Source organism: Budorcas taxicolor, chromosome 1, assembly GCF_023091745.1.
Source record: "Budorcas taxicolor isolate Tak-1 chromosome 1, Takin1.1, whole genome shotgun sequence".
Lineage (NCBI taxonomy): Eukaryota > Metazoa > Chordata > Mammalia > Artiodactyla > Bovidae > Budorcas > Budorcas taxicolor.
In genome coordinates this window covers 206042477-206106307 of record NC_068910.1, presented here as the reverse complement: position 1 = coordinate 206106307, position 63831 = coordinate 206042477, and the positions used below count along the sequence as shown (strand labels likewise).

Below are 63831 nucleotides of genomic sequence, written 5' to 3'. Positions count from 1 at the left end.
AAGTGACCGGATGTGATAAAGGTTTTGTGGAGAGCGGGAGGGCTCCCCTCCATGGTGTTAGGTGGTGCCTTAGTCCCCGAGAGAAATGTGGTGTTTCGCAGAGGTTAGCAGGTGGAGAAAAACAGAGGTCATGTGAGACAAGGCTGCCCTGGAGGCATTCACAGTCCTGTGAGGGAGGGAGAGTAGAAGTGGCCACATGAAAACTGGCTTTCTTTAAATGGCAGTATATTAAAAAAAAACTAAGATCATGGCATCTGGTCCCATCACTTCATGGCGAATAGATGGGGAAACAATGGGAACAGTGACAGAGTATTTCCTTAGGCTCCGAAATCACTGTGGAGAGTGACTACAGCCATGAAATTAAAAGACACTTGCTCCTTGGAAGAAAAGCTATGACAAGCTTAATGTATGAAAAAGCGCAAACATCACTTTGCTGACAAAGGTCCATATAGTCAAGGATGTGGTTTTACCAGTAGTCATGTATGGATGTGAGAGTTGGACCATAAAGAAAGCTGTTCAGTTGCTCAGTCATATCCGACTCTTTCCAACCCCATGAATTGCAGCACACCAGGCCTCCCTGTCCACCACCAACTCCCAGAGTCCACCCAAACCCATGTCCCTTGAGTTGGTGATGCCATCCAACTATCTTATCCTCTGTCGTCCTCTTCTCCTCCTGCTGTCAATCTTTCCCAGCATCAGGGTCTTTTCCAATGAGTCAGCTCTTCGCATGAGGTGGCCAAAGTATTGGAGTTTCAGCTTCAGCATCAGTCCTTCCAATGAACACCCAGGACTGATGTTTAGGATGGACTGGTTAGATCTCCTTCTGTCCAAGGGACTCTCAAGAGTCTTCTCCAACACCACAGTTCAAAAGCATTGTTCTTCAGCACTCAGCTTTTTTTATAGTCCAACTCTCGCATCCATACATGACTACTGGAAAAACCATAGCCTTGACTAGACGGACCTTTGCTGACAAAGTAATATCTCTGCTTTTTAATATGCTGTCTAGCTTGGTCATAACTTTCCTTCCAAGGAGTAAGCGTCTTTTAATTTCATGGCTGCAGTCACCATCTGCAGTAATTTTGGAGCCTCTCAAAATAAAGTCAGCCACTGTTTCCCCATCTATTTGCCATGAAGTGATGGGACTGGATGCCGTGATCTTAGTTTTCTGAATGTTGAGCTTTAAGCCAACTTTTTCACTCTCCTCTTTCACTTTCATCTGAGTGCTGAAGAATTGATGCTTTTGAACTGTGGTTTTGGAGAAGACTCTTGGGAGTCCCTTGGACTGCAAGGAGATAAGTCCATCCTAAAGGAAATCAGTCCTGGGTGTTCATTGGAAGAACTGTGCTGAAGCTGAAACTCCAGTACTTTGGCCACCTGATGTGAAGAGTAGACTCATTGGAAAAGACCCTGATGCTGGGAAAGATTGAAAGCAGGAGAAGAAGGGGGCAACAGAGGTTGAGATGGTTGGATGGCATCACTGACTCAGTGGACTTGAATTTGAGCAAGCTCAGAGATGGTGATGCACAGGGAAGGCTGGCGTGCTGCAGTCCATAGAGTCGCAAGAGTCAGATACAACTGAGCGATTGAACAAGAACAACAACATTTATTTTACAAATGGAAGCGGATGGCCGCTAGGGAAAGGTGAAAGTCAGGGTTCACAACAGTGTCCTAAATCCAGAGCCATGCACATGCATGGCTTGCTAAAAGCAACATTGTTCTGAGTGAGGAAACATTTCAAGGCCCAAACCCATCCCACAATAAAGAGGACCGTACTGCATGTTGCCTTTAGAGCACAAAGTCAGGGAATTCCCTGGCTGTGCAGTGGTTAGGGCTCTGTGCTTCTACTGCAAGAGCCCAGGTTCTATCCCTGGTCAGGGAACTAAGATTCTGCAAGCCACATGGTGTGACCGAAAAAACAAAATGGAAAAATAATTTTTCTTCTAATCACAAAGTCAGTTTCTATATAGGATTTAGGGGGCCATTAGCTGCTGCTGCTGCTGCTAAATCGCACCAGTCATGTCCGACTCTGTGCGACCCCATAGACGGCAGCCCACCAGGCTCCCCCATCCCTGGGATTCTCCAGGCAAGAACACTGGGGTGGGTTGCCATTTCCTTCTCCAATACATGAAAGTGAAAAGTCAAAAGTGAAGTCACTCAGTCGTGTCAGACTGTTAGCGACCCCATGGACTTCAGCCTACCAGGCTCCTCTGTCCATGGGAGCAGGAACTGTCTTTAAAAATGCCAACGGAGGGGGACCTCCCTGGCGGTCCAGTGGCTAAGACTCCATGCTCCCAATGCAGGGGGCCTATGTTAGATCCGTGGTCAGGGAACTACCACATGCCTGGTGCAACCAAATAAATAAATACTAAAAAAAAAAAAAAAAAAAAAAATGCCAGTGGAGCACTGAGCTGAGCTTCCTGTCTCTATAGCAGCTTCCCACTAGGTAGCTATTTTACACACAGAAATGTATATATGTCCATCCCAATCTCCCAATACGTCCCACCCTCCCCTTCCCCCACTGTGTTCACATGTGTCTACATCTGTGTCTCTATTCCTCCCTTGGAAATAGGTTCATTTGTATTCTTTTTTCTGGATTTCACATATATGCATTCATATGTGAAATTTTTCTCTTCCTAACTTTACTCTGTATGACAGACTCTAGGTCCAGAAGCACAGGGAGCTCAGCTCGGTGCTCCGTCTCGGTGCTCCGTGGTGATGTTGAGGTGTGAGATGGGGGTGGGAGGGAGGTCCGCAAGGGAGGGGATATATGTATACATTGTAGCTGATTCACTTCATCCTACCGCAGGAACTAACACAATCTCGTAAAGTAATTATCCTCCAGTTAAAAAATATTAATCATCAAAAATGCCAGTGGGAAAGAATGTAAGGAAGAATTGTATATATAACTGATGGAGAAGGGCACGGCAGCCCACTCCAGTGCTCTTGCCTGGAGAATCCCATGGACAGAGGAGCCTGGTGGGTACAGTCCACAGGGTCACAAAGAGCTGGACACGACTGAAGTGACTCGGCACGCATGCATATGTAACGGAATCACTTCGCCATGTAGCAGAAATTAACACCACATTGTAAATCAAGTTTACTCAATAAATTAAAAAAAAAAAATGCCTTGGGCCCAAAGCTGCTCACTAATGCGGCGCTGTGTCCTGACAGGTGGCGGCGATGGCTGAGGACGGGAATGAAGAGATCATGTTCATCTGTGAGTGTTCCGGGGCCTGGGGCCCACCTTCACCAGCAGGCAGAGTCACGTGCACGTCTGGTCTTTGTGTAGAGAAAAGCTGTCTCCTTTTAGATGGGATTTTCCCTGTTACTAAGAACCACGGTGTATGACACGAAATGTGCTACCAGGACTGATTTTAAAAGAATCTTCTTTCCCAGAACTCCCTGCAAAGGGCACTGGGGCAGGGGTGGCAGCAGACTCAGAAAGGTCATCCCGGGTTTTAGAAAGGTTTTTGACATGTTCAGTTTATGAGAAACAGGTTACGTTGGTAAATTTTCAGTTACTCTCATTTACGGAGACCCTGTCCTGCATCCCCATAGAGCTGACTTGGACAGCCTTGCCGTGTGCCGTGGAGCTGGGTTTTTCTCCTAGGGGCACGTGTCCTGTGTTGCTCACTTTTTGAACTTGTGGGGAGTGCTGTGGGTCACCCCCAGGCTGCAGGATGCTCTGTGGGCATCTCCCTCCCCTCTTGATGCCCCTCGCTGATGCCAGGATGTCTGTTTTCAGGGTGTGAGGACTGCAGCCAGTACCACGACTCTGAATGTCCTGAGCTGGGCCCAGTGGTCATGGTCAAAGACTCCTTCGTGTTAAGCAGGGCCAGGTGAGTGACCCCCTCCAGCTATCTTTACCATCCTGCCTGTCAAACAGGGTTGTCTGTTTGTCACCTGTAGCAAGAGCCTGGCCACCTCGGTGTCTACACAAAGGGAGGAGACAGCAAATGAGGAGAGGGACCGTCCTCTCGTTTGAGGCCATCCGAGATCTTCACCCACTGCAAGCTGGTTACCTGCCCCTGGGATGAGCCAGGGCGTGTCAAGGAGGCATCTGGGTTAATGTCTTTTATCTAGTTCCTGGTTCAGCTGGTGCGCTGAGTTGATTTATACACCAAACAACCACAGCCGAGGTTGTAGGTCTGCTCATTCAGTCTCCCCTGTGGTTCAAACCCAGGCTCGCTGTCTGACACATGCCTGGTTGGGGGCTGGAGCCGTGGGCAGTGAGTGCAGGTGGCCAGGCAAAGGGGGAATAGCTGCTGGATGAGCCCCTAGATCTGGAGCCGGGGCTCCGTGGCTCTGCCAGCCCACATTTCCCTGGGGTCGGGGGACCGTGTCCCCTATGGAGCCCCAGGTTGCAGCCCTGTTGCCACGTAGTAGCTGTTTGGACTTGGACGAGACGTGCCTCTCTTGCATCTCGGTTGTCTCATCTGTAAAGAGGAGAGGATGGCCCCTCGGACGTGGCTGTCATCACGACATCTGCTTTAGGAATGGGCTGGCACTCAAGCTGTCCTCTTATCACTGCTGTTCCTAGAAGCCTCCCAACTGGTTTGACTGTGACTTACCTGTGCAGAGCAAAGAGATTCCTATTTTGGCCCAGAGCACGGATCTGACCAGCTCTCTTCCAGACCCTTCAGTGGTTGCCCGTTGCCCACAAAGCTCCACTGGGAGTCATCGGTCCTTCCCGGATGGGTTCCTCGTCTCAACTGGCCTGCCGCTTCTGTGAGGGGTCCATGCACCACGCCAGAAGTGGGTTAGGCGTGCCCTGGTCTTGGCTCGCGTTAGGTCCCCACCTACATGCCTCCCTTCCTCTTCCCCCGGGATACACATGTCCTCTCCTTAACATTGCCTGAGTTGACTTAAAAAGGCCACATTCATGATGAACCCAGCCCAGCGCAGCCTCGCGGGAATCCCTCTTTGTGGACCTCCCTCCCTCTCTATGGGCCCACTTGGGTGGAGGGGGGGGGTGTGTGTGCGTGTGTGTGCGCATGCACACGCACATGCACGTGAGCATTAGCTCTGTCTCCTGGGTAGGGAGTATAAACACATCTTCCAAGTCAGTGCCTCTCCATCAGCTGCTCTGGGGCCAGCGGGAGCGACCTTCTCCATTGTCCTAACCCTCTGTCTCTGGTGGCACCCTGGCCAGTGGGCACTCGGGGCAGAGACTCTCTTGCTTTGTTTTATCTCTAGGTCATCCCTTCCCTCCAACCTGGAGATCAGACGCCTAGAAGACGGAGCTGAGGGGGTGTTTGCCGTGACCCAGCTCGTCAAGCGCACTCAGTTCGGCCCATTTGAGTCACGACGCGTCGCCAAATGGGAGAAGGAGTCTGCGTTTCCACTGAAGGTACACGCTGGGCTGGTGGGGGCTGCAGGATCCTTGTTTGTGACCTTCCTCGCGTGCAGGTGGGCGAGGGCGATGCTCACTGAACAGTTCAGTAATTTATAAACGTCATAGAGACAGCTCTAGGTGTTGCAGTCCTGCTGAATTTCCAAGACAGTGTTTCTTTTTATTTTGTTTTTAGTTTATTTTTATATCACAGGAGCATGAGTTAAGTTAGTATTTTGCAAAACTCAGAAGAGTGTATTTAAAACATAGGCAAGAGTGGACCTCCCCCCACCCCGCTGCCCACCAGTGCAGGCTATAGGAGGGGCTTTCTATGGAATTTGCAGGACCGCGTGGGGATTTCACACCTGCATGGAGTGTAGGGAACTTTGCAAGGCTCTTTCAAAAGGAAGGTGTTTTGTGTTGATAAGAGACCAGTGCAAAATTTGGCAGCTCTGAAAACACATCAGACAGGGAGGTGATGGCTTCTCTGTGATACTGAGAAAAAGGAAATGGAAGAAAATCACAGGGAGGACTTGATCACTTAAAGTGAGACCCCCAGACGTGCCGCGAGGCTGGGATTCTGAGTATGGGTCACAGCTCTGGCCCTAGGCCCAGAGGGCTCAGCCGCAGCCAGCCTTCAGAAACACCCATGAAATAAACTGAGAGGAACAGGCACTGGTCAGACAGCAGTGTGCCCCAGAGGGGAGCTTTCCTGGAGACCCTTAGCAGAGACCCAAGTGTTTTCGGACAGAGATGATCCAGCTGACCATGGGGACTCGACAGTCCTCGGAGAACTGAGTTTACAAGGCAGATTTCAGCATGGTGGAGAGAAAGGAAAGGGACTTGATTTGTTTACAAAGAAAGGAAAGAAAGAAAGGCTGTTTTATGTGCAGGAGTGATGTCAAGAGACCCAGGGCTGATGGGCGTAATCACTGTGGGCCCGTGGTTGGCCAAGGCCTCTTTGAAAAAGCCCTTTGTGCCTGTTTTGGTTTCTTTCGGTGACTAAAGATTCCGAAGGTCTGTGTCTGGTATTGAGTTGTTCCAGCACAGGCTCAGTGTTGGGTATCTGGGTGCTGGGGGCACCTTTATGCCCACAGAAGGAAGCTAAGGCCAACTGGGAGTAGCCCCTGTACCGACTGGGGGGCATTAGGCACCTGGTAACCCCCTCCACCTGCTCCCCTTCTCAGAGGGGGTTCTCTAGCTCTTAGCAGTGGGGAGCCCCTACAGGAAAAGCCAGAAGAAGAAGGAAATTTCTTTCTATAATGAGGAAGCAACAATTGCATCAGAAAATAGGGGTCAGGAGCCCCCTATTCCATGTGGTTACTTTGAACTTCAAAATATTCAAGCTTCTCCCCCTTGTCCCTGCCTGCATTCCATCTGTAAAGTGATAGTGCTGCGTTTTAGATGAGGGCACAGCTTATAAAGATCAAGGAATGGGACTTCATGGTCCAGTGGTTAAGACTCCGCAGTTCCACCGAAGGGTGCACAGGTCCAATCGCTGGTCTGGGAACTAAGATCCCGCATGCCACCTGGAATGGTCAAAAAGTCAATAAATAAACCAATAAATAACTAAAATTTTAAAAAAAGGATTGAGAAACTTTGCCAAAGTCATTGAACATACTTGTAAAAGAACTGGAAAAAGAACTCAGGTGACCTGATACACCTATCCAGGTATAGAGTTCAGGTGTTCCACTGACACCCTGGGCCAGGAGTAGAACTCAGGTGTCTTCATGCCCACTTGAAAACTGACTAGAGCTGTGTGTCCAGGTTCTACACCTGGACCACAGGTAGACCTTAGGTGTCCTCATTCCCAGCAGGACCATGTGTAGCACTCAGGGCTCCTAAGAACTCCTGACCTGGGAGTAGAGCTCAGGCTTCCTTGTGCATCCTGGAACAAGAGCAGAGCACACGTGACCAGGTACCTGCCTGGACCACAGGTGGAGATGAGGCATCCCAGTACCCACCTGAGAACTCAGGCCTCCTGTGACACCTGACCTAATTTAGCTGTGCCTCCTGCTTCCCCTTTGCCTGTGACCAGCCTGACCTGTTTCGGGGGTCTTCCCCTGCCCTCCCATCAGTGTGGTCACCCATCAATGTAGATCAGGCCCGTGGCCACTGACTGATGGGGCAGTGTCTAGACGGGTCACTTAGTAGCCCCATGTGTGCATGGATGCACACACACACACCTGTGTGCACGCTAACACACACTGGTGGATAACCAGCCGCCCCCCGGCCCTGCGGTGGTCTGCGCTCCCCCCACCTCCAGGTGTTCCAGAAGGATGGGCACCCCGTGTGCTTCGACACCTCCAACGAGGACGACTGCAACTGGATGATGCTGGTGCGGCCGGCAGCGGAGCCGGGACACCAGAACCTGACGGCCTTCCAGCATGGCAGCGACGTGTACTTCACCACCTCCCGGGACATCCCTCCGGGCACCGAGCTGCGTGTGTGGTACGCAGCCTTCTACGCCAAGAGGATGGACAAGCCCATGCTGAGGCAGGCCTGCCCCGGGCTCCAGGGTATGTGCTGACCCCTGCCTTACACAGCAGCCTAATGTTAGTGGGAGGCGTCTGGCTGGGCAGGCCTGCGGGGGTGGGGAATGTGGCTGGGTTGGTTGGTCTGCATGTTGATTGCCCAGCCTGAGAGGCTGTTAGAAGAGCTCGCCCCAGGGCAGGCTTGCTGGCGGCAGCTCCATTCCCAGCTCGGTCCTGTGGCTTCCCACATCACTCACCTGCCCGTCCTCTGGGGTCAGGTTATGGTCCCAGGGTTTGGGCAGAGGGCATGGAGCACAGAGAGGTTAAGAAACCTTCCTTGAGTCACAGAGCAGAGAGTGAAGGAATCAGGATTTGAACCGTTGGGGTGTGTGTGTGTGTACACATCCATGAATGTGTACATGCATGTGTATGTGTGTGGGTTGGGTCAGAGAAAGACCTAGTGGACATCTGTGATTCACCTGCATCGTGTGTGTGTGTGTGTGTGTGTGTGTGTGTGTGTGTGTGTGTGTATACACATCCATGGATGTGTACATGCATGTGTATGTGGGTGGGTGGGGTCAGAGAAAGACCTAGTGGACACCTGTGATTCACCTGTATCGTACCGGAGAAGCAAATCGATGCAGGGCTTGCCACCCCGAACTGGGGCATCTGACCTTGTGAGGGGGCCGGTGGACTTAAGTCTTTTGCACCCCCATTGTAGGTCCTTTGGTTGCATGTCCTCCCCACCTGACCTTGTGGATGGCCTGCATGTGGGGCTGTGACCTGGGTGAATGGGATTTCACACACCCCACTTGGGACTGCCTGGGGCAGACACGCTCGTGGCTGCCTCTAAGATGAATTCCTCTTGGGGAGAAGCAGACACTGGCTTTCCTCCTGACCCCAAACCACAGGATTCTGACAAGGAAATGATCTCTTGTTTTGAGCACTGTGGGTTACAGATGGCTCAGTAGGGCAAGAGGAGTTACAGGTTTGGGGTGCTCTGGGCTGTCCCATGACCCCTCCATCGTAGCTGAGGTTTGGGAGCCACTCCAGGTGGGCTTGCCCAGCGGTATCAAGGAGGGATACTGGAGGTCCGTGAGGTGGCCCATATGGTTTGTCAGAGCACCACAGACCAGGGCTTAAATGAGAGAAATACACTATCTCACAGTCTGAAAGCCTGAAGTCCAGGATCTAGCTGTGGGTAGGGCTGGTTCCTCCCGAGGTTGGGAGGGAGGGTCCTTTCCGGGCCCCTGTTCCAGCTCTGGTGTTGCTGATGGCCTTTGGCGATCCTTGGCTGGTCGCTGCATCATCTTGTCCCTTCAAGGATCTCTCCCTGGGTCTCTGGATCCTCTCCCTATGAGGATACCAGTCAGTGGATTTAGGACCACCCGAATCCAGTCTCACCAGCCTTGCCTTGGTTACTTCTTCAAAGCTCCTACCCAGAGTCTCTGGGTAGATGTGAATTTCCAGAGCATTTCTTCAGTGACTATAGGCTGGGTGCGGGTGGCAGTGTGCTGAGCTTCTGGGGGGGTCCCCCAGGAAAGACAGACGGCTGCACATGGGGCCTGATGGCAGCAGAGGGTTTACATCTTCCCAGGGATACTGCAGAGGGACACTGGCCTTGATGGGCCTTTATTTTGATAGGAAAGGGGACAGAAGGAATTTGGAGAGACCCTTGGTTTTTCACCAGACTGCTCCTAGACCCACCCTCTGGATTTGCTAAAACTGGGTACCTGGCCCTGCCCCTCAGAGGCACCCGCAGTGGGTGGGATGAAGCCAGCTCCCCCACTGCTTCCAGGCTCACCAGCATCTTACTGACCTGGTTTCCTCGTGTCCTGGATTCCGTATTCCATGTGACCATCCTAGACTGCACGTCAGGGTTTGGTTGTTAGGGTCTGACCTTATCTGTTGTGTGTGGCACATGCCTCATGACTCTCAAGGTCAAAGCCGGCACAGAGGTTATCTCCCCATATTGGAGTTTCTCCTTCATGGATCACAGACTTGTCAGTGCAAAGGAGCACATGTAATTCATTGGAGCTATGAGCCATGCTGGGCAGGGCCACCCAAGACGGATGGGTTATAGTAAAGAGTTCTGACAGAAACGTGATCCACTGGAGGAGGGAATGGCAAACCACTCCAGTATTCTTGGCGCGAGAACCCTATGAACAGTATGGAAAGGCAAAAGGATATGACACTGGAAGATGAGACCCCAGGTCGGAACGTGTCCAGTATGGTACTGGGAAAGAGTGGAGGGCAATTACTAATAGCTCTAGAAAGAATGAAGTGGCTAGGCCAAGTGGAAATAACACTCAGCTGTGGATATGTCTCATGGTGAAAGTAAAGTCCAGTGCTGTAAAGAACAATATTGCATAGGAACCTGAAATGTTAGAGCCATCAGTTCAGTTCAGTTCAGTCGCTCAGTTGTGTCTGACTCTTTGCGATCCCATGAACCGCAGCACGCCAGGCCTCCCTGTCCATCACCAACTCCCGGAGTTCACTCAGACTCACGTCCATCGAGTTGGTGATGCCATCCAACCATCTCTTCCTCTGTCGTCCCCTTCTCCTCCTGCCCCCAATCCCTCCCAGCATCAGAGTCTTTTCCAATGAGTCAACTCTTTGCATGAGGTGGCCAAAGTACTGGAGCTTCAGCTTTAGCATCATTCCTTCCAAAGAACACCCAGGACTGATCTCCTTCAGAATGGACTGGTTGGATCTCCTTGCAGTCCCAGGGACTCTCAAGAGTCTTCTCCAACACCACAGTTCAAAAGCATCAATTCTTCAGCAGTCAGCTTTCTTTACAGTCCAACTCTCACATCCATACATCACCACTGGAAAAACCATAGCCTTGACTAGATGGACCTTTGTTGGCAAAGTAATGTCTCTGCTTTTGAATATACTGTCTAGGTTGGTCATAACTTTCCTTCCAAGGAGTAAGCATCTTTTCACTTCATGGCTGCAGTCACCATCTGCAGTGATTTTGGAGCCCAAGAAAATAAAGTCTGACACTGTTTCCACTGTTGCCCCATCTATTTCCCATGAAGTGATGGAACCAGATGCCATGATCTTCGTTTTCTGAATGTTGAGCTTTAAGCCAGCTTTTTCACTCTCCTCTTTCACTCTCATCAAGAGGCTCTTTAGTTCCTCTTCACTTTCTGCCATAAGGATGGTGTCTTCTGCATATCTGAGGTTATTGATATTTCTCCCAGCAATCTTGATTCCAGCTTATGCTTCTTCCATCCCAGCATTTCTCATGATGTACTCTGCATATAAGTTAAATAAGCAGGGTGACAATATACAGCCTTGACGTACTCCTTTTCCTATTTGGACCAGTCTGTTGTTCCATGTCCAGTTCTAACTGTTGCTTCCTGACCTGCATATAGGTTTCTCAAGAGGCAGGTCAGGTGGTCTGGTATTCCCATCTCTTGAAGAATTTTCCACAGTTTATTGTGATCCACACAGTCAAAGGCTTTGGCATCATCAATAAAGCAGAAATAGATGTTTTTCTGGAATGCTCTTGCTTTTTCGATGATCCAGTGGATGTTGGCAATTTGATCTCTGGTTCCTCTGCCTTTTCTAAAACCAGCTTGAACATCTGGAAGTTCACGGTTCACGTATTGCTGAAGCCTGGCTTGGAGAATTTTGAGCATTACTTTACTAGTGTGTGAGATGAGTGCAATTGTGCGGTAGTTTGAGCATTCTTTGGTATTGCCTTTTTTGGGATTGGAATGAAAACTGACCTTTTCCAGTCCTGTGGCCACTGCTGAGTTTTCCAAATTTCTGGCATATTGAGTGCAGCACTTTCACAGCATCATCTCTTAGGATTTGAAATAGCTCAACTGGACTTCCATCACCTCCACTAGCTTTGTTCATAGCAATGCTTTCTAAGGCCCGCTTGACTTCACATTCGAGGATGTCTGGCTCTAGGTGAGTGATCCTACCATCATGTCCTGAAGATCTTTTTTGTATAGTTCCTCTGTGTATTCTTGCCACCTCTTCTTAATATCCATGGATAAATGTAAATTAGATGTGGTCAAACAGGAGATGGCAACAGTGATCATTAACATCTTTGGAATCAGTAAAACTGAAATGGATGGGAATTGGTGAATTTAATTCAGATGACCATTATATATATCTACTGCTGTGGGCAACAGTCTCTTAGAAGAAGTGGAGTAGCCTTCATAATCAACAAGAGTCTGAAATGCAGTACTTGGGTGTAGTCGCAAAAACTACAGAATGATCTCTATTCATTTCCATGGCAAACCATTCAGTATCAAAGTAATCCAAGTCTATGCCCCAACCACTAATGCTGAAGAAGCTGAACGGTTCTATGGAGACCTACAATGTCTTCTAGAACTAACACCAAAAAAAAGGGTACCTTTTTCATCATAGAGGATTGGAATGCCGAAGTAGGAAGTCATGAGATACCTGGAGCACAGGGAAATTTGGCCTTGGAAGAATATAAAATGAAGCAGGGCAAAGGCTAACAGAGTTTTGCCAAGAGAACACACTGGTCATAGGAAACACCCTTTTCCAACAACACAAGAGACAGTTCTAAACATAGACAATACCAAATGGTCAATGCCAAAGTCAGATTGATTATGTTCTTTGCCTCCAAAGATGGAGAAGCTTTATACAGTCAGCAAAACAAGACCAGGAGCTGACTGTGGCTCAGATCATGAGCTCCTTACTGCAAAATTCAGGTTTAAAGTGAAGAAAGTAGGGAAAACCACTAGACCTTTCAGATATGACCTAAATTAAATCTCTCATGATTATACAGTAGAAGTGACAAATGGATTCATGGGATTAGATCTGGTAGATGGAGTGCCAGTGCTAGTGAAGAACTGTGGACAGAGGTTCGTAACACTGTACAGGAGGCAGTGACCAAAACCATCCCCAAGAAAAAGAAATGCAAGAAGGCCAGGTGGTTGTCTGAAGAGCCTTTACAAGTAGCTGAGAAAAGAGAAGCAAAAAGCAAGGGAGAAAGGGAAAGATATACCCAACTGAATGCAGAGTTCCAGAGAATAGCAAGGAGAGGTAAGGAGGCCTTCTTAAATGAACAGTGCAGAGAAGTAGTAGTAAATAATAGAATGGGACAGACTAGAGATTTCTTTAAGAAAACTGGAGAGATCAAGGGAATAGTTCATGCAAAGATGGGAAACATAAAGGACAGAAATACTGAGGACCTTACAGAAGCAGAAGAGATTAAGAAGAGGTGGCAAAAATACACTCAAGAACTGTACAAAAAAGGTCTTAATGACCCAGATAACCATGATGGTATGGTCACTTACCTAGAGCCAGACATACTGGAGTGTGAAGTCAAGTGGGCCTTAGGAAGCATGACTACAAACAAAGCTAGTGTGGGTGATGGAATTCCAGCTGAGCTATTTCAAACCCTAAAAGATGACGCTGTGAAAGTGCTGGACTCAATATGCCAGCAAATTTGGAAAACTCAGCAGTGGCCACAGAACTGGAAGAGGTCAGTTTTCATTCCAATCCCAAAGAAGGGTGGTGCCAAAGAATGTTCTAACTACCGCACAATTGCACTAATTTCACATGCTAGCAAATACTGCTCAAATTCCTTCAAGCTAAGCTTCAGCATTACATGAACCAAGAACTTCCAGATGTACAAGCTGGATTTAGAAAAGGCAGAGGAACCAGAGATCAAATTGCCAATATATGCTGGATCATAGGAAAAGGAAGGGAATTCCAGAAAAACATCTGCTTCTGCTTCATTGACTGTGCTCAAGCCTTTGACTGTGTGGATCACAGTAAACTGGAAAATTCCTCAAGAAATGGGAATACCAGACCCCCTTACCTGTCTCCTGAGAAACCTGTATGCAGGTCAAGAAGCAGCAGTTAGAACCAGACATGAAATAACAAATAGGTTCAAAATTGGGAAACAAGTGTGACAAGGCTGTATATTGTCACCCTGCTTATTTAACTTCTGTGCAGAATGCATCATGTGAAATGGCGGGCTGGATGAAGCACAAGCTGGAATCAAGATTGCCGGGAGAAATATCAACAACCATAGATATGCAGATGATACCACTCTAATGGCAGAAAGTGAAGAGGAACTAAAGAGCCTCTTGGTGAAGTTGAACGGGGAGAATGAAAAAGCTGGCTTAAAATTCAACATTCAAAAGACTTAAGATCATGACATTTGGTCCCATCACTTCCTGGCAAATAGAAATGGGAAATGTGGAAGCAGTGACAGATTTTATATTTTGGGGCTCTAAAATCACTGCAGATGGTGATTGCAGCCATGAAATTAAAAGGTGCTTGCTCCTTGGAAGAAAGCTATGACAAACCTAGACAGCGTATTAATAAGCAGAGACATCACTTTACTGACGAAGGTCTGTATGGTCAAAGCTATGGTATTTGCAGCCTGGATGTGAGAGTTGAACCATAAAGAAGACTGAGTGCCGAAGAATTGATGCTTTAAAACTATGCTGCTGGAGAAGACTCTTGAGAGTCCCTTGGACTGCAAGGAGATCAAATCAGTCAATCCTGAAGAAAATCAGCCCTGTATATTCATTGGAAGGAGTGATGCTGAAGCTGAAGCCCCAGTACTTTGACCACCTGATGCAGAGAATCACCTCATTGGGAAAAATGCTGATACTGGAAAAGATTGAGGGCAAAAGGAGAAGAGGGCGGCAGAGGATGAGATGGGTAGGTAGTATCACTGACTCAATGGACATGAATTTGAGCAAATTCCAGGAGACAGTGAAGGACACGGAAGCCTGACGTGCTGCAGTCCATGGGGTTGCAAAGAGTCAGACCCAACTTAGCAACTGAACAACAACAATCCGAGTGACAGTTGTCCTGTTGGCTTTTTTTTTTTAACCTGTAGGAGAGCTCCTTAATCAGGGCTGAGTTTGATAGAACAGATCTTAATGAAATCACCCTCGAACCGTGTCGTCCAGACCATCTGCCTCCCCACCCTGCCCTACTACTCTCGTTCAGGAACAGCAGGGTAGCCATGACTCCACCTCTGGGCTTCTAAGAACATTGGGCGCTGTTAATAATTAACAGATTTTATGCCTGTTTGCAGTTGGCCAGAATAGATATTGAAATACGGAAGGAAGTATTTCTCCTTCCACCTGAAGGAGCGGTGACACACACTTCTTTCAAAACTTAATCTATAAATTTTTTTCTCTGGTATTGGATTTACTTTCCTAATCACATGTTTTCACTGAATGTCCATGAAGGTTAATTTCTCTTCTTTACACACATCTGGGCCCGTTGGCCGAGGAAGGAGGTGGCCCAGGAAGCCTCGCGGTCTCAGCCAGCAGGCGTGTAGGGTTTAGAGTCAGCTGTCAGCGTCAGATTTTCAAAATCACTTTCCTAGTGAAAGAGATGAGCTATAAGTACATTTCCTAACACTTGAGGAACTTCTTGATTACATATTAACATCACCATCTTAACGATTTATGGCATTTTTGCGTGGCATTTTCTATCAGTTTTTAAAAACCAGCACAGTGGGCATATAGTTTTCAAACGATAAAATAGTGATTTTAGTGGGCAGTATCAGCGTTTGAACAAATGTCCACAGTTGCGTGAGCTCCATCGCAATCAAGATAGAGAATGGTCTGGGACTTTCCTGATGGTCCAGCAGTTAAGCTTCCTTGCTTCCAGTGCAGGGGGCCTGGGTTCGATCCCAGGAAACTAGATCCCACATGCTGCAATTAAAAGTTTGCATGCCACAACTGAAGATCCCGCATGCCGCAACTAAGACCTGGCACAGCCAAAGAAATTAAAAGATAAACATTCAAACTTATTTTTTTTTTTGAAGATATAGAATGTTCTCATCACCCCAGAAGGTTCCCTTGTATAACTCTGTACCCCATCCCCTGGTGACCAGCATGCATCCTCTGTCCTTGTACTTACGCCATTTCTCTTCCATTGTTTAAGCAGCCGTGCGTTTCTGCGTGGCTGAGGTCCTGCCCAGCATGCTGACACACTGCGTGCTTGATCTTCATCACTTGTTTTGGTGACTGTCTGCTGGGAGCCTTCCGTGTCATCACTGCCTCTCCCCCACAGCACCGTTTCATTTTGCATAGATGCGTCTCTCTTACTGGATGTGTGTGATTGTGATCAGGAGTTGCCTCTTGACCTTCGGCTAATTTTTTTTTTTTCTTAGAATTTTTACCTTTTAAGATAGTTTTTGTGAAATAGAACACTGCCCTCAGTGAGAGGACAGCAGTCATGACTGGTTCTTCTAGTTGGTCCTGTCAGCCCCACTTCTGGACATCAGGCTAAAGAGAAAGGTTTCCTGCCCCAGGTCAGATCAGCGTGAATTCCACCCCTGGGCGGGGACCTCGTGGTGCAGTGACCGCAACTCATTTGGTTTAGAAGGAGCTGCCCATTCACCCCTTCCCAGCCTCCTCCTCTGAAACTCTCCTGTGCAAGAGTACTCTGCCCTCTTTAGACCATGTGTGTTGGGGAAGGTGAGTGAGATACGGGATTTTGGTTTCAGTTGTCCCCATCTTTTCCTGATGCTCTTCCACGGATTCCCCAGAGAGCAGGTGCGGGCGAGAGCAGAGGCTGAGCCGGAGGGCACGTCCTGAGCCCATACCCTGCTTCCATGCTGCCCGCGGCTCCGCTCTTTCTGTTCCAGTTTTGGTATAACTGAAAATTCCACATCCACTTACATTTCTAATCTCTTGTTATCTGACGAAGACTCAGAAAATGCAGGCAAATATTTGTAGCAGTGGTCTCCATTTTTCCTTCCATCTTTTGCAGCCTTATTGCTGATTTTTGATACAGAAAGAGGTGTGCTTTTTCCTAGTAACAGTCCTGGAGGGTCTTGCTTTGTGGGTGGCCCCAGCGTGTTTTGGTGGGTGTTGTGATGGGTCCTGAGTGTCAACACAAGCTGCACAGAGACAGGAGTGGAGGTGGTGATAGCTGGTGGCCCCTGTCCAGCCCTGACAGGCTGCCACGTGGGGTTTAGAGAAATCAGTCTCCTGCGCCAGGATATCATGAACATACATTCGCTTGGAACATCCCTGTTACAGAATCCAAGCTCATACTGCTCACTGCATGAGCAGCCAGTCAATCGAGAGACAGCTGTTGGAGCAGGAATAGCCACTTTATTTGGAAAGCCAGTGGGTTAAGAAGATAGTGGACCAGTGTCCCAAAGAACCATCTTCTCTGAGTTAGAATTCAGGCTTTTTTTGTACTAAAAGGGAAGGGAATGAAGGCAAGCATTTCCTGGCTCCAGTCAGCCTCCAGAGGGGATGTGTTAATTTCTTCCTTGCTGCAGCCATTCACAGGCGAGCTGGTCAGGATGTTTCCTGTGAGCTAGACAAAGGTATTTCAGCTTAATGTTCATTACCTGAGAGGCAGGGTTCCCGGGGATGGGCCATGATGTGTAATTTAAGCTTGTAGGCAACATCCCTTTAGTGATTAACTTGTGGGTGCTTTTATGCTAAGTCGCTTTAGTCATGTCTGACTGTGCAACCCAGTGGACTGCAGCCCCCAGGCTCCTCTGTCCATGGGATTTTCCAGGCAAGAATACTGGAGTGGGTTGCCATTTCCTACTCCAGGGTATCTTCCTGACCCAGGGATCGGACCCATGTCTCTTCACGTCTCCTGCATTGCGGGCGGATTCTTGACCACTAGTACCACCTGTAATAGAAAACAAAGGTTCTTCTCGATTATATCCCTAACTCAGGACTCACAAGAGCATCAGTAATTTTTTTTTAAAGAATCTACACAGCCAGGATCTCCCTCTGTGTTCCATGGACCCTGGTCATCCTCCTCCGCCCCAGACTCCGGTGGGGGTACCAGGAGGGCTAGAGGCACTGCCCCCCAGAGCAAGCACCTGCCCCGGGGTGGCTATTTAAACCTAAATTCAAATGCAGTAAAAGCAGAAGTCCAGTTCCTCAGAGGCACTAGGCACACGTGGCTGCCATCTGGAAGGCAGTTACAGAACATTTCTGTCATTGCAAAAGTTTTGTTGACAGTGCTTGGGCAGGAGCAATGGCGAAACTGAGCTCAGGGCATGGGCCCTGACTGTCGTGGCTTCGCCCCTTGTCACGTGAGCCAGTGAGAGAGTGGAGAATTCGCTGTGGGCTCTAGGATGCCTTTTTCCCTTGAAGTCATCAGTGTGTGTGGAGGGGTGTGCGTCTGTTCCCACTGGACTGGCTTCTGTGAAGAGGACACATTTCCTTGACTGGTGCCAGCCCTGTGTCAGACTGGTTCCAGTTCTCCGTGCCCGGTTTCCTCATCTGTGAAATGGGGATGCTCACGGGCATGAATGAGTCCCTGTGGGTTAAACTCTGAGAACAGTGTTTGGAGGGTTGGATTTGCTCCCGAGAGATGGCAGTTGTCAGCACTGTCATTGTCACCTCCTATGGGGCAGGCGCGCCCTCCACTGGGCTGGGCAGCACAGAGAGGAGCTTCTGGACCTTCTCCCCCACCCTGTCTTTTGAAGCCGCAGGCGCCCCAGAGAACAGCACCCCGGTGGAGGCAGAGCCCAGCCAGTGGGTGTGCAAGGTGTGTTCAGCCACCTTCCTGGAGCTGCAGCTGCTGAATGGTAAGGGCCAGGCGCCTGCTGGGCCAGACGCCAGGGAGTCCCCGGCTGCATTCACCCAGATGCGCACTGTCACTTCCATCAGGGAGGATGTCAGGATTCCCCTGGCTTCACTCCTGGCCTGTGTCTCGCAGGCCTCCTCCCAGGGATCTGTGCTTTGGCTTGAAGTCCTCTGCGTGTCTGGCGCTGAGGGATCTTGTTTTCTTTTCGCCAGCTCAGCAGAGTAGTTCAGTTGGGGAGGAGGGTAGTGGGGGCTGTCTCTGTTTTTGTGGCCTGAGTGTTTTCAAACTGGTGGATTCATCATAAGCGTCTTCTGCAGAGCACCTGTTGGGCCACTTGGAGCAATCCAAGAGCGGCGCCCCAGCCGGCCAGCAGGAGTCGGCCCCGGAGAAGGAAGCAGATGTGCCCCGGGGGGAACCTGCTGAGGTTCCCAAGACTGTCAGTGCCACCAAAGAGCAGAAGAAAAAGCCTCGAAGGGGAAGAAAACCCAAAACCTCCAAACCAGAGCAGCCTCTAGCCATTGTTGAAGGCAAGGAGCCAGCAGGTGAGGGCGGTCCTGGGGGAGGAGCCAGCTTGGGGGCGTGGTCCTGGGGAGGAGACATCTTGGGGCGTGGTCCTGGGGGAGGAGTGATGATAGCAGGGAGGGGCCTGAGGCCATATTGCCTTCTTGCCAGGCAGGAAAACTTGGTCCAGAGTCTTCATGGGGATGCTGTCTAAGCCCTGCTCTTGCTGTGAACCAGCTCTTTCGAGTACAGCTTACTCCCAGTGCGGTTGGTAGAATGCGTGGGCTGTGAACTTTGATAGGCGGGTTTGCCAGTGTAGGCGGTTGTCTGGACAGAACATTTCGATCTCCTCAGCCACCCATCCCGGGAGCTCTGTGCTCAGCATCTTCCAGGCCACATGTGGAAAAGACTCGCCCACGTTGGGCTTCCTTCGTTGCCGAGCCATGTCGGTCCATCCTGTGGGTGCTCCAGCGTCTGCTCCCTGTCTCCCGTGAACAGGCATGCAGCTGCGCTCTGGGCCATGGCTAAAGGTGTTACTCTGACTCTATAGTAGCCTCAGTTGAGTTTGGAGGAAACTGGGTCTCTCGGGTGAGGGGTCCCCACGAGGCCATGTCCCCTCAGCCCTCATGGCCTCACCAGAAGTGCCACCAGATTCCTGGCGGGTCTGGCATGTAAGGACCAGACTTGATGCTCAGACACTCGTGAGTCCCCTCACTGCCGTCCTCATTGACCACCCACTGGGCAGTTTTTCTTCTTGCTGTCTGCTGTAGCCTAGGATTTCTTTGTGAGTGACAAGAAGTTCTTGTTCTCTCTCAGAATTAAAGAGAATTCAGAGGAGCAGCCCTCAGATAATATTCTCAGGAGAAATGGTTTAAGCTTCCCCTGGACAGTCTCCATACTTCTCTATAAGAAGAAAAGACAGAAAGAAGTGAAAAGCTTATTAAGTGATTATTTCACTAATCATTAGTTGCATTAGGAAGACACATCATAGTAGGTGAAGTAGATAAATCTTTTTGTGTAATCTTCCCATATTTCATTTGTCTAGAGGGTCAGTCCTGGGTGCCTATTACTGTGGCCATTTGATATTTAGCTCTTACAGAAAATGATTATTTGCTTTTGAACATACGGTGACTTGTGTAATTACAGAAATTAATATTCCTAAATCTTTGTCAGGATGAATTTAATAAGTCATAAGACCTACTATATATCAAAGTGTTTCGTTTTAGGTGGTATGAAAAGGGATTGAAATAGAGTCATGACTCCTGTGGTTTTAAAAAGAATCACAGATTCCAACTCCAGTTTTGAGTTAAGAATAACATTTTGCTCTTTTCAATCTGCAGGCAAAGGTGTGGATTCTAAAGTATTGCTGTTTTTTTTCCTCTGTCAATCTTGTGACCCGTGTCTACGGCATCGGCCTAGCTGCGGCCCCTTGGGCCTGTCGTCTGGGTTCAGCTGTGTTCTGTCCACGGCTCCGGCAGTGACACAGCTTGTCTCATCCCCTCCTTGCAGAGCAAGTGACTGAGATCATGACTGAGGTCGAGCCTGTGACTGCGACGCCAGACGAGCGGATCATGGAGCTTGTTCTGGGAAAGCTGGCTGCCACCCCCAGCGACACCAGCTCAGTGCCAAAGTAAGTCCCAGCATGGCACTCGGCCTGGCTTCACGGGCAACAGTATGTGGCGGCTAATCCATTTCAGAGGGAAAGCCTGACAAGAGGGAATGGTTTACTTCTTATGGGAAATGCACGTGTATGGGGAGCAGCAGGAATGTCCTGGAGCTCAGGGAGTTAATAGTGCAGCTTCTGTGAAAATAGATGAAAAAGCCTTTTTATTGTAGTAAAATACACATAGTATACAATTTATCATCTTAGCCATTTTTAAGTGTATGGTTCAGTGGTTTCAAATACATTCACGTCTTTGTGCAACCTTCCATCCATCTCCAGAATTTTTTCATCTTCCCCAAGATGAAACTCCATCCTTATGAAATACTAACTCCCCATCTCCCCCTCTCCAGCCCCTGGCACCCACTATTCTGCTTTCTGTCTCTGCGAAGACCTTACAGGAGGTACTTGTGTCTCTCAGGACCTCGTATAAATGGATCACACATGTTTGTCCTTTTGTGACTGGTTTACTTCACTTAGCATAATGCCCTCGAGGTCCATCCATGTTGCAGCAGGTATTGGAGTGTCCTTCTGGTTTAAGTCGGAATACTACTCCATCATGCGGGAGGACCACACTTGGTTCATCCACTCCTCCACCGGCTGATACTTGTGTTGTGCCTAACAAGGCTGCTATGATGGAACAGTTTGTATCTGAACTTCTGTAAATCTAATATTCTGCATTTCTCTTTTTATGAATGAGGAAAATGTTTATATTTTAGCTATTATTCTTGGTAATTTTTTGCCCTGAAGTTGAATAAGCCTGTGACAGTTTTTCAGGTCCTTTTTGGAGTGCAGCCTTCAGTATCAAAGCATGCCTGGTCCTAGACAGTCCAGGAAGCTGTGCAAAAACAGAGCAGAGCAGAGCAGTATCAGAAATGGTGAGCGTGACCTACTTATTCATGCTCCATCTTACTGCCCAGAGGATTTCAGTAACTTACTGTTAGAAACACATTTAATAGGGAGAAGTTTGAAAAAATCAGGTTCAGGGAAGATATGAAACAGGGTAGAGGCAAGTGAAGAAAGCAGAAGAGATGGGGTCACTCTGGCCAACACACTAACTGAGGTCCAGGCTTCTGGTGACCAGAGTTAACGCCGAAGGAGATGAGTGGCTGGAGTGGCAAAAGTTGAGTGATGCCACTGAACATTCAGGGTGTCTGCCTTCCAGAGACATTCAGGGTGTCTCTCTTATCCAGAAGCCCCAAAGCTGGGGGACACCTGAGCTCAACACTCCCCTCCGGTGTCAAGCTAGGAAGATTCGACAGGCTCTCCTTCCAGGACAACTAACCTTGAACTTCTCTCCCCAACGACCCTGCCTCCCACCCGCCTCACCAGCCTGTGCGTCTCTCCCGCAGGTTCCCGCATCACCAGAGCAGCACCATCACCCTCAAGAGAAGCCTAATCCTCTCGAGCCGGCACGGCATCCGGCGGAAGGTGGTGCGGCAGCTGGGCGAGCATAGGCGGGTATACCAGTGTAGTATCTGCAGCAAGGTCTTCCAAAACAGCAGCAACCTGAGCAGGCACGTGCGCTCGCATGGTGAGTCCCTGCCGCTGCCACGTCCGCCCCGGGGGCCAGGCGGCGGCCCCAGGTGGGCACCGTGGTCTTGGTGCGCCTGGAGGAGTGACATGCTCATCACTGGCTGGTCCTTAGGTGACAAGCTGTTTAAATGCGAGGAATGTGCCAAGTTATTCAGCCGCAAGGAGAGCCTGAAGCAGCATGTCTCGTACAAGCACAGCAGGAACGAGGTGGGTGACGGAGGAAAGCAGAGCAATGATGACTGGAGAATCCCAGGCAAGGAGAGTGGGGAGAGGGAGCCGGAGGGGGCCGAGATAGGCCGGGGCCTGGCGGGGTGCTGCCGGGGATCGGGGAGGAGCCGGAGGCCAACGTGGGCACAGAGGTCACCTGGATGCTTCTCTTTCCTGGGCAATGGGTCAGCCAGGCACGGTTCGTGTTTCTAAGCTGGGCGGGAGGGTAGCAGAGGGAGGGGCTGTGAGAAATGACATTGCTGGAGCAGCTCCCTTGAGGAGAGGGTGTCCCAGCTGCCCCACCACTGCCTCCGCTCCCCCTCCTCCTCCCACCAGGTCGACAGTGAGTACAGGTATAGATGTGGCACCTGCGAGAAGACCTTCCGCATCCAGAGCGCGCTGGAGTTTCACAACTGCCGCACAGGTGAGCGGCCCCGCCCAGCGCTCAGGCGCAGGTACCTGGCGGGGCGGGAACCAGGTGCTCCAGCAGCGGGTGATGGTGAATTTAACTGGTAACCTCACCTTTAAGATTCTGCTCCATTTGTTTTGCTTTCAAGCAGCTGCTATGCTAAGACATGCAGGTGGAGAGTTCCCATTTAAAAGAGAATTTATTTTATTTCCTACTATTCATCAAAATCAGCTGCATATGGTTGCATTTGCGGCTTCCCTGGTGGCGCTAGTGGTAGAGAATCCTCCTGCCAGTGCAGAAGATGCAGTTTCCATCCACGGGTCGGGAAGATCCCCTGGAGGAGGGCCTGGCAACCCACTCCAGTATTCTTGCCTGGAGAATCCTATGGACAGAGGAGCCTGATGGGCTACAGTCCATGGGGCCACAAAGAGCTGGACACAATTGAGCGACTGAGCATGTACATGGCTGCATTTGAGACTGGGGAAGTTTCATCCTCACCAAGAATGTTGAGTGGCCGAGGAGGGTTTGTTCGGGGATCAAGGGAGACGTACGTGCCGAGGTGGGGTCATGGCTGGAGGAGTGGGCGTCTGCCTCCTTATCAGTAGGACCTTCCTCAACCGTCCACCCTCCTCCCTCCATGGACCCACCCGTGTCCAGCAAAGGCCTGGCTGCTCCCTCTGACCAACTGGTTTTGCTCTGAGCCTGCCTCTGTCCCGGGTCTCCACTCATGACCTGGACCTTCGTCTGCTTGTGTGTGGCTGATGCCATATGCTCAGATCAGCCTGTGGCCAGGATGGGTTGCTGGGCCTAGCCAAGCATCCTGAGCTCAGTGTCTGGCCAGCTCACAGCTGGTGAGCGCACATGATGTACGTAAATCCCTGAGGATGGCCAGGAGACAGCTGTGTGGGACTCAGCCGGTCAGGGTGGCCTCTGTCTGGCGCCCCCGTGGGTGAAGGCTCGCTGCCTCCATCCCCACCCTGAGAGGATGGACACCGGGGAGGGTCACTGTTGTTCTTTTCGGCCTCTCTTCTCGGAATCATGGCACCTGGGCAGGGGTGGGGTGGGAGGGGGTACTGGGGGCAGCCAGCTTAGACACTTCCCAAGTTAGCACTTAATTCCGAATCCCCTTCCATTGACCCTCCATATGGGTCCCTGTTCACTCTGTGACTGTGCTGGTTCTTGTTAAGGTGCTGGCCAGTCCTCCTCTTGGGGCATCCTTACCCACCCATCATATCCACCATCGCTGCCCTCCCTGCCGGCACCTGCTCCTGCAGGCTCTGCTCTGTCCCTTTGATTCATGTGCTTGTTCCGCTCTGCGGGCTTCTGTTGGAAACCAAGGCCGTTTCCTCCACCCGCGGTGGGGCTTTTCTGAAGTGGCAGGTGAGTCTTGTCTCACTTGAGCTCAGGCTGCTCTGCAGTGTCAGTCACGGGGTGAAGTGGACTTGGAAGCTTCCAGGTGGATCCATATAATGCACCCTGCCACCTGCAGTCTGCAGTCCAGTGTGCCCCAAACCTGGGGAAACCCACCAATTTTTGATGTCATATCAGTCACGTTGTTCACTTAGGATGGCTTTCTCACTATTCTCTGGAACTCTGTATTCACTTAGGAATATCTTTCCCTTTCTCCTTTGCCTTTCACTGTTCTTCCTTTCTCAGATATTTGTAAAGCCTTCTCAGACAACCACTCTGCCTTCTTGCATCTTTTTCTTGGGGATGGTTTTGGTCACCACCTCCTGCACAATGTTACAAACTGTCCATCGTTCTGTCTGCCTATTACTATCTATCTGTAGTTCTATCTGTCACTCCATCTACCAGATCTAGTCCCTTCAGTCTATTCGTCACCTCCACTGTATAATCATAAGGGATTTGATTTAGGTCATACCTGAATGGCCTAGTGGTTTTCCCCACTTTGTTCAATTTGAGCCTGAATTTTGTAGTAAGGAGCTGATGATCTGAGCCACAGTCAATTCCAGGTCTTGTTTTTGCTAACTATATGAACAATGCAAAGAAATAGGGGAAAATGATAGAATGGGAAAGACTAGACATCTCTTTAAGAAAATTGGAGAGATCAAGGGAACATTTCATGCAAAGATGGGCACAATAAAGGACAAAAACAGCAAGAACCTAACAGGAGCAGAAGATATTAAGAAGAGGTGGCAAGAATATACAGAAGAACTATACAAAAAAGGTCTTAACGACCCAGATAACCATGATGGTGTGATCACTTACTTACATCCAGACATCCTAGAATGTGAAGTCAAGTGGGCATTAGGAAGTGTCACTTCGAACAAAGCTAGTAGAGGTGATGGAATTCCAGCTAAGCTATTTAAATCCTAAAAGATGATGCTGTGAAAGTGCTGGACTCAATATGCCAGCAAATTTGGAAAACTCAGCAGTGGCCACAGCACTGGAAAACATCAGTTTTCATTCCAATCCCAAAGAAGAACAATGCCAAAGAAAGTTCAAACTACCACACAGTTGTACTCATTTCACATGCCAGCAAGATTATGCTCAAAATCCTTCAAGTGATGCTTGTACAGTATGTGAACTGAGAACTTCCAGATGTACAAGCTAGATTTAGAAAAGGCAGAGGAACCAGAGATCAAATTGCCAACATATGCTGGATCATAGAAAGAGCAAGGTAATTAAAAAAAAAAAATCTACTTCTGCTTCATTGACTAAGCTAAAGCCTTTGACTGTGTGGATCACAACAAACTGAAGAATATTCTTAATGAGATGGGAATACCAGACTATCTTACCTGTCTCTTATGAAACCTGTATGCAGGTCAAGAAGCAACAGTTAGAACTGGACATGGAACCATGGACTGGTTCCAAATTGGGAAAGGTGTACATGAAGGCTGTATACTGTCACCCTGCATATTTAACTTCTATGCAGGGTACATCATGTGAAATGCAGGGCTGGATGAAGCACAAGCTGGAATCAAGATTGCCAGGAGAAATATCAATAACCTCAGATATGAAGATGTTACCAGTCTAAAGGCAGAAAGTGAAGAGGAATTAAAAAGCCTCTTGATGTAGGTCAAAGAGGAGATTGAAAAAAGCTGGCTTAAAACTCAGCATTCAAGAAACTAAGATCTTGGCATTCAGTCCTGTCACATGACAAATAGATGGGGAAACCGTGGAAACAGTGTCAGATTTAATTTTCTTGGGCTCCAGAATCTATGCAGATGGTGATTGCAGCCATGAAATTAAAAGACACTTGCTCCTTGGAAGAATAGCTATGACAAACCTAGACAGTGTATTAAAAAGCAGAGAGATTACTTTGCTTACAAAGGTCTGTCTAGTCAAAGCTGTGGTTTTTCCATTGGTCATGTCTGGATGTGAGAATTGGAATATAGAGAAGACTGAGCACCAAAGAATGGATGCATTCAAATCATGGTGCTGGAGAAGACTCTTGAGACTCTCTTGGACTGCAAGGAGATCCAACTAGTCTATTCCTAGAGGAAATCAGTCCTGAATATTCACTGAAAGAACTGATGCTGAAGCTGAAGCTCCAGTACTTTGGCCACCTGATGTGAAGAACTGAGTCATTGGAAGAGACCCTGATGCTGGGAAAGATCGAAGCCGGAAGCAGAAGGGGACGACAGAGGATGAGATAGTTGGATGGCATCACTGACTCAACCGACATGAGTTCACGCAAACTCTGGGAGATAGTGAAGGACAGGGAAGTCTGGTGTGCTGCAGTTCATAGGGTCGCAAAGAGTGGGACACGTTAGCCTTAGCAACCAAGCAACAGTCATTTGGGCCTCAGCTGACCTTGGTGCCCAGTGGGACGATGGCGCCCCACGTGGCCACGCTCGGTTCTGCACAAGCACACTGGGTGAGTGGAGGGTGACACAGGTCCTGTTTGGTGAGACTGGCTCAAAGCCGAGGAAGAGAAGTTGTCCTTTTTTTATCTTTATTTCTCTGGACACAAATGAAACAATGTTTGAAGACAAACCAGCAGTTGCTACACATCAGCAGAAAATTCTGTTAAGAGAGACGCTTGTGGTTCTTTGTTATATAGAAGTACCAGAGCAGCAGTGGGTTGAAATGTAATTTCTCTGTAATTTCAAACGTTAGAAGTTTTGAATGGAAAACAAAGGATAAACCGGGAACTGAGCTGATTTGTGTAATATATATTTGGACCATTATACTTTTGTATAGTACTCACATTGGGAGAATGTATCTTCCATAGGCTGTTAGGTCAGGGATTTGTGTGAGCTTTGAAATGATGATTTCTTGGGCTTTTCTCAAGGTTTTGCTTGGCGGAGCCTGTCCTGGGTGTGAGGAGGCGTAAGTCTAGCTCCTGTAAATGGCCCTCATCTGCTCTCAGCCTTTCTGAGGGAGCTAGAGAAGAGCTGAGGTTCACGTCTAGGCCATCGGGCAAGACAGAGCCACCTGGGCTCCCGTGCAGCCAGGCCCCTGGAAATCCTCCATCCTGTCTCCTGCACACCTACCCTTCACCAGAGCCTTCATGTCAAGCTGCACTCCCAGGTTTGCAAGCCTTGGAGTTGCCTGTCCTTGAGACCAAAGAAAGTCCAGAGACAGCGACAGAGACATTACCTTACACGTCAGAAACATAGGTTCTGAAGCCACAGCTGCCTCTGCTACACATACACACACACACACACACACCATTTATAGGGGGAGATTGCCTTCAGGTTGGCTTGTCAGTTACCAGGGAGTCCAGCAGCTGGGCACATCCCTTCCAGCCCCTCAGGTTAACAGCCAGGACCAGCACGAGGGCAGGTGTTTCCCTTGAATGAACTAGCAGGTGGAGTCTTTCTGGCCTAAGGATTAGGACAGTCCCTAGCTGAGGCAGAGGGCAAGCGGTTCATGTGAATGGAGGGGAGACAGATGCTGGTCAAGCAGGAGGTGGACAGAGAGCCGGAGGACGGCCGTCCCGCGTAGCCTGACCACACACCACGTAATAGGTATTTGTTCTCAGTAGTCTGCATTTCGTCAAAAGACCAGTGTAGACCTCGAGGGCAGCAGGATTATGGGTGGGAGAAGGTTGTCTTTGAGCGCCTGTCTGGATTCCTGAGCTGGTGACAGGTGGATGCCACACCGGGAAAAGCCGCCCGAGCTGACAGCCTGGCCCGACAGCTGCTCCAGCTCCACTATCATGGGGCAGAGGCCACCTCCGTGGGTTGGGAAAGGTTGGAAGTGGGTTGTCTCCATTGGCTGGGAGGGACTCATTAGGGGGAGAGGGAGCTGAAGTCCAAGGGCTGCACTGCACTTTCCATCTGTCGGGTTCCATCTGGGGCTCATGGGGCCAACCTGCCCAGGAGGGACGCTCACCTGTGTGGTTTGGGAGGCCCAGGATGGCTGGGGCCTCCAGTAATCTGATGGGATAGCTCTGTAAGGTATTGTTCAGTCGTTCACTTGTGTTTGACTCTGCGACCTCATGGACTGCAGCACACTAGGCCTTCCTGTCCTTCACTGTTTCCCAGGGTTTGCTCAGACTCATGTACACTGAGTCAGTGATGCCATCCAGCCATCTCATCCTCTATCATCCCCTTCTCCTCCTGCCCTCAATCTTTCCCAGCATCAAGGTCTTTTCCAGTGAGTTGCCTCTTCACATCAGGTGGCCAAAGTGTTGGAGCGTCAGCTTCAGCATGCTGGAAGGTGTGGCCCTTCACTAAGCAGGATGGTAGATGCCCTGGTCTCTGGTCTTGTTCCTAAGAATCAATGCTAGGGAAATCTAGTTGGGAAAAAAAAAGAAAGTTACCAAGAACTACTAAATTGTCTGCAGTATCAAAAATAATGAATAAAGTTGTGATACATGAACTGAGTAGACTATTATGCAGCCATTAAAATAAATCTGAAAGTCTTTGCCTGCTGAGTGCATGTGCTGCACACACTTGCACAAACCCGTGTACAGGGCATTGTGTGGACACGCCTGGGCCTCACGGGGCTGCACACTGGGGTCAGGAGAGAAGTTAACTGCTGAGTCTGGAGCTGACTGGGTTGTAACAGTTGGGGGTGCTGCTGGCATCTGGGGCAGGGGAACCAGGGATGCAGCTCAGCACGCAGACCATGGGACAGCCTCCCCCCCCCCCCCGCCCCCCGCCCATCCCCCTCCACTGTGATCCAGCTCAAGTGTCTGCAGCGCACAGGCTGAGATTCTGGGATGGGGGTCCATTGTGAAGCAGAACGAGAACCCCAGTCAGAATCAATGTAGAAAATGAAACTCTAACTCTGGGATTGGTGCACTCAGCACACACTGACTGACCACAGGAAGTGGTCAGTGGGCTGTAACCAAGGGTCCAGAGATGAATGCGATGCAGAGCATCCTCTGGCCCTCGCTCCGGGGCAGGAAGCACACTGTCGTGTCCACCCATGCAGGTGACACGGGACAGGGCTTCTGGGCTGCAGGAGGGCCAGTGGGTAGCGGGGACTCCCTTCTGGGGCTGGCTTAGGTGACAGACTGGCAGGTACGCGTCCTGGCAGGAGCAGGGTGGGTATGGGGGTTAGGGGATGACATGAGAGGGGGGATCAGGGGACCAGTCTGAGAGGAGAGTGCTGGCTGAGACCTCCTGACGGAGGCCCGGTGGGTGGGACCAAGGTGGACAGCTGAAGAGAGGCCAGGGCCTTGCAGGTCCCCAGATGGCCCCTCTGCTTGCGCTCGTGGGGAGCAGATCCTCAGGGCTAGGGGCCTAGGCAGGAGGGCTGAGGGGATGCCCTGCTTGCCTGGAAGGAGAGAGCAGGGTAGGAACTGTCAGAGGCCCTGGTGGGCAGTTTGGCCACCTTTGGGGAGGAACTGGGGGCGAGGCTGGGATACTGGCTGTCAGTATTTCCAGAGGCTTCATTAGGGAAATGGAAGGTATATGTCTCCTAAAGGGGCCCTAGGAAGAAGGCAGTTTCTTTACAGATGGGAGAAATGGGGGATGTCTATGTGCGATGGGGGAGGAGCCCGTGGAGGGCCAGGTGGGAGAGAAGGGGCAGGTGATAGCTGGGCTCTGGGGGAGCAGTGGGGGGCTGAGCCTGGGGTGGGGTGGGAGGCAGCTTGTCCGAGGTGGGTGGGGGGAAAGCGGGGGTGGGGGCTGCGGTCAGGTTAGGGGCCTCTTGCCTCACTAGGAATCCCCAGATGCTGTAGATGTGTGTCCTGGGGCTGAGGGGATGGGCTGGGCAGTAGCTCTTGTCTGCTCTGCACATGGCTCAGGCCTGGTTGGGCAGGGTGTCTTCTCAGTTCAGGTGGTGGCAGCAGTGCCTTTTCCTGTCTCTGCCCTTCCCCTGGGCATCGCTGCTGGCCCCAGGGGAACGCGCGCTCAGTGTCACACACCTAAAAGCTGCTTCCTTTTCCTACCTCCTCGACAGACGACAAGACGTTCCAGTGTGAGATGTGCTTCCGGTTCTTCTCCACCAACAGCAACCTCTCCAAGCACAAGAAGAAGCACGGGGACAAGAAGTTCGCCTGTGAGGTCTGCAACAAGATGTTCTACCGCAAGGACGTCATGCTCGACCACCAGAGGCGGCACCTGGAAGGTGAGCGCACCTGTGGGCATGGGGTGACGCCACTCCGCCCCCGTGGGTGCCTGCTGTAAGGCGCTGCCTGACGGGAACTGGCACAGCCTCAGAGGTCCTGCTGGGAACTGTTGCGTCATGTGTCGGGGGGAACTGGAGCCATCCCGAACACTCCACAGGGTGCTGAACATTCCACGGGGTGCAGGGAGGATATCAGGGAAACTGGACTCTGTGGGACTGAACGTTCTTAGTCACCCAAAAGAGCTTTTCCAAGGAGTTTAATGCTGAGGAAATGCTTCTGATATAAGTAGGGAAAGGACGGGGTATGAAGTGCCACATGGGGTGTGCTTGCAGCCATGTGGGTGGAGCAGAGCGCTGCAGGAGGATGCTGTTCAGGCCACGAGTGACTCCCCCTCAGCCACCTCTGTTTGTCGAGGGGCCCTGATGACCCTTGCCAAGTGCGGTGGGCCTGGTGCTGCCCTTCCTTTGGGGGGCTCACAAGAGGCCAGCACAAGACAAAGGTGCACTTAAGTGGGGTCAGTAACTGGGTGGGACATGGCAGGGCGATTGAGGGAAGGAGGTAAGACAGGAAGTGAGGTGTGTGTGCGGGGGAGCCCGCAGGGCAGACCCAACGGGAAGGCCAGGGCACCAAAGAGAAGAAGGAGACCTGGTTCCCTGGGCCGCAGGTGTGTCCTGAGCACACACCTCACCTGAGGCCTTCTCCAAGAACCTGCTCTGACAGACCCTCTTTTTAAGTGGCATTTCAGCTTTAGTGGCTCAGATGTAAAGAATCCACCTGCAATGCGGGAGATCCAAGTTTGATCCCTGTTTTGGGAAGATCCCTTGGAGGAGGGCATGGCAACCCACTCCAGTATTCTTGCCTGGAGAATCCCCATGGACAGAGGAGCCTGGCGGACTACAGTCAGTCCATGGGACACAGAGAGTCGGGCATGACTAAGCACAGCACAGCACAATCCTAATTTTTATTCTACAGGCCATTGCTCTCTTGCCAACTGGCCTCTGTAAGCAGCACTCACTGAACAGAGCACCTTCTTATTAAAAAAAAAAAAAATCACTTTATAAAGAATTACGAATGGAGTATATGCCTGTTGGGGGAAAAAGTCAGATAACAAACTCGTACGTGAAGTCTGACCACTGCACACAGCTGTGTCATCGTGGCTTTCAGTACGTGCGTGATCACGTCCTGCCTCACGCTGCATCCTGCCTTTTTACCTGGCCCTTCCTCACCTGGTTCATAAGCTCCACCACTCCCTCTGTGATCTGGGGCTGCTCCACGGGCTTGGTGTCCACTTAATGACTAGGTGGCCTTGGGCACGCCCCTGGGCCTGTCTCCTCACCGTCTGTGGTGGGGATGACCACTGCGCAGACCCGCTGGCCTCGTTGAACTGGACCCTGATTATCAAGCCCCAGGTGGGCCCCTAAGAGCCGCCATTACCTGGAGAAGTCAGATGTTTCCTGACTGATAGATGTGTGGGTTGCATTATACAACTTTTATCTCACAACGTTTTACAGCTGACACAGCTCAGATTATTTTCCTTGGGAATGAGGGCATACTGTGTGGCTGTTCATGGCCTTCCCTTCTATATGGAAGCGTAAACCACACCCGCTTCATACCTGCATGCTTTACCTGCTGGGAACTATTTGTCTCCAGGTCACCTTGCCAGCCAAGTTTGAGCCTGGCTCTGTGTTCACATGGTTTATGCAAGAATGCCCCAGAAAGAGGTCAGTGGTTAGTAGAGACCTTGAGAAGGTACTTCTTTCTTGTTTGTATGCAAAAATTCCTTGTTTCCTGAGAACTCAGTCTGTTTTGATCCCAATTATGAACACTTGGGCTTCCCAGGTAGTGCTAGTGGTAAAGAACCTGCCTGCTAATGCAGGAGGTGTAAGAGGCCAGGGTTTGATCCCTGAGTGGGGAAGATTCCTTGGAGGATAGGAAGCCAACCCACTCCAGTATTTTTGCCTGGAGAATCCCATGGACAGAGGATCCTGGCAGGCTACAGTCCATGGGGTTGAAGAGGCAGACACTGAAGTGACTGAGCACGCACACGTGAACACTTATGCCTTAATTTTTTTTTTCTTACTGTTTACCTTGATCCTGATTGGGCTGATTTAACGTGAAGTATGAATATTACTATCTTCTTAATAAGTTTTTTTTTTAATAAGTATGCCCGCCTACTCTCAGCTGTCTCAAAGAATCCCACAATTGTCTTGAGCCTTTAGGTTGAGCACAAATGCCTTCCTTACCAGTAACGCATTCTGACTCCTCTGCGTTGTAAAACTCGCTGCCCTTGGATTTGCAAGTTTCAGGTGCGGCCGGCATTAAGGAGCTTGTGGCGTGGGCTCCTGCTGCATCGCCCGGGCTCCGTCTCCGAGTGGCAGGTGGCACTAGTGCGTCATGGACAAGAGACCCTGCTGGCTCCTTGGACCCACCCGTGGGCAGCCCTGACCTCCGCTGGCTGGGCGAGCCCCTGGCGGATGGCGGATGTCGGAAGGGACCAGGGCTCCCGTGTGCGGTGCGCGCTGACTCTGACTCTCGCGGGCGGGGGTTTCAGGAGTGCGGCGGGTGAAGAGGGAAGACGTGGAGGCCGGTGGCGGTGAGAACCTGGTGCGCTACAGGAAGGAGCCGTCTGGATGCCCAGTGTGCGGCAAGGTAACACGGGTCAATGCGGGACCCGGGACCCAGCTCACCTTTTCCTATGGGAAACTTCAGAGCTCTACCCACTGCACGCGGGGACAGGGTTGAGGGAGAAGGTTTAGGGTCGAGTGGATGCTCGGGTGTCCTGACCTACGGGGTCCCCTCACTCGGTGCTCCGGTCATCTGCTCTCTTGCCGTCGGGGTGGGTCTCCAGTGAAGGAGCTCAGCCTTGTCTCCGCTCGGCTAGGATGTTCCACCGATGCCGCCAGAGTGCGCGCATGCTCCATCTCCAGTGCGCGGAGCCGGGCGCGTCTAGTGGAGGGGGCTGGACATTCTAGGTTTACATCTTGGTCAGTGGTGATCCTCCCGCACTATTTCCAAGTGAGACACTGACCCAGCCACGGCCACACACGCCATGCATGTCCATGGATGCTTGTGCCCCAAGTAAGCAAATCAATGCTGGGGTGTCTGAAATGGCTGTCAGAGAGGCCCAACTGCTCGACAGACCCTAAGCTTCCGGAGTGCACTGACCATCTGAACAGCCCCGGGCCACGTCCAGCAGGGGCATTGATTATCCCTGTGTGGGGAACCCTGTCCAGGTGCTGCCGTCCAGGCCACGTCAGCTTACCATGGGAAATGGTGGTGGTCTTTGTGCATGCACCCCTTGCAGTTGCTCCACCCTTAGACTTGCCTCCCACCGCTTGGGAGGCCCAGGCTCTCAGTCCCATAAGCCCACGGGAGCCACGTGGCCCTGGAGCATCAGTGCCCCCTCAGCAGACACCAGGTCCAGATGGTGGAAAAGTGAAACCCCAGGTCACTGGGCAGCTGTGATTTGGCCTAGCCTGCTGGCATGTGGCCACATTGCCAGATCTTTTGACCTTTTCAAGAGAAAACGGAAATCCATGTGTTTATGGGAAATTTCCTGATTTTTTTTTTTTCTTCAAACCACAAAGCAAATAGGTCAGCTGGGTTGTGTGGCCCGTGGACCCACGGTGCAGGCCCTGACTCAGTGTGGGTTTAGGGGCTGGAGGGGCAGGGGCAGCTAGTGCTGCAGAATACACACCTGAGCCGAAGTGTCCAGACAGGGGTGGGTGAGGCTGCCCTGTGTCCACAGAGCCTGCCGACCACTGGCTCTGGGGAGTGACAACACCGTGTCCCTCCTGTGTCCTTGGGAGACCCTGTGCACGAACCAGCCAGCTATGTGACTCACACTCAGACACGTTTTATTCTGTGAGATGTTCACTGGATGCTCCCAGAGGGACACCGGCAACAAAGGAACCTGAATGTCTCCAGAACTGACTTCTTCACTGCCTCCAACTATACCTTGTCTCCATACCTGCCTGCTTGGAGAGGACAGGTGCTGGGGGACACCCAGGGCCTCTGTCCCTCCCCAGAGATGCTTGTCTTCCTGCTCTGCTGACTCGACTTCCCGCCTGGCCTCCCTGGGCTGTGGTCTCAGGGCTGTCGGCCCCAAGTCACCTGCAGATCTTGAACGGAAATGTCCCTCAAAAACATTTGCCTCTGTTCCTTGTGAACTGTTTTCCCTTTCATTCAGGTTTCGGTCTCTTTCTGAGAACAGCTCTAAGGAGACCTGCTCCTCTGGTTACTTGACCATTAGGGGGAAAGCCATGTGGCCTGAGACTTCAGATCGGGGGGCTCATGGGGGTGGGCTCTGCAGCCACATCTGGATTAGTATTGATTGGGTGAATGGCTGAGTCCCCACACTCATCACTTTAGACAGGAAATACAGAGAATTGAGGGAGGTGATAATTATGCATGAAACAGGGGACACAAACTGTAACTCTGATACCCACTTTGAGAAGACTGCAGCTGTTTGTGTGACTTACTCTTCTTGGTAGGCCCCATTCCAATGAAATATTTGAGTAAAATTGTGAGCAGAGTAGTTTATGGTGAAGACTAGAGAACGGTTAGTTCTATATTATAATGTAAGCACCAGTTTAAATGGTTAAATGATCATGATTGCAGCCCCACGCGATTATTTCTCTCGAACACTGAGGATTTGTTGCAACTTATAATTGGGGAGGAAAGTACTGCATTTTTGTGCCCGATTATGTTCTCTCAATGAGGTACTACATGCGTGGTAACAAGCATCTCCGCCCCCGCTCTCCTGCCCACAGGTGTTCTCCTGCAGGAGCAACATGAACAAGCACCTGCTGACCCACGGCGACAAGAAGTACACCTGTGAGATCTGCGGGCGCAAGTTCTTTCGTGTGGACGTGCTCAGGGACCACATCCACGTCCACTTCAAGGTGAGTCATGCGCCTGGCGCGGGGCGCGCGGGGAGGCGGGGCGCGCGGGGAGGCGGGGCGCGCGGGGAGGCGGGGCGCGCGGGGAGGCGGGGCGCGCGGGGAGGCGGGGCGCGCGGGGAGGCGGGGCGCGCGGGGAGGCGGGGCGCGCGGGGAGGCGGGGCGCGCGGGGAGGCGGGGCGCGCGGGGAGGCGGGGCGCGCGGGGAGGCGGGGCGCGCGGGGAGGCGGGGCGCGCGGGGAGGCGGGGCGCGCGGGGAGGCGGGGCGCGCGGGGAGGCGGGGCGCGCGGGGAGGCGGGGCGCGCGGGGAGGCGGGGCGCGCGGGGAGGCGGGGCGCGCGGGGAGGCGGGGCGCACGGGGAGGCGGGGCGCACGGGGAGGCGGGGCGCACGGGGAGGCGGGGCGCACGGGGAGGCGGGGCGCACGGGGAGGCGGGGCGCACGGGGAGGCGGGGCGGGGCCGGCCCTCGGGGTTTGAGAGATCTTTTTGCTGCTCTCCAGGTGAGCTCTCTTGAGTGTTTGCTGCCTTTCACGCCCACCTAAAGGGCTCACGTTAAAAACCTTCCACGCTAGGTTCCTCCTGGGAGAAGACCAAGGATCAGGCCAGGGGCTTTTGCTTCCCTCCCTACCTTTGAGGAACGTGAGATGAGATCTTCCCAGTGTGCAGGGTAGTGAGGATTGGGGTCGCTCTCGGGGGAGAAGTGCCGATCCAGGAAAAAGGAAAGAGTGGTAGGTGCCCAAGTGAGAATGGAGAACATGCCCTCCAGGCGTCGTCCGGCTCAGGCACTGGTCTTGGGAGCTCCAGCTCTGACATGCAGAGTCATATGAACGCAAGCAGGACCTAATGATGGGGTGTTCCAGGTGACCCGAAATAGTTTCTGCACCTAGTGTACAGGCCACCGGTTAAAGCTTCTGCCAAGCACGTTAGAAGCAGAGCACGGTGATTGTCTTGCAGGACATCGCGCTGATGGATGACCACCAGAGAGAGGAGTTTATTGGCAAGATTGGGATCTCCTCAGAAGAAAACGATGACCATTCAGACGAGAGTGCAGACTCAGAGCCTCACAAGTACAGCTGCAAAAGGTGTCAGGTAACCGGACCACGGCTGCCGAGTGCTCGGGGTAGCGGGGCTGCTGGCCCACAGAGGCTCAGTCATGGGTGGGGGCCCTCACAGACGTCCTGGAGGGCGCCCCGGGGCTCGTTGCTTCTCCAGGATGATGGTTGTGGGCCTTATCACCACCACAGGGACCACTGTGTCAGAACCAGTCTGGTCCACACGGTGCCTGTGGCTGACCAGCATGGGCCTGTGTGCCAGGGCTTCTCTCCTTGGCTGTGCCCTCGCACACAGCAGAGGGCCTTGCTTAGAAGCTGGGAGTGCGGGGGGAGGTTTCTATATCCAGCAATTGGTAGACCCTGCGATTTCACGAAGTAGGTCCCTGTTCCTCCGGGGCACCCGCACCTGGCCCTGTACTTGTCAGGACCTTTGGGCGTGGGGGAGATGAGGTCGGTTGAACGTAGAGGAGAGGATTTCTGGAAGCTGCCTTGGGGGGTGGGGGACGGGACCTGCTGTAAGAGTTACAGGAGGACCTGAGGTCCGCCTCTTACGCCCCCCCCGGCCCCCCCCCCCCCCCCCCCCCCCGCTTCGCGGGTTTGCCCCGCACCGGCCCTGCCCCTTGGAATTCCGCTCTGCTGCATGGAGGCGGGTTCTCCCCCTGTGTCTGGGGCGCCTGCGTGGAGGCGGCGCATCGTTAGCCGGGGAGGGGTGGGCTGTGTGCGCAGGTAAACAGCGTGTGCGTCCGCAGCTCACCTTCGGCCGCGGGAAGGAGTACCTGAAGCACATCATGGAGGTGCACAAGGAGAAGGGCTACGGCTGCAGCATCTGCCACCGGCGTTTTGCCCTGAAGGCCACCTACCACGCCCACATGGTCATCCACCGCGAGAACCTGCCCGACCCCAACGTGCAGAAGTGAGGATCCCGGGACTCTAGGGTGGAGGGAGGGCTGGCTTCCCGCAGAGGGGTGATGAGCACGGAGCAACTTGTCTCCTCGAAGAGCCCTGGGCTGGCCTGGGGGTTGCCCTGGCCTTGCTCCTTCCTTGGTCATCAGCTCGCACAGTCTCTGGGACCCACAGCAGTGGGCGGCATTGCACACCTGCCTACATAAAACCAGAGACCCTTTTCCCCAGAGTAATTAGGTTTTGTGAACAGCAGCTCCCCCATCTGGCTGCAGCCGGTAATCAGTACTGCGTGTCTGGGTGACTCAGGCTACAGCCTTGTTTAGAGCCGAGTTCTCCACTGGGGCTGCGACGCGGCGGCCTGAACAACAGTGGCGTGTTATGTCGATGCTGAGGCCGAGCTCTGGGTCCCCCTGTGGCCATGGGAGAGGGTTAGCCCCAGCTCTCTCCTTGGCGTCAGGGTGTGTCTTCATGGCCTTCCTGCTACACTTGTCTCTGTGTCCCTGCTTGAAAGGACACCAGTTACTGGGTTAGGGCCTTCCAGTGACCTCATCTTTAATTTGAGGACCTCTGCAGAGACCCCCATCTCCAGGCTCAGCCATGTTCTGAGGTGCAGAGTCAGGATGCCAGCGTGTGAACTTCAAGGGGGACAACTCAGCCCAGATGTAGGCTGAAGTCTCAGGCCCGTTGTCACCCCCACAGCACCTTTTTTTTTTTCACCCCACCTGCTGATAAAGGCGCTTATGCAAGTGCACTCTGAGTGCCGGTCCACCGAGGCTGTGTGCCGTCCTGAGCCTGTGTCTCCTTTCAGGTACATCCACCCCTGTGAGATCTGCGGGCGGATCTTCAACAGCATTGGGAACCTGGAGCGGCACAAACTGATCCACACAGGTAGCCAGGCCTGAGAGGACACAGTGCCGGAGGGCCAGGCCCCTCTGCGTGCTTCCTGCCCCAGGGGGTCATCCTCGTCTCCAGGCTGGTCCTTCTCCATCCATACTTGCTGCTCCTCCCAGCTCAGCCCCTTCTTGCCCAGTTCCCCTCTGGGTCCTTGCAGAGGCCAAGGAAGGAGGGCTCCAGCTGCAAGGGGTGGGTGGGGGGGATGTGCTTCCCAGTGCTGCCCTCATGCAGTGACCTTGGGTCAGGATTCCCTGCGGTGACAGCCTGCCATGTGTTTGCTTGTAGGTGTGAAAAGCCACGCCTGTGAGCAGTGTGGGAAGTCCTTTGCCAGGAAGGACATGCTGAAGGAGCACATGCGTGTCCATGACAACATTCGGGAGTATCTGTGTGCGGAGTGTGGGAAAGGTGAGGGCAGGTGCGGGCCTGGCCGTCATCCAGAAGGGGCAGCAGGCCAAGTGGGAGTTGGGGGTTGCCCAGACCTGAGTCATCTACTCAAGAAAGATAAGACCTGGAGTATTTAACTGCGGGTCAAGAAGAAAAATCAGTCAAAGGCGGGGGATAAAACCAAGGCATAGGTAAGCTGTTTTAAGAGCAGGGAGATGGTGCAGCGTGACTGTGTGATGTATAGAATACCCTCAGAATCACCATGTGGCCTCATTGGAGGTGCAGAACCCTCAGCTGCTTACAAGGACCAGCTGTGTATTAAGACTGACTTTCTGTGGCCGGTGATGACGATGACCTTTATTTTAATCGGGTGAAATTAGTTAAATGAACCTGTTAGTAAAATAGCTCATATCGCTAAGTATAACCAGAAAGAGAGAATCCCAGTCCATGGTAAAATTTTAACCCATTTCTGTTTAAAAAGAAACCAAAACTTGAGGAAGGCTTGGAGCTGTGGATCTTTGGTGGTTTCAAATGGCTGCAGTACTATGTATGGTGGAAGAGCGGCAGGGCCACCCTCCTTCAGATACAAGACAAATCAAGTTTGTCTTGATTTAAAAATTTGTCTTGATGCCATTAGCATCTTTTAAAAATTTAATATTTCATGAAGTTTTTATTTTTCCTTGATTTTAAAAATTAATCAGGAAAATATAAAGCAAACACAAATGTCCCATAATTCTACTCACTGGATCAACCCCTATTAGCCTTGTAAAATAAGATTACATGTAGAAGATTAACCAGAGAAGAGCAGAAAGTGAGAAGCTGCTCACCCCAGGCAGCTCCAGTCCGCCTCCCCAGAGGCGAGAGTTTCTTGTCTGTTCTCGAGTAACCATGTGCAGCAGTGTAGATTGTTCTATTGAAAAAGTAACACAAGCACCTAACCAAAAAAAGTTTATTTTTAAATAACTGGAATGGTTACGCAAAATAGTTTTTCCCACCTCAGACCTTAGTTATGTGCTTCCAAAGCAGCATGTAAATGTTGCACAAAGTCGTTTCTAGAAGTTTCTGCCCATGTCTTAGCCCTGGCTGTAGTGGGTGGAGCCCCAGCCCCATCTTTGCCCCAGCTCTTCCAGCCCCATTCCCACCAGCCTGGAGGGGACAGGTGTGGTGGGCCCTGCCCCCAGGTGGGCACAGACAAACACAGCTGAACCCTGAGTGCTACTCAGTGGGCCTGGCCGGATGGGGAGGGGTGCCCAGGGCAGGTACTATGGTCTGTTCTCCCATCTTGTACTGCATACATTTCCTCGGGGTGGGCATGAGAAGGGCATGGGTGCTTGTGGGTGGGCATGGGCTCTTGGGGTGGAGTGGGGGTGGGACATGGGCACTGGAGGTAGGGCGTGGGGGCAGGGAAGGACATGGGGATGGGGACAAGGACCCTTGGGGCAGGACATGGGCATTGAGGGCAGGGGGTGAGCGGGATGTGGGGGGCAGGGCATGGGCACTGGGTGGGGGGTCGGCAGGCATGGGTGCTGGGGGCGAGGTGTGGGGTGTGGGCATGGGCGGCTCCCGAGGTGGGGCTCTGTCCTGCAGGCATGAAGACCAAGCACGCGCTGCGCCACCACATGAAGCTGCACAAGGGCATCAAGGAGTACGAGTGCAGGGAGTGCCACCGCAAGTTCGCGCAGAAGGTCAACATGCTCAAGCACTACAAGAGGCACACCGGTGAGTCCCTGGTGCTCTCGTTTAGAGAGACCAGCCCGCTGGTGAGAAACAGCTCGAGCAGAGCCGCCGCTGCTTCACAGGGTCTTTAGCTCCCAACAGGCCCCAGGCTTTCTGGTCGAGCTTTGCTGCTGCTGCTGCTAAGTCACTTCAGTTGTGTCCGACTCTGTGGGACCCCATAGACTGTAGCCCACTAGGCTCCCCCATCCCTGGGATTCTCAAAGCAAGAACACTGGAGTGGGTTGCCATTTCCTTCTCCAATGCATGAAAGTGAAACTGAAGTAGCTCAGTCGTGTCCAACTTTTAGCGACCCCATGGACTGCAGCCTACCAGGCTTCTCCATCCATGGGATATTCCAGGCAAGAGTATTGGAGTGGGGTGCCATTGCCTTCTCTGCTGGTCAAGCTTTACGAAGCTGGATAAGTAGCCGATTTCCCAGAAGCTCCCCCACCCTGGCAACAAGCCCCCTGCGTCCTGCTTGCCGCCCTCAATGCCTTCGGCGCCCTTCCCTCCCACTCAGCTAGGAGAAACCATCAGACAAGGACCTGACGTGTGTGTGCATGATCATCATGTCATCTGGACAGGAAGCTGGACCACCTTAAGTGTCTGTCAGCAGGGCAGAGGCTGAATTGTGGTGTGTCCACCTTAAAGGACAGTGCATCCTTCAAATGATAAGATATGCATGTTAACTTTCATCAGTGTTCGTGAGCTCATTTCTTATAAACAGTTGTCTACCGGTAAACGTGTTTAAGACAGAATCAGATCAACAGCAGAATGAGAGACAGTCCTCCCTGGGTGGTGGAGCTGTGTGTGAAGTTTCTAGTAGGAGCATCTAGTTGGTTCATATCTTCTCTAAAATGGACTTGAGTTTTGCCACTACCTGGCCCAGCTGTGTGCCCACCTCTCTCACTGCCCCCAGGCCTGGCCAGGCCACCACACAGGTCTGCTTTGGGTCCCCCTGGAATGCCAGCCCCCAGGGCGCTGGGCTTTCACAAAAGCATGCCGCTCTCCTTTTCCTGGGAAAGTCCATCCATTTCTTGCTTCTCCTTTTCTGGGAAGCACTCGCCTCCCGGGACTGGGTCCTGCACCTCCTTGGGGGTCTCACAACTCTCCACCCACTGGGGTATAGTGGCCTCTGTCCCTCTTGCCTCCAGGAGCCACGTGAACATGGGGTCCCAAGTACCAGGGGCCCAGCAAATACGGGACCGAGATAAGCAGGCTTGAAAGTCACCTGCCTTGCTTTACATTTAGGGCAAATGTTTATTTAAGAGGCAGAGGGCCCACCTTTTTTGTCAGCTTGGGGAGTGCAACAGTTTTGACGGCTCGACGCTTCCATATTACCAGGTTCCAGGCGGGCAGGGTGACCACCCCAGGCCGAGTCAGTGATCTGAACACTCAGACACCTGCAGTAGGATGGTTTTCAAGCCACAGTTTGCCGGTTGAGTGGGGGAATGAAGGCTTACTGTCTGTCATCTCCGGGTAACTTACAGCCCCCACAGTCTTTACAAATAAAGAAACGTGTCGTGGATAAGACTGATGCTGTATACAGTTAAAACACTCGTGAAACGTGAAGTTAAACGTGCCTTTTCCTGCAGGGATTAAAGATTTCATGTGCGAACTGTGCGGAAAAACATTCAGTGAGAGAAACACAATGGAGACGCACAAGCTCATCCACACGGGTAAGCGGGGGCGCCTGGGGACCGGCTGGCTGGCTGCTGTGGTCTCTGCTGGGGCCGTCTGGGTGTGCAGGGTGTGAAGAGCTTGGCTGTGAGGCTCTATGTGGACTTTTTCAGAATATCTGGCACTATTGTGCCTTAATGCTGGCCCCTTGCCCGCTAAAATTCAGCCACAGAACTTTCAAATATTCATGCTCACCTTATCAGACGGTGATTGAAGCATTCCTGGGTGGGAGGAGGGTCTTTCCAAGGCCTGACCTCGGGGTGGGTGACTCAGTCCTCAACCTAGAGGCTGACCCCCTCACCACCCGCGCTCGTCTCTCCCTGTGTGCGTGGGCAGTGGGCAAGCAGTGGACGTGCTCCGTGTGTGACAAGAAGTACGTCACTGAGTACATGCTACAGAAGCACGTGCAGCTCACCCACGACAAGGTGGAGGCGCAGAGCTGCCAGCTGTGTGGGACCAAGGTGTCCACCAGGGCCTCCATGAGCAGACACATGCGGCGCAAGCACCCTGAGGTGAGCGTGCACCGGGCGGGGCTGCCCTCTCCCGTGCGGGCCCGGCGCCTCTGTCCTCGGTCCCCTGGCTTCCCCTGCTCCGAGACCCCACCACGCAGGGTCACCACCCCTGGGATTCCCCTGGGCTCCCCTCTGCCTGCGGGTAGGAGGCACTGAATGGATGCGTGAATAGAAGAGCCCCAAATGGGTTTTTGCTGAAGTAATCAATTACTCCCTCCCTGGAATTACAGCAGGACAGGGGTGCTACCCTTCCTCTCCCCCATTCCTCCCTTTAGAGTAGCTAAAAAATGTGCAGAACCAGGGGCTCCGCATGGTGTTGGGGGCTGCTTAGAAAGTGGGCCTGAGAACTGAGACGGAGAAAGTATATCCAGGAAGGTAGGTGGACCCTGACACCCCCGTGCTAAAGGCAGGTCCAGGGCATTGAGTAAGTCATTGTGTTTGAAAAAGCAGTGAACTGAAAACAAAACTAGAGGCTTTATAAGCGCAAAAGCAGTGAAAATTTTGAACGAACGATTTGACTCAGTAAGCAACCTAACGTTTAGAGTTTCTGGGGGTCAAGAGAACACGCAAAGGGAAAACTGAAAAATGTGTCAGTATCGTTAACAGATACTGGCTGTTAATAGTAAAGATAGCACGCCTTCCACGAGAATAACAGAAGCCCCTGTGTCTGGGGAGAGGAGATTCACAAAAGGAAGTACATGTGGTTGAGACACGAGAGAAAGCCTTTAATAGTAGAAGGTGCCACCCTTCCTCCATTGAATTAGGGGAGGTTCTGGGATTCAGAATGACTGGAATTGCACCCAATTCCAGGACTGGAAGCTCAGAGGTTAAAGCATCTGCCTGCAATGCAAGAGACCAGGGTTCGATCCCTGGGTTGGGAAGATCCTCTGGAGAAGGAAATGGCAACCCACTCCAGTACTCTTGCCTGGAAAATCCCATAGACGGAGGAGCCTGGTAGGCTATAGACCATGGGGTCGCAAAGAGTCGGACACGACTGAGTGACTTCACTTTCACTTTTCCACGACGTGCACAATTGCATGTCCTCCTGAGGGTAGTGTGACCATCTCCCAGTGTTTTAATAAATGACTCTTTGGACCGCTGGGTGTCCAGCAAGAGGAACGCCACTGTGTTAGTGGTAGTTCAGTGATGTGCGTGACTGTAACATATTTGCAGAGAGTTCTGAGTAAGATTGTGAGTGCTCATTGTAAGAAGGCAGTATACACCTTGCACAGACTACAGGTGCACCCACAGCATGTCATTCACATTGTGTGTTTGCAGGATGCTCGCCTGTGTAACGTAGACAAGGTGGTGAAGCAGGAAAGGGAGAAAGCATTGCACTGTGCTCTTCTGGCACCGAAGTTTTGGTTCTTTCTTATCTGTATGTTTTTCTCTGTTTTAAATAGTTGCCTCTGATGAACATGGGTTACTTTTGCAATTACGAAAGCACCTTCTGCTTCATTTGGGTGATAAGCTCGTCTTTTTCTCCCATCACCTCGCCATATCCTCCACAGCCCATGCAGGTCCCTGACCCGCGGACCCCCGGCTCTTTCCGCTTAGCACGAGGAACTGGGATTCCACCAGCTTTGCTCCTTTCACTCCAGCCTTTCCACCTAGTGGCCTGCTGGCGTCTCCACCTAGAGAAACAAAGTCGGGAGCAGGAGCCTGACGTGTCCGCATCTATCCGGCTGCCCAGTGTCAGCGGGGCCCCCTTTAGGTGTTGGGGCTCAGGGCAGGCACTGCAGGCTCCCCCGGGGGCTCATGGTGGGTGGGAGTGAGTGATTTCTTGGCACATGGGTGTCTGTAGCTCTGTACACTAATGGTGTGCACGGCGGTTTTTGCCCATGGCACGTGTGATGCGTGCTGCTGGGTGCAGGGGCCTTGCGGACACGGAGTGGCTCGGCAGACGTTTTCCTCTGGTTAACGATCACTTGCCTCATGTGTCCATCTGCACGGCCACCTCTTGGCACCTCTTCTCAAGCCCACCTCGCTGGGCTGCAGAGTGCTCTGGAGGGGCCCCCAGCAGGCTCGGGCTCCTCTGTCGGGGCCCTCTTCTGAGTCCCTTCTGTCTCAGGCACTTTAGCTTCTCTCCCCTGGGCTGCTTTCCTTGGATCCTTTGATGTTTCTGTTGTGTGTTCAAACAAATAGTTAAGTGCCTGCGGGGATGAGCACTGTTGACCAGCTGGAACGGGGGCGCCCCGTCCTCTTGGACCTGACGGTCTAGGGTGGTAGATGGAAGGAGGGGAAGGATGCAGACATGTCACACACAGGAGAGCAGAGGGACCGGAGGAAACGTCCCCAGACTGCAGGAGTGAGGCAGGGGAGGCTCTGCTGTGGTGAGGGCACCGCCCGCGGCCAGGCTGTGCAGGTGTGCTGGGCGCAGACTCGGGCGTGGGGGTCTGGTGAAGGCTGGCCAGCGTGTTAGGGTGTTAAGCATAAACTGCTTTCACATATTCAGGATCTTTCAGAATTGATGCTATTTTGTGACTTCCACTTACGGTCTTTCCCTTTGAATGAGTGTTACATTGAGGAAAATGCAAACACACAAAGTGCTTTTCACCTGTGGTCTAATCTAACGAGAGTAAAGTCAGTAAGTGCTGCTGTGGTTGTTCTCTGTGGCTTCCAGATGGTGTGACGAGGACACTGATGATGCCGTTGGTGATGATGGAGATGGTGGTGGCGGTGACGGGGTGGTGATGGTGACTGACAGCCTTGGAGGTGGTGTGGTGGGAGAGAACAGTCAGTGGCCTCCAGCCGCGCTGACTCAGCTTTGCAGCCTCAGTCACGCTTGGGTTCTCGCCACCACGTCACAGATGACCGCCTTGCTGGCCACCCTCTCAGAGGGTGCCCTGTCCTGGATGGTCTTGGATCCTAAGCCCAGAAATACAGTGGTTGGTCATCTTTCTTAAATAAGCCACACCCATGATATATAGCCTGTAGTTTTATTCTTAATTTATTTTGGAACAAAAATGGGAAGATGCTTGCAAAGCCTGTTGACTGCAGAGCCGTTTGGACAGACTGCCGTGCTCTCCCTGGTTGTGTTTAGTTTTCCCACAGCCGCCTCCGTCCCTTAGAGGCTCCCCGTCACAGCCTCCCTCCCAGGTGTCCTTCGTGTCCTCTGCACCACCTGTGACTTGTTCACGTAGGTGACCACAGTCACCTATATAGCCAGCGTCAATGGGGTGTGGACCAGGTTCGGGGTGAGGGAGGAGCCGTGTAAACCTCGAGTGTGTGTCCCGGTGTGAGAGTCTGCCTCCTGCTGAGGACAGGCTGGTGAGGCTCGTGGGGGCGCGCAGGTAGGAAAGTAAGGTGTGTTACGTGTACATGTTTCTCTCTTGGTAGCTCATTGTAGGATGGGTTTGCCATACTGTGTCTCTTCTGCTCTGCTCTTAGTGAGAGATACTGAGATTGAGTGAGGACGCACTTCCTGAGAGAGTGGACAGCGTGGACAGGAAGGGAAGCAGAGTCTCCACCTGGGGCAGTGGACAGTGCGATGATGCACAGACGGGCGAGGGGACACCCCCGTGTGTGGGAACGCAGCAGACACTTGAGAGGGGACCTGGGAGGAGGGAAGGAGAGCCGGGCAGGACTCTGGATCCCAGGCTTCTGAGTGCCGAGCAGGGCTGGTGGGCACACAGGGGCCTGTGAAGGAGATGGCTCAGCAGCCGTGTGTCTGGCCCCACCCGCCCTGGGCTGGCCTTCAGGCACCGTGTCCTAGGCTCACGGCCCTGCACCCCCTCCTAGGTCCTGGCCGTGAGGATTGACGACCTGGACCACCTCCCGGAGACCACCACCATCGACGCTTCCTCCATCGGCATCGTCCAGGTGAGCCCGGAGCACACGGGGCGGGTCGTCTCACCTAAGGAGCCCAGCAGGTGTCAGGAGCGGCCTTTGGGGAAACCCCCATGTGTACACTCATTTCCCTCTGTTTTGTTAATTGGTCGTCAAGGTAGCTCAGACAGTAAAGCGTCTGTCTGCCTACAGTGCGGGAGACCCGGGTTCGATCCCTGGGTCAGGAAGATCCCCTGGAGAAGGAAATGACACCCCACTCCAGTATTCTTGCCTGGAAAATCCCATGGACTGAGAAGCCTGGTAGGCTACAGTCCATGGGTCACTAAGAGTCAGACACGACTGAGCGACTTCACTTTCCAGGAGCCTTCTAGTTTCTGTGAACGTTTCTAGAATTTAAGTTTTCTGAAAACAGATGTGTGTCTTTTTAGAGAATAGATTGTTTATTAAGACTGAGTTCCCCCAGAGAAAACAGTGAAGTGTGTGTGTGCACGCACGTGCAGAGAGAGTTAGATTTATTTAAGGAGTTGGCTCACTCAGCTGTGGGTCTGACAGGTCCAGAGTCTGCCGGGAGGGCTGGAGGCTGGACGCCTAGGAGGAGCTGATGCTGGAGGCAGAATTCCCTCATCTTCTGGGAGCTTTGTCGGCTCTCAAGGCCTTTACCTGACTGGTCCAGGCCCATCCCCATTTCAGAAGGTGCTGTTCTATTCACCACCTACTGGCTTCAGTGTTAATAATATCTGGAAAACACCTTCAGGACAGCATCTGGACTGGTGTTTGACCACATGACTGGGCGTCCCAACCTAGCAAAGATGATGCTTTAGTTAATGATCACAAGTATCACCCAGAAGAGCTTAGTGTGATTAGACTGTTATAAGCAAAATAACCTTAAACGTATTAGGTGAACTTTCAAAAGGAATTTGTAGTCAGTACCTCTATATAAAGGTTTTCTCTTATTTTGAAGGGAACATTTCATGCTCAGTTACTTTAAAATCTCATTTTCCCGTCTCTGTTTTGCAGCAGAGCTTTGAGCGCAGTGCTCAGTGGCTGGGTTGCGCTGAACAGCCAGGCCCGAGGCCCAGGACCACATCCACCCTTGACATGGGCAGTCCCTTGTGGCCATGGGGTCTGTCTGCCACTGGGTGGGACCACACCTCATGGGATGGCACCGAGGACAGGACTGGTGGTGGGTGACTGGGGCAGAGAGCCCTTCGGGCCACCACTGCCCAGCGGCCTCTGTGATCCTGGGCTGAGCCAGCTGTGGGTCAGCAGGAGGGAAAGAAGTATGCCGGGCACCCATCTGCAGTCACCGTTACCACTGGGCCCTTATTTGCTGTCCCTAAAAACCACAACCACACGGTTCTTGCAGTCAGACTCATCCTTGATCCAAGATTATGTCCACAGTGAACCTATGTCAGCCTGGGGCAGAGAGCCCAATGTGAAAGCCTTTGCAGCCTCAGGCAGAGCTCAACAGGGCTGAAACGGGGGCTCAAAACCTCTGTTTTCAGAGATATGTCTATTTCAGCACAAAGTATGATTTGTACCCAACTTCCCTCACTTTAAAGAAAAGCAGCAGAAACCGGCAGGAACTTGTTCCCATCCCTAGACGTGCACATGAGCAGATGGGCCTGGTAACCTGGTGTCTGGAGATGGTGCCAGGCCACCTCGGGGGCACGACGCGCTGACCTGTCATTGTCTCACCTTCTGCTCACGCAGCCTGAGCTGAGTCTGGAGCAGGAGGAGCTGGCCGAAGGGAAGCACGTGAAAGCCACCAGAAGAGCTCCCAAGAGGAAGCAGAAGCCGGAGGAGGAGGCCGGGGCCACGGGGCCTGAGGACGCCGCCTTCAGCGAGTTCTCAGAGAAGGAGGGCACGTTCTCGGGCGCTGTTGGGGATGAGACGGACTCGGCCGTGCAGAGCATCCAGCAGGTGACGCTTGTGTGGAGTCCGGCCCGGGTGCGGGGGGCTGGCCTGTTACCCTTCCCCCCGTGGGGACTTGGACCCTGACCGCTGTCAGCCTGTGCCCTGTTTCCCCGTGAGTGTTTCCCAGTGCAGACCCAGAGGTCACCACCATCGTGGTGAAAAGCAGCTGAACCCCCACGGTTGGGAACTGGCTGGGACCAGTTTGGGAGGTTCTCAGGGGCCTGCGTGTGCTGGTCAGGCAGGGGGACCCAACCCTGCAGAACAGGGGGTGTGTCCAGCCGCTGCTCTTAGCCAGAACTTCCCCTTTGCCGACCCTTCCCTGCCTGGGTTTCGAGGCCCCCAGCTCTCTGTCTGCGTGTGTTAGACGCCTCACTTCTCTTGAGTGGCCCTGGTCATCTGGTTGCAAGGGTTCCTGTGTTTCTCTGGCCTTTTGTCCCTCTTCGTGGGGAGAGCGCTGCTGTCTTGTTTGTTAGCTCTTGGCACCGCACTCGGGTTTGTTGTCCTTCTGAGCTTTGCAGTGTGTTAAGAGACAACGAAGAATGTTCTCGTGATCGTTGTTGGTCAGTTGCTGAGTCATATCTGATTCATTGTGAATCAGATATGACTTCCCTGTTCTTCACTGTCTCCCAGAGTTTGCTCAAACTCATGTTCCTTGAATCGGTGATGCCATCCAACTATCTCATTCTCATTGTCGTCCCGTTCTCCTCTTGCCCTCAATCTTTCCCAGCATCAGGGTCTTTTCCAATGAATCAGCTCTTCACATCAGACGGCCAAAATATTGAAGCTTCCGCTTTAGCCTCAGTCCTTCCAGTGACTAGTCAGGGTTGATTTCCTTTAGGATTGACTGGTTTGCTCTTGCAGTCCAAGGGACTCTCAAGAGTCTTATCCAACACCACAATTCAAAAGCATCAATTCTTTAGCGCTCAGCCTTCTTTATGATCCAACTCTCACATCCATACTACAGGAAACACCATAGCTTTGACTAGATGGACCTTTGTTGGCAAAGTAACGTCTCTGCTTTTTAACACACTGTCTAGATTTGTCACGGCTTTTCTTCCAAGGAGCAAGCATCTTTTAGTTTCACCTTCTGCAGTCACCATCCACAGTGATTTTGGAGCCCAAGAAAATAAAATCTGTCACTGCTTCCACTTTTTCCCTATCTATTTGCCATGAAGTGATGGGATCAGATGCCATGATCTTAGTATTGAATGCTGAGTTTTAAGCCAGCTTTTTCACTTTCCTCTTTCACCCTCAAGAGGCTCCTGAGTTCCTCTTCACTTCAGCTTCTCTCCTGATTACTGTTCTGTTTTTTTTCTCGACACTGAAATCATTTATTGCTCAGTTCCAACTGATGGTCTCAGTGATCACATCTGTATCTCGTTTCTCTTTTTCCCTGGAATTCTGTTTCCAGGAAACACTAGTGTGGTTTAGTCTTTCACCAGCACGTTTCACCTCCTTCCCTTGGGCCGAGCGTGAGATGATCCCCGCGTCACGGGGGATCCTCCGCAAAGCACAGCACAGGAAGCTGCTCTTGTTCTCAGTTCTTGAGAAGCTAAAGGACTCGTGTCGTGTGTGACTCTTCCAGGTGGTGGTGACTCTGGGCGACCCCAACGTGACCACCCCGTCCAGCTCCGTCGGCCTGACCAACATCACCGTGACCCCCATCACCACCACTGCCGGGACCCAGTTTACCAACCTCCAGCCAGTGGCCGTCGGGCACCTGACCACTCCGGAACGCCAGCTCCAGCTGGACAACTCCATCCTGACTGTGACCTTTGACACCGTCAGCGGCTCCGCCATGCTGCACAACCGCCAGAACGACCTCCAGATCCACCCGCAGCCGGAAGCCTCGAACCCTCAATCTGTGGCCCACTTCATAAACCTGACCACCCTGGTCAACTCCATCACGCCCCTGGGGAGCCAGCTGGGCGAGCAGCACCCGCTCACGTGGCGGGCGGTGCCCCAGACGGACGGACCACCCCCACCGCCGCCGGCCCCCGCCCCGCAGGCCACCCAGCCCTCAGTGCCGGCCGAGCAGCAGCCACAGATGTACAGCTACTGAGGCGGCTTGCAGAGACCAGGGAGAGAGCCACAGAGGGGGTTTGTTTTCACTTGAGATTTGCTGGCTGGATACCAAACAGAGAAGAGCAAACACATTATTGCAGTGTAAGTGAGGTTGACTTAGTTTTTGCAGAAGTCTCTCCAAATGCCCCCAGAACCATGGCAGTATGGCAGCTGAACTCAGAAGTGAGCCTGGGCAGGCCAGTTGTCCGCGGGAGCAGCCCCCTGCCTTCCGCCGGATAAGGCGGGCCCCCAGGCTTCCCTCCCAGAGCTGGAGGGACTCGAGGTTTGGAAAAGGGAAGTGGTTTGTTTGCTTGCTTGTTCCCTTTAGGGCTCAGCTGCTGTGTTAAAATGTAGCAACGTGCTGGGCAGGAACAGAGTTTTCTCCTGGCTCCCGGACTTTGAACAGATAGAAGTTCAAGTCACATTTACCTTCTTTGAAATTCCAGTTGAGTTGTCCTTGGCTGAAACCACGTGGGAAGCTGCCCTGTGGGGTGACGCCCCTCCTCTTGCCTTCCGTTGGTCACAGGCAAGCGGTCACATGAGGTCGCTCAGCAAGGCGTCTTAGTAAGGGTTCCTGAATGGATTTTCAGTATGGTTCTTTTTTTAAACTTTACCTAGAGCATATCTCGCGTGTTCAAAACCGCAGAGACCACGTTCTTCTCTGTTTTCCTTTGATGCGCGATGTCATTTGCACTGTAGGCCTATGTCCAGCTTACATAGCTGCCCCAACGCTGGAGTCGCTGTTAACGTGCATCAAGAGGGCCTCCTGCTGGCCCTTCTGGAGGCTCCCTGGAGCCGTCTCAGGACTCTGCCATCCAAATGTATTTATTGTGGCTGAGACTCAGCTAGAGTCCCCTGAACTGGAGAACAGGGAAGACATTCATGTCTTTTTTCTGTTTAAACTCTAATTCCAAAGGTTGATGTGTTTCAAGACCAGTTTTCTATAAAAATGTTGAATGAACTTTGCTCCTTACGGGGAAAAGGGGTAGGTTTTTTCTGAAATACAGAGGTAGTGCTGTCCTGCCAAGTAGTATGAAAGCAGAAAAGGTCATTAGCTGAGCAGTAGAAGCATCAGCGCCCCGAATGAATGAATGAATGAATGAATGAATGTGCTGAGTGACAGCTCACACGTGTGCGCCCATTTCAGGGGTGGTGGGTGAGGCTCAGGGCCACTGAGGTGGTGGCCAGCAGCCAGTCCTCTGGCTGCCCAGCCAGGGAGACAAAGAGGCAGGTGAAGAAGCTTGAGTGAGGCCTTTGCCCTGTCCAGAATGAAAAGATAACAGTTGCTTTGCTTTGTCTCGATCGCTCTTTGTGCTCCTGTGTTAGTTGGGAGACCTTCAGTAAAGAAGGGAGTAAATGAGACAGACTCACCTGATGGCTGCCAGTGAGGCTGCGGGTGATCAGTCACACCAAAGGCAGCGTTCTCAGCACTTCACGTAGTTCTAAGTCACAGGATGTTGAGGAGAGGGCTAGGTTTTGATGTGTGCAATACAGGCCTTCGTGAACTAAGCTCATCACCCATGCAGCATGTGAAAGGGGGCTGCAGAATTCACCCTCCACAACCAGCTTGTCCCTAACTCCCAGCTTGCACCTCTCCGTTGAATTTGTCATGGGCGATTATTTGACTTTTAATTTATGATAATTATTTTTATGTTATTTATGTATATAATTAACTGCTTTATATGTAATAGTTTCATCAGATGAACTTGGGCTAGGGGTGATAATATTTTCTAAGCATTCTCTCTGTTCTCCAAATGTAAGTGGTCCAGGTGTCTGTGGAGTCATCAAGCACGCCAAGGTCCCTAAGTTATTTTTTTAAACATCACTGACCATTTCCTTTTGCACTTACAGAAGATAAAGGACAAATGACCAAGGAAAAAAACCCAGATGTGATTGAACACCCGCTATCATTTATCTTTTATTCCTCTTCCCTATGAAATAAAGGCCTTTTAAATCACAATTTTATTTTTTTAAGAAAAGTTGTTTTTGTGACTAGGATAAGAATGCTTCGTATGTTTTTAAAGAACCTAATTTAGGTTGTGTGGCCCCGGTGTACTTACCATTGTTCATTTAAATACACAGATGTGTAATAATACTTCTTGTTACAATAAGTGAAAACTCGAAATAAAAATCAGATTTACTCCTGAGTTTCCTGTAGAAATATTTGTTCTAATAGGATCACTGTCTGAGGCAAAATAGATTAGTGCTGTTGTAAAATAGTTGCTATGAGTTTCTATATAAAAAACTGGGGAGCAAAAAACCTACTCGGCCCAAAGAGTCATCAGCTCTAGACTATTGTACACAAACGGACAAGGCAATGGCACCCCACTCCAGTACTCTTGCCTGGAAAATCCCGTGGACGGAGGAGCCTGGTAGGCTGCAGTCCATGGGGTAGCTAAGAGTCGGACACGACTGAGCAACTTCACTTTCACTTTTCACTTTCATGCACTGGAGAGGGAAATGGCAAGCCACTCCAGTGTTCTTGCTTGGAGAATCCCAGGGACGGCGGAGGCTGGTGGGCTGCCGTCTATGGGGTCGCACAGAGTTGGACACGACTGAAGTGACTTAGCAGCAGCAGCAGAGGGGTTCACAGAGGGCCACAGTGATTTCATCCCATTTCCTCCTACAGTTGTGCACCTGGGATCTATTAAAACACTAAATCCTTTCTACCAGGAAACGGGGGTGCTGCTGCTGCTGCTAAGTCGCTTCAGTCGTGTCCGACTCTGTGACCCCATAGACGGCAGCCCACCAGCCTCCGCCGTCCCTGGGATTCTCCAGGCAAGAACACGAGTGGGTTGCCATTTCCTTCTCCAATGCATGAAAGTGAAAAGTGAAAGTGAAATAGCTCAGTCATATCCGACTCTTAGCGACCCCATGGACTGCAGCCTACCAGGCTCCTCCGTCCATGGAATTTTTCAGACAAGAGTACTGGAGTGGGATGCCATTGCCTTCTCTGGAATCCCTCTGAGTTACGCTAAATCAGTAAACAGAAGACGCTTGATCTAGGCCCGTAAACTTGTCAAGTTGTGTCGTTCCGAGCCACCCAATGCTGTGAGCCTCGCAGAGCTGGCCCCCAGGGTACACTGCCTAACGTGGACTGTGAGGCAAGGATGGGAGGGGGCCCGCAGGGGGCTGTGTTCCCATGCTGGGTGCTGCTCCACTGTGACCATGTGACCAAGAGTGACTGCCTTGGAGGATTCCAGGCTCTGGAGGCAGATGGGTGGGCCTGACTGCCACGGCACCCAGAACTCATGGCTCCCAACTCAGGGCCGTGTGAGTCACTTTCCTATTGGGTTTTGAAAGGTGTCAAGGCTGAGAAGTCACGTGTCCTTCAAATCCCATCAATTTGTTTAAAGACAAGATTTGCCAGGAGCTGTGCTTTTCCATGGCTCATGGTCTGCTCAGATCACTCATCCCGAGTGGGGGACACACTTGGTGTATTTTGAGAATGATTGTAATTCCTGTGTGGTTCAGACCCTGTGAAATGTTTGGATTATTTTAAATGACCCAAACGTTGAAAATAAGATATTAAAATATTAGAAGCTTTCACAGGTTTTGTTTTGTTTTGTTTTTTAAGGAACAGAGCCAATCCCTGGTCAGAGAACTAATATCCTGCATGTCCCACAGTGCAGCCATCAATTTTTTGAAAAAGCAGGTGGTAGCAGCAATTTTCATAAAGCTTAAGTGGAGACATTTGTGTTAGTTACTTAGTCATGTCCGACTCTTTGTGACCCCATGGACTCTAGCCTGCCAGGCTCCTCTGTCCATGGAGTTCTCAAGGCATGAATACTGGAGTGGGTTGCCATTCTCTTCTCCAGGGGATCTTCCCCACCCAGGGATCAAAGCTGGGTCTCCTGCATTGCAGGCAGATTCTTTACGGTCTGAGCCACCAGGATAAGCCCTTAAACGGAGAGAATCAGTCCAGTTCATTTGCTCAGTTGTGTCCGGCTCTGCGACCCCATGGACTGTAGCATGCTAGGCTTCCTGTCCATCACCAACACCCAGAGCTTGCTCAAACCCATATCCATTGAGTTGGTGATACCACCCAACCATCTCATCCTCTGTCACCCTCTTCTCCTCCTGCCTTCAATCTTTCCCAGCGTCAGGGTCTATTCCAGTGAGTCGGCTCTTCACATCAGGTGGCCAAAGTATTAGAGTTTCAGCATCAGTCCTTCCAGTGAATATTCAGGGTTGATTTCCTTTAGGATTGACTGGTTTTATCTCCTTGCCATTCAAGGGACTCTCGAGTCTTCTTCGGCACCACAGTTCAAATGGAGAGAATAGATCCAAAAAAGATGAGTAGCCAGAGAAAGGAGAACATAACAAGCAAGGTGTTTCTTTGGGCAGGTGGTCTGGAACAGTCTCTTAAATTGTATTGATCAAATTGTCCTGATTTGTTAGGAGTGGTCATTTTAAACTTACAAAACACCTGGTGTGCCATCAGACCTTCTAAGGATTTGAATTAGGAGATCCTTGTTTTGGATGCTTCGGTTCTGTCTTAGAGGACAGCTGATAGCAGCTGACCCTCCTGCCAGTGAGTGGGATTCACCTGCTCAGCCTGCAGCAGGCTGTCAGCACATTCTTGTATGTCCAACAAATTCCAGTAGAAACAGGGAGACAGTTAGGCCTCTGGCTGCTTTTCTTGTCACTGTTTTCATCCGGCTTGAGCGCCTCTGCATCAGAAGTGCCCTGGTTCTGGAATGACAGCAAATGATCTGACTTGCCTGATAGTGGAGGCAACAGAATTGTCTGGAAGCCGCTCTGGGTTACCCATACAACCAGCTGACTGGGATCACCCCACCCACCTAGCCCCAGTGCCCCAGGATCGGAGGCTTTCCTCCCTCCCCACGGTCCCAGGTGCAGGCAGCTGGCATCCAGACAACACCTGAGGGTTGGCACCTGCCTGCAGACTGCCTTGGATCCAAGCTGTCTGCTCTTCCCCGTAGACAGGTGTGTCTGCCCACATTTGCTCCAGAAGGAGGGAGACAGACCGTCTCTGTGGGAAGACGGCCCATCGATGGGACACAGACCTACCTGAGTCTTCACAGGGAGCCTGGCCTAGCACACCTCCCTGGAAGAGCAAGGATGCAGGACCCGGGACTCAGTACCCAGTTATCCCTGTCTGTTCCACTTGGGACTTTCAACTCCTCCTGGGCACTAGTGTGTCATGCCCTTGCACGACCATCTGGAGCTTGCCTCCTACCCTAGAAATTCTCTCTTCCAAGCTTTAGCCACGAATCAGGGAAGTAAGATCATCAAGGAAAGAGAGGGAGTTGGCGCTGCGTTGCAGGAGCCGTTTTAGAAGTCCTCAGGTGTCGCCGTCTGCTTTTCCTAGACGATCTAGGGTGGGGGCAGGGGGCTGGCTGCAGGTGGGGGAACGGCGCTGTGTGGCTCCTGCATCGCCATCCTTTGTTCCCAGGAAGTCCACGGACTCATCTCCACTTAGATGTCCCCGAGGGTTGTCAGGCTTGCACGTCTGACCCTGGAATCTATGACCCCCGACCCCAAACCTGGCGCCTCCCCTACACTGTCACCTCTCACAGCCGATAGCCTGGCCCGCCACCTACTCACACAGGCAAGAACCCAGAGCTGCATTTAGACCCCCAACGCCTTTGGATCTGTCTGGGTGTCACCATCTCTGTGACTGTCCCCCCAGGTTTCCAGTGGACAACCCCATGGGGCCGGTCAGCCCGCCTCGTTCCCCTGTTTCACACGGCGGCCTCAGTGGCCCTTGTGGAGGTGTTACGCTATGGTCACCCATGCATCGATGTTCGTGTCCTCCAACAGACTCTGTCTCTGGACACACCCTGATCATTTCTGTGGCCTCGAGCCTGCAGCGGCTGTCCTGCCTCCCTCCTCCACCGCCTCCCAAGGAAGGTCTCCACCCACCTAGCACCCAACCCTCACTTGGTTAAATCTGCGTGTCCTTCAGATCTCGCCTCAAACTCCACCTCCTCAGAGACGCCTCTTGGAGTCACCTTCATATCACATCTGAAAGCAAGCACAGCACTGATCAGTTGGCAATTACACTATTTACTCATTATATGACTTTGTTCATACTTGAGCCTCCCTGCCGTTCAGTAAGCTCCAAAAGGCTGTGTGTGCTTAGTTGCTCAGTTGAGACTGCTTTTTCTCGTCATTTCATTATTTTCCTCTGAGCCACCCCCAGCCCCATGCAGTGAGCCTGACCCGCAGTAGAGATTAATAGGCAAGTATTTTTCCTAAGCATCGAGGGAGACAACATACTTCCTTGAACACCAAAGCTTTGAAGCACTAAGCCCCCAAAATAGAAATTTATTTTATCTAGTTGGAATTATCACTTGAAACTTCTGAGTCTTTGAGGGACTTGGAAATCCTAGTCTCCAATGACTCAATCTTATTGATGAGATGACTAATTAGTTCTTCAACTTTGTTTTATTAAGATAGTCTATCTCTGTGTCATAGATAGGTTTATTTCTGTCATATCTTAGATCCCACGTACAAGCAATACCGTATGATACTTGTCTTTCTCCTTCTGACTTACTTTGTTTAGTACGATAATCTCCAGGTCCACCCACATTTCTACAGGTGGCATTATTTCATTTTTCCAAGGCTGATATCCCTCTGTATATATGCACCACATCTTCTTAATCCATTCATCTGTCAGTGGTTCCATGCTTGCTTTCGTGTCTTGGCTATTGTGAATAGTGCTGCTATGAAGCCTGGTGGGCTGCCGTCTACGGGGTCACACAGAGTCGGACATGACTGAAGCAACTTAGCAGCAGCAGCAGCAGCTATGAATGTTGGGGTGATGTATCTTTTCAAATTCTAGTTTTGTCTGGATAAATGCCCAAGAATGGGATTGCTGGATCATATGGAAACTTCATTTTTAGTTTTTTGAGGAACCTCCATACTATGTTTTTCCCTTTTTAACTGCAAAGGCAACAATAAAAAAAAAGTTAAATGACTTTACTGGCTCCCTTCCAACAGTTTGTCAGACAGGGCTCAGCTTTCCCACTCAGGCTGTAATTACCCCTCACCCCTACCCCACACCTGCCTTCAAGTAGAGTCACAGCCTAAATGTTTCAACTGCTTAGTCACCAGCCACAGTCAGACTTGTGACACCCCAGAGCTTACCGTCACCTCTGGCTTGCCGTGTGAATCGCTGTGAGAACTTCCCTGGCTCTGGTGACTCACACCCAGCGGAGCAGCTTTTCTACAGCTTGCTACAACTCAGATTTTAATAGCCCTGAGCTGCTGCTCGGCACCAGTATTTCAAACCAAGAATAGAAACACAACTAAACTCCCCCAGACGTGATTTATTTTACTGCTAATGAGGCGAGTGGAAGAGATTTCATCACACAGTTGCTTCTGTGCAAAAAACATCCCTGTGTCAGATAATTGAGGATATGCCTCCTTGTTCTGTTTGTGGTAAAGATCAAGAAGAGCCAATCACAGGATTTTGTCCAATAACCTTTCACTTCTTAAACCCACAGACTAACTCCATAACCTGCCCTAACTCTTCAGACTTTTGTTCTTGATGTTTTCTCCTCTTCGATTTACCCTTGAGCCTTGAAGGGTTCCAATTTTTTTTAAATTAATTTATAGTTGATTTACAATATGTTAATTACTGCCGTACAGAAAGTGATTCAGTTATAAAAATATATACACACATTCTTTTTTAATAGTTATTCTTTTCTCTTATGATTCATCACAGGATGCTGAGTATGGTTCTCTGTGCTGTACAGTAGGACCTTGTTGTTGCCCCTTGTGTTTATAAAGCTTGCATCTGCTAAGCTCAACCTCTCCCTCCAACCTTTGCCCAACCTCTTGCCCCTTGGCAACCACCAGTCTGTTCCCCATGATTCTGTCTCATAGATAGGTTTATTTGTGCCATAGTTTAGGTTCCACATATGAATGATACGATCTGACATTTGTATTTCTCTTCCTGACTTCACTTAGTATGGATAATTTCAAGGTCCATCCATGTTGCTACAAATGGCCTTATTTGGTTCTTTTTTATGACTGAGTAATGCTTCATGGGCTTCCCTGGTGGCTCAGAGGTTAAAGCGTCTGCCTGGAATGCAGGAGACCTGGGTTCCATCCCTGAGTTGGGAAGATCCCCTGGAAAAGGAAATGGCTGCTGAGCGCCAAAGAATTGATGCTTTTGAACTGTGGTGTTGGAGAAGACTCTTGAGAGTCCCTTGGACTGCAAGGAGATCCAACCAGTCCATTCTGAAGAGGATCAATCCTGGGATGTCTTTGGAAGGAACGATGCTAAAGCTGAAACTCCAGTACTTTGGCCACCTCATGAGAAGAGTTGACTCATTGGAAAAGACTCTGATGCTGGGAGGGATTGGGGGCAGGAGAAGGGGATGACAGAGGATGAGTTGGCTGGATGGCATCACTGACTTGATGGATGTGAGTCTGAGTGAACTCTGGGAGTTGGTGATGGACAGGGAGGCCTGGTGTGCTGCGATTCATGGGGTCGTGAAGAGTCGGACACGACTGAGAGACTGAACTGAACTGAAATGAACTGACCCACTCCAGTACACTTGCTTGGAGAATCCCATGGGGGAGGAGCCTGGTGGGCTACAGTCCATGGGGTCACAAAGAGTCGGACACGACTGAGCGACTTCACTCACTTCACTAATGCTTCATGGTATATATACAGTATATATACCATTCATCTGTCAATAGACATTTAAGTTGCTTCCATGTCTGGGCTATTGTGAATAGTATTGCTGTGAAAATAGGGAAGCATGTATCTTTTTGGTCAGAGTTTCATCTGGATATGCCCAGGAGTGGAAATGCAGGATCATAAGGTAACTCTATTTCTAGTTTTTTAAGGAACCTCCATACTATTCACCATAACGGTTGCACCAACTTACATTCTCACCAACATTGTAGGAGGGTTCCCTTTTCTACACACTCTCTCCAGGATTTATTGTGTGTAGACTTCTTCATGATGGCCATTCTGCTGATGTGAGGTGATATTTCCATGTAGTTTTGATTTACATTTTTCTAATAATTAGGCATATTGAGCGTCTTCTCATGTGCCTGCTGGCCATCTATATGTCTCCTTTGGAGAAATGTCTGTTTGGGTCTTCTGCCCATTTTTGATTAGGTTTTTTTTTTTTTTTGGTGTTGCATTGTATGAACTGTTTGTGATTTTGGAAATAAAGCCCTTTTTGGTCACATAGTTTGCAAATATTTTCTCCCAGTCTGTGGGTTGTCTTTTCATTTTGCTTATGGTTTCCTTTGCTGTACAAAAGCTTGTAAGTTTGAATGGGTCCCATTTGTTTATTTTTGTTTTATCTCTATTGTTTTGGGAGACTGACTTAAAAAAACATTGGTACAATTTATGTCAAAGAATGTTTTGCCTATATTCTCTTCAAGGGTTCCAAATACTTTTGACTGTAAACCCAAAAGTATTATTTTGCATATTCTAGTTAAGGGTCTTCCTGACAAGGGTTGTATCTAGTGAAGTAGCAACTCCGAATCATTTTACTTCAATTAAACCTGACTTAAGTACTCAGCAGTAAAGAATCTGCCTGCCGATTCAGGAGATGCAAGAGATGGAGGTTCCATCCCTGGGTAGGGAAGATCCCCTGGAGATCGAAACAGCAGTCCACTCCACTGTTCTTGCTTGGGAAATCCCATGGGTGGAGAAGCTTGGCTGGCTACAGTCCAGGGGGTCACAAAGAGTCGGACATGACTTAGCAACTAAACAACAGCAAAGTACATAGATAGTTTGTAGAAAGGACTGACTGTTCTGTCTTTGGTGATGAAATTTGCAGGACATTCCTGAGATGATAGCCTTTTTAAAATCCTCGCTTTCCTCGGGGGTTGAAACAATGATGAGTCTAGACCACTTTTCTGTGACCTGAAGAAGTAAAACTGAACATGTTGACCCTCCCTGGGGGCTTGAGTCTAGCTCAGGTGATAAAGGGTAACTTTCGGGAGAGCCCAGCTGGTCTTGGAAAGGTCTTGCACAAAGAACGTTGCTCAAAAATAGATCCCTTAACACAACATTGTAGTAAGATAAAATAAGAAATAGAGTCCTTGCATGGTTCTTAATAAAACGGACAATGATGAAGCCAAGCGGAAATCTGCCGGTTTCTCTATTTGTTCATGGACAGCAAGCTTATGCTCATTTTTGTGCAAATCTGATTTTCATTTCTTGAACAGAAGCAATTCATTATTGTGCATTCCTGCGGCTTTGCTTTCTGTAATCTGTTTCTTTTTTTGTGTTTTGTTTTTTTGGCCACACCCCATGGCACATGAGTACCTTGTACCCCAACCAGGGATCGAATCCAGGCCCCCTGCATCGGAAGCGTCGAGTCTTAACCACTGGAATGCTAGGGAAGTCCTCTGAGGTTTTGTTTTCATCCAAACATGTACTCCATATAAACTTTGAACTTAACTTCTTTGGATCGAGGTATGCAGCATTCAGGATTGAACCCATGGGCCCTGCAGAAGAAGCACAGAGTCTTAACCACTGGGCCACCAGGAAAGTCCCTGAACCTAACTTCATTGATGATCCATTTTTCAGGTTTTCGGGGGAATTTAGCTTTTTAATGTACCCCTCATCCCCTAAGCATTGTGGTTACATCTGGATGGACTTCCGAATCATGTCTTAAACTGAGCTGGCCCACACTGAGGGCTGGCGTGCCCCTGGGCTACACACTTTTCCTAGTCTCTTCTTGTTCTTTGAAAGAGCGCGCGCTAGTAGTGAAAATCCAGTTCCGTATGTCCCATCTTGACTAGACGGGGAATAAAGCTTTCAGGATCCGTAACTTGAATCACATTACTTTGTATGTGTGCTTTGTAATTGTCTTCCTTTTCAAGTGCATGTAAATAGAGCTCTCCCCTAGACAATGGCTGAAAATATTGCTTAAGTTAATCATCTCCCTTTCACTTTTAGAATGCCTTGCAAAAAATAATGTTACTTTTATCACATGACCCAGCTGAAGGGGAATCTCTTAATAGCCTGCAAGGACATACCTTTAAGACAGGGGCCAGGAGAACAGGAGGCACCAACCCAGCGGGCACTGAGAACACACCCTCAGGAGGAAGTTCTGGCTTGTCCTGCTCGTCCAGGAATGTTCTCCCCAAATGTAAACTTTTGATCTTGTGAAATCACAGGTTCCAGAAGACAGCAAGTCCATGGCTGTTTTTTTGATGACAAAGTAAATATTCTTGCCAAATATTTTATTTCCCGAAAGTCAGATTCAATCCAGAGGTTAAAAGTATGATGTTTTGAAGGCTTTTGAATCAGAGTTACATGCTTTTAAAAAATTGATTATTTAATTTTTTATGTTTGGCTGCACCAGGTCTTAGTTGCAGCAATAGGGATCTTTGATCTTTGTTTCAGCACGCAAACCCTCAGATGTGGCATGTGGGATCTAGTTCTCTGAACAGGAGTCGAACTTGGGTCTCCTGAATTCAGAGCATGGAGTTGTAGCCAGTGGACCACCACAGTAATATGCTTTAACTTGGCACTTCCTTTTGGATCTGAAGTAAGGGAGACTGTGTACATATGATACACAGCTCTTCTGGACAGCTGGAGAGACTGTTCCTCGGTTGATCACCGCAGTTCAGTAGGTCTTTAACAACTTCTTTTAGAGTTAAACTGAATTGACAAGACACTGACATCAACTTCACCGTGTTGTTATTGTACAGTGAAGTTGTAGGCTATGGTCAGTAATGGTAATATCAGATGAGCTCAGGGTCCAGGCAAACGCCTACATAGGTAAAATGTGTAACACTGGCCTCCTCTTAACCTGTCACTGTGAACACACTGTGTGTGACTCTGTACAAGGGCTTTCTTCAAGTTCATTTTATGTGTGTATTTTATTTACTTGTCTGTGCCAGGTCTTGGTTGTAGCAGGTGGAGTCTTCTAGATGTGGCATGTGGAATTCAGTTCCCTGAACAAGGATGGAACCTCCAGCCTGCTGTGTTGAAAGAGTGGAGTTTCGGCCAACGAACCACCAGGGAAGTGCCTCAGGTTCATTATATTTAGATTTGAAGTTCTTTTAAGAAAGGTTTAGAAAGTGTATCACTTATTGTTAAGACGGGAAAATGAATGTTTAGAAATTGGAGGTTTTGGAAACGTTTAGAATTTGTTTTTAAAAGAGAATGGCATATTTTTCTGTGGTTATTGTTCTTCATTCATTAAAAAAAAAGAGAGACTTTTTTTGCAATTGAGTGCATTTGCTTTTGGAGGTCATCTAATTGTAGCTTCAGCCTATCTGAAAAACTCCTTGATATCTTCTTATCATAACTGTGGGTGACCTACAAGTGACATAAACTTTTGTGTTGACAAATTGGGTGCAGTCTCAGATTAAGTAAGGGATCAGGGTCATATTGTGCTCTCTGGGTTCACTAGCAAGAAAAGAATTTGGCACTTTTCTAGAGCATTAACTCTTGGGACCTCCCTGGTGGTCCAATGGTTAAGACTCTGAGCTTCCACCGCAGGGGAGGCAGGTTCCATTCCTCCTTGGGGAACTAAGATCCCACATGCTGCACTCAAGTGGCCAAAAAAAGAAGAAAGAAAGAAAAAAAAATAGATGAAGCATTAGCTCTTAGGAACCTTCCTTCTTGATTTTGTACGGATTGGGGCAGCTTGAGGTCCTTGTAAACTGCTTGGGTCCCAAATATCTCTACTGAATTAGAGTGGGCTGGAGTGTCCTGATATGTCCATTTCTAAATGGGAAGTCTCTTGGACTGCCAGGATATCAAATCAGTCAATATCAAGGGAAAGTAACCCTGAATATTCACTGGAAGGACTGATGCTGAAGCTGAAGCTCCAGTATTTTGGTCATCTGATGTGAACAGACAACTCACTGGAAAAGTCTCTGACGCTGGGAAAGATCAAGGGCAGAAGGAGAAGATGGCGTCAGAGGATGAGATGGCTGGATGGCATCACCAATGCAATGAACATGAACTTGGGCAATCTCAAGAAGATGATGAGGGACAGGGAGGCCTGGCGTGCTGCAGCCTATGGGGTCACAAAGAGTCGGACACGACTGGTGAGTGAACAACAAATGGAAAGCAAGCATATGGAGCACATTGTAAGATCAGCAATCTACGGCTAGGCTCTCATGACCCCTAATGAAACCTGTTGCTGGCATCAGTTCAGTTCAGTCGCTCAGTCATGTCTGACTCTTTGCGACCCCATGAATTGCAGTACGCCAGGCCTCCCTGTCCATCACACTCACGTCCATCGAGTTGGTGATGCCATCCAGCCATCTCATCCTCTGTCATCCCCTTTTCCTCCTGCCTCCAATCCCTCCCAGCATCAGGGTCTTTCCCAATGAGTCAACTCTTTGCAAGAGGTGGCCAAAGTACTGGAGTTTCAGCTTCAGCATCATTCCTTCCAATGAACACCCGGGATTGGTCTCCTTTAGAATGGACTGGTTGGATCTCCTTGCAGTCCAAGGAACTCTCAAAAGTCTTCTCCAACACCACAATTCAAAAGCATCAATTTTTTTGTGCTCAGCCTTCTTCACAGTCCAACTCTCACATCCATACATGACCACTGGAAAAACCATAGCAGTTCTAGTCTATTCTGAAAAGGGTAAAATATCAGGTTGGGGAGTTTGATTAATTAGAATCTACCCAAGCTGAGGAAAGAAAAATGGAGATGAATCCCTAGAGATTCATATGACAAATTCATCTTTAAAAAAAACAAAGAAACAAGTGGAACTTTTATATTCTGAATTTCCTTGTAATGAGGTTTTTTTTTCTGGTGATTTTCATTTTTGGGCACCTGGCCATGATTTGATGCTGAGCAGTTTAGCATAGCAAAATGTATGGTTTCCATAGCAACTACAATTTCTCTCAGTCCCTACCTCTGACCAAGACCATCTGCAATCTTTTACAATGTGTG

General features: G+C 50.7%; 1 protein-coding gene across 1 annotated transcript; it reads left to right on the top strand.

The window, feature by feature from the left end:
* Nucleotides 1–3180: 3180 nt before the first annotated feature.
* On the top strand, nucleotides 3181–49970 carry PRDM15 (PR/SET domain 15). The gene is made up of 23 exons (XM_052638032.1): nucleotides 3181–3217; nucleotides 3746–3839; nucleotides 5197–5350; nucleotides 7599–7851; nucleotides 18242–18343; nucleotides 18660–18884; nucleotides 20353–20473; nucleotides 21856–22037; nucleotides 22152–22246; nucleotides 22583–22670; nucleotides 29979–30146; nucleotides 32699–32796; nucleotides 34920–35051; nucleotides 36001–36135; nucleotides 36848–37011; nucleotides 37810–37889; nucleotides 38181–38300; nucleotides 39867–39998; nucleotides 41591–41674; nucleotides 42012–42187; nucleotides 45929–46009; nucleotides 47690–47899; nucleotides 49479–49970. Exons 1-23 carry the CDS (start codon nucleotides 3181–3183, stop codon nucleotides 49953–49955), a joined length of 3408 nt encoding a protein of 1135 aa, XP_052493992.1. The 3' UTR covers nucleotides 49956–49970.
* The last annotated feature ends 13861 nt before the right edge of the window (nucleotides 49971–63831 follow it).

Coding starts and splice junctions, on each gene's coding strand:
- PRDM15 (XM_052638032.1), top strand. CDS start 3,181: ATGGCTGAGGACGGGAATGAAGAGATCATGTTCATCT. Junction 22,038..22,151: donor CAGGCACGTGCGCTCGCATG/GTGAGTCCCTGC, acceptor GCTGGTCCTTAG/GTGACAAGCTGTTTAAATGC. Junction 36,136..36,847: donor ACAGCTGCAAAAGGTGTCAG/GTAACCGGACCA, acceptor GTGCGTCCGCAG/CTCACCTTCGGCCGCGGGAA.